The 72,089-nt window shown below is 37.4% G+C and overlaps 1 protein-coding gene across 1 annotated transcript; it reads left to right on the top strand.

The window, feature by feature from the left end:
- Window positions 1–17,617: 17,617 nt before the first annotated feature.
- Window positions 17,618–67,729, top strand: LOC105697084. The gene is made up of 23 exons (XM_012420080.1): window positions 17,618–17,750; window positions 18,530–18,532; window positions 18,985–19,422; window positions 21,454–21,694; window positions 24,115–24,308; window positions 24,366–24,580; window positions 25,670–25,808; window positions 26,156–26,336; window positions 27,334–27,538; window positions 29,623–29,734; window positions 51,594–51,696; window positions 53,576–53,748; window positions 57,304–57,455; window positions 57,576–57,859; window positions 61,516–61,912; window positions 62,520–62,754; window positions 62,823–62,994; window positions 63,309–63,563; window positions 63,697–63,852; window positions 64,683–64,840; window positions 65,255–65,364; window positions 66,070–66,591; window positions 67,577–67,729. Exons 1-23 carry the CDS (start codon window positions 17,618–17,620, stop codon window positions 67,727–67,729), a joined length of 4,731 nt encoding a protein of 1,576 aa, XP_012275503.1.
- Window positions 67,730–72,089: the final 4,360 nt, after the last annotated feature.

The raw sequence follows: 72,089 nt of genomic DNA, 5'->3' as shown, positions 1-72,089 counted from the left end.
CAGAGCTCACTGGAAATACTAGATCATTGTAACAACCACATTTATGTTGAATACACTCTCTGTGTATACATTCAAGCCACGACTTTTCCATTTAATTTATTTCCTCTGAATTCCTACATTTATTCCTAATATTAATCTCTAGATAATGCTGATAAGAAGCTAAAATGAATGTAAACTCACTATTAGTTTCCGAAAAAAGTATTTGTTTTTAATAGCATACCTTTAAAACGAGGTCGAAATTTCTACGGCGCAAATCTCGCATTTTACAGAAGTTTTATTTTAGAAATTTAATAAAAATTTGTTTCAAATATTTTTTTAACGATGCAGCGCAGTCACCGTTAATTTGTGTGTAAATACGCGGAAATGAATTAAATTTTCCAGTTTTTATGTTGTTCATGAAGCAGGACGAACAAATGAATTTGTAAATTTGGATATTTCACTAGAAATGTTTCAAATTACTTGTAAAGAGACCGAGCGGTCGCCACTATCATTTTTTCCACGTAAATAGAAATTAATTAAAGTTTTCATTTCTTGACGTTGTTCATGAGACAAATCCACAGAAATACGTTAAGGCGTAAGTCAGTTCGGAGTTTTTCGAAAGTTCTTGCAGCAATTTTGTCGAGTGATCCAACTCTCCTTCTGGCCTGAAATTTCATGAAGTTTCAAATCGTCTCTAGGGAAGGGAAGGTTGCGAAACAACCGAGGAAATTTATTGTCTTTCACGAAGGGACCTATGGTATGAGATGATGAACTAACGATCGTTTAGCGCACACTTTGCCGAAACGTTGTCACACTGAATAAATGATCGTCGTAAAACAAACAGCTCGGGGGACTTCAGGGTGGTAAATTTTGATAACTGAAGTATAAATGCCTTTGGATAACTTAGGAATGAGTAGCAGGTGAAAATAAACATTTGAGATAAAATAATTTTTGTGCGATGAAATTACTTCACATACCACCAAATAAACTGGCTGTATCGAATCATTTATTAAAGCACCAAACTATCTTATTTACCGTAAATAGAGTATTAAAATTACAACGTTTTTTTGATGATTTAAACTAGTATGCAACAAGTTTCGGAATTTCTTCTCGACATTCCATCGGAAATTTGTTGAAGCATCTTGTAAAATTAAAAAGAATGTATATCGAATTTATCTACGAGTAGATTACAAATTTAGTGTGTCATATCTGAATAAAATATCCGAGACATCATTTATGAATTCATTCTGCCTTTAAACGGTCTCTTTTAATAGTGTACTCCTAATAACACGATGAAGTCTTAATCCATGAGGTTAGCTAGAAAGCCTTGTGGCACTAACAATCTAATTTTGAATTTACTTTTTATTTATTGAAGTACAGCTTCAGTCAATAATGTTTTCCATTTTTACCAGTGATTTTTGCTCATTTACCGGGAAAGTTTTTTGATGCTTCTCTACAATTTTTTGTCAAACTTTTTAAAATGAAAATCTAAAGTGTCTCAGGGTTTTTTAGCTAACCTAATAGTTATCACTTAAAATTACAAAAGAATTTCACTTATTAATTCCTTTCGAGAGTAGATGCGTTATCTGAATTCATGTCGCTGGTAATTACACTTAGGCGACCCTAATTCTAAATGCAAGTACACCTGTACACGGATATAAAGATCTCCATCTTACATAGACGAGTATTACTCCTAAACTCGAGTAATCTCGCAATTGCCAAAATACCTTTATTATTCCCATTCAACGTTATGATATTATAAGGGAGGATTCCCAAAAGGCATAGATATATACAAGGTCGGATATGAAGTTCTCGACCACCCCTGAAAAAATACGTTATTGCCCTTGAATTCCACATTACCTCCGCAAATTATCACGTTAAATGGTTTCAGCGTAATAATTTACATTCTAATTGATTTTTAACCACATCACGAGGCTCAAATCAAGCCTCTGAAACGAAGAACGGCACCCGCAAAAGAATCATTCACAGTTACAATAATAAATTTTACTTCCTTCAGGAAATGTCAACACTTAAAAATTGGCAAGTAAAACTATTTTCAGTAATATTTCTATTATATGGACAACAAAAAGAAATTTTGGTACTTCATCAGGGTAACACAAATGATATTTATACTTGCAATTTAACAGCGACAACGAACCGTGTATCGGTCATTTAATTGAGGAGTAATGACAACATATTTTTGGCTATTACCACAAATTTATTTGCTAACATATCAAGCATTTCTTTTAAGAAAGTTATCCTATTAATACATCCACATTTGATTCAATTTCAAATCTTTTTGCCGTTAATGCAAATATTACTGCAATAAAAGCAAAAGTTTGTCAGCACCACTACTTTTTGTTAAGGGTGAAAATGTATTTTTCTTTTGCGCACAGAAATTAAAAAACCCACAAATTTTCAAACAACATTCTCGAAATTCAAGAGCGTAAATGAATTCGCTTGAATTTCTAAAAAATCCACGATTTACGGTACTTGCCATCTGCGTGAAATATACGCGAACTAAACCAACACACACAAAATTATTTGAATTTTTTGACAAAATTTCGGCATTGTTGATAGAGTTTTTCTCAAACCACGGTATTAATTGCGCCAATGGCAGAAATGCTTTCAGTTGCATCGGACGTAGATGTAACAATGACAGAGCTTCTTTGGGAACAAATGCCTGCCTAATAAACAATTAAATCTGTAACGACGGCCAAAAAGATCCTCCTATCCCATCAAATGAGCGACATACATCTTATCGCTAGTAAAGAATATTGCAATCGCGAATATAATTCGCATTCCCTGGGGAAGTAAGCCTTTTTTGGTTGTTCGTACAACAAAAATATTACTGTACAATTATTTTGCTAACCCACCATCAAGTGTTTTCATTTACCGGAGCGAGCAGCATTATTTTTCCGCGTGTACAAAAGTCAATCTTATTCCTCATTTAAAACGGCTCCTTTTTCCCACGCGCCATCTCCTTAAACCTCTGAAAAAGTTAACCAATTTAACCGAGAGATCCGGCGAGGAATCGCGAGGGTCTAATTGTAGGTAGGGTCGTTTTGCCCGAAGGAGTTCCTGGTTTTGCAGTTGGCCAAGTTCATCTCCGCCTACGAAATTATACCAAGTGCCCTGTAAATGTAACGCCATCCTCGACTTGGCCGAACTTGCCAAGAAAATACGTCTCCAGGAGGTACAACGCGGGAAGCAATTACTTTTTTGCAAATTCGGAAAGCGGAAACAGCCCTGGCTGTCCTGCCTCGGCCTACTCCGTTAGTTTAATTGGGAGTCCCATTCCGACGTGTGGTAGGGAACTTCATTATCGGCCTCTGCGGTGGCTGATCGGCCTATAATTAATATTACAAGGAACGCTCGGGCGCAATCCGTAAATCGGCCCGAGGGTACATATACATCCTTGCTTTGCAGCTGCACCTGTATTCGCTTCCGGGATCGCTCGTAACGATGCATTCAATTTTGACGCCCATCTTCTCGAGGAGTCCATTGTGAATTACGTCCCTTTCGTGGCAGCCTCCACCTTTTCACACGGCTCTCTTCACCTCGAATACCGCCACATATTTTACACCCCGGCCGGAGGTGGAGGCGAGTTTTCCCGAAACCATCCCTCTACATATTTTACCCCTTCGTTTGGTTTTACTTCGCTAAATGGGGTGATAATGGCCCCATTACTGTTGTTGCCACGGTCTGATGTATGGTTCGACGCCGAACATCGATTTCATTTTCTCCCTCGAGTAAGCTCTCATTTTCTAAAGTTCCGAGGAAGTTTTTTGAGACATTCTGACGTTTCTTCGCCACGTTCTTATTGCCACCATTCAGACTCGGCTCAAGAGAATTTGCCAAATTTATCTGCGTTTTCTTTACGCTGAGCGAAATGATCACTATTTAGAAAAAAATAGAAACATTCTTATGTCGAATAAATCTTTACTGGCCCCTGTCAGTAAAATGTGATCAAGTGAAATTAAGGCAAATTAGAAATAGTACTCAATTTTCTTAAACTCAGCTCTTCCAAGTCTGTTTGACTTATTATCGTTACATTATTTGTGCATAAACGTGTTAGAAAGGAAAGTTGAATCACTATGAAGAGTGATGTGATATAATTCCTATAAAAAGAAGAAATATGTAGAAGTATGAAGAAATATGAAGGTTTTTGAGACATTCTGACGGTTCTTCGCCACGTTCTTATTGCCATCATTCAGACTCGGCTACAGAGAATTTGCCAAATTTATTTGCATTTTCTTTACGCTGAGCGAAAAAATTACTATTTAGAAAAAAAGAAACATTCTTATGTCGAATGGATCTTATCTGGCCCCTCTCAGTAAAATGTGATCAAGTGAAATTAAGGAAAATTACAAACAGTACTCAATTTTCTTAAACTCAGCTCCTCCAAGTCTGTTTGACTTATTATCGTTACATTATTTGTGCATAAACGTGTTGGAAAGGAAAGTTGAATCACTAGGAAGAGTGATGTTATATAATTCTTATAAAAAGAAGAAATATGTAGAAGTATGAAGAAATATGAAATATAACGTAGAATAATTCTTAATAAATTTCATGGGTAATAGTTATGGTTTTATGACGTTAGTATAAATCGCTGAATGTTGCGCTATTGTATTTATAAGAAAAGCGTTTATGACGTTTCCAGCTCGTCTGGACAGTTACATGTGAAGCATTCAATTCCCTTTTTATTAGCCCCGTTTGTCCTTACAGAAAGCACAAAACGTAATTGAAAAAGAACCATGCAAACATTATTTGTTGTAAGCCATGCTCCGTTTTCCACTGGCAATATTGTCAGTGTCAAATCCCATTAGCAAACCAAACGACGGAGATAGACTTTCATATGTAAAGGTGGAACCGTACGTGGTTCTATAAACGGATATTTCTTGACAAAAATAAATCTTACACAATTTCCGCTATTTTCTAGCGCAATTTCTGTTGGATTTCCCGGTACGTGGCTTTCGGATTGTCCGAAATAAAGTTCAAGTCACGGACCGAAAGTATTTTCGTCGTTACAATGAATCTTCGAAAGTGCGAAAGCAAAGTCTGGCGTTAAACTGGGTTAAACTCTAACACAGGTCGTAACATAAATACCTAAATAGTTTAACTGTGTCAAAGAGGGACTTTTTAAACTGCGAACAAATAAAGACTGCAATTTGAACAGGAGTACAATTTTCGAATCGAAACATCTTTGACGTCTCTCACATGCAATCGGAGTAAACCACATAAATATAGAGTTCATAAAAATTGTACTCTAAAAGTTTCTTTATAGAACTCTAACTATTAGTACTACTAGTTACTACTAACTATAGACTATACAAAAAATGTATCAAGGATGTATCAACATTAAGGAAAAAGGTGAAACGGCTATAAACAAATAAATTAGAGGATAGTAAAATTTGTTAACAATAATTCTCAAAATTTAATAATGCTTGTACGAGGTAACTTTATAGATGAAACAACATCGAGGAAGCAGATTCTTTATGAAATAAACAAAAATAATTAAATTAATTGACTGTCAGGTTTTCCAATACTTTTTAAAATACGGAAACGTGTTCAAAAGATCGTTTTAAGGATCCCGAGATATCAGGGAAGATTTTGGAAGGAACGCCAATAAATATCTTAATTAATTGAGAGGAAGGATTCTCATAAATTTTTCTCAAGATTCAATAGCGTGTTTAAAAGGGCGTTAGTCAAGTAAGTCATCAGGCGAGTGTTAGGAATACTTAGATACTGAGGAATGAACGTAAAAATAAAGGAGCGGAGGGAAATGTTTCTCTGCCAGTAGTCGGAAGTAAAATGTAATGGAGCACCTTGAGGGATTTTTTTTATTTTCTGCAGAGTTGCTCGGCGGTAAGCATTAGAGCCCAGAAAACTACCCCTGTATTTTCACCTCCCCAACTGCTGCCATTTTACACTTCTTCGTTTTTTTAATTTACATTGCGCCGCCCGCGAGTTATTTAATGTCTTGCTACAAAACTCTCATTTTTTTTAACTACATCGTTTTGTATATGGAGTGTTTCCATTTTTCATGGTTAATGAGGTGTACAACATTGCTTTCTAAGAACTTTTCCGTAATAATAAGACGAGTTATTACTATTTTCAATCATTTTATGCCATTTTAATGCTCTCTGCTCAAATGTATTATTTGTAATTTCATGTGATTTCATTTTCATGTAATGTATATAATTCTCAGAACATTTTCAACGTAACAAATTTGTTCGATTTAAAAATTGGTCGTATGCCGTTAAAAATGTTTGTAAATTTCATACATTTTTATTCCAACGTTCGAAACTTTCACTAAAATTATAAATTTCATGTAACGATTTAACACGAACTACCAAGACGGGTTGAAATGACTTGTTTCAAATGGCTCATCCTATACATACAAAATTTGCCGGTCGTTCTAGTGTTAAAATTAGTACGTTATGTTCCTAAAATTTATGAACAAGTTTTGAATTTTGTGACGGGAAATGTTTCGAACTAAATATTAATATGATTAAACATGTCCATTAAAAACATATATGAGTATTGTGTAAATTTCCTATACCCTGCCGAATGAAATTTCAAATATCATCGTGTCTCATAAATTTATTGCAGTTCCATTTAACGGTGTAATAATTATATCTGTGGAAAAAATGACAGAACAGTAACTTTTGATTGCAGAATATTTCTTTTGAAGAAATAACTTGCGATAAGATTCTTTACAATTCTGCCAATGTCAGCTGGTTCAATCGTTTAACACCGAAAAGAACTTAGAGCAGCAATGGAAACAAAAAAGAGGCCAAAGCCGGATCTCTGAAAGACATTTTTGGTACGTGAAGTTCAAGGCGTAAACTGACGGGATAAGGACGGCAAAGCTTCCGAAATCCTGGAAAGAACTATCGAAACTTGGAAATCAAAAAAGAGAAAATTCGCCTCGATCTTCCCGAAGATTTTGAAAATGTCCGAAGCAACATCCGTCTTGTAACTGTTTTTATCTCAAAGAATAACAAAATATTCTCTCCTTATTCTACTAAGGTGACTTTGGGTAATAAGGCCCATGTGGGTAGCAAGACCCATGCTTATTTTTCACCATATAACAAAAGTGCAATGTTTGACCCCCTCTGCCAAGTAGTATGACAAAGAAGAGCCCACTTGGTGCATTGCCGAGGCTGTGGACGAGTCCATGGTAAACTGAGATTGATAAGAAATATTTCCGGGAGAATTTGATAAAATTTGGTTGCAGCGTTCAAGTTGTTTGTCACAAAGTTTTGTAAAGTACTGCTCTGTTTAGCAGGGATGTAGTACCTTATACTTTTCTCTACATCCTCTTGTATTAGTTTCGTTGAAAAGGTTTGTCGTTTTAGAAATTATAATCTGGAAATATAAATTGCGTCCAACGGGGAATAAGGCCCGTCATAGGATAACATAGCGTACCCAAAGATCTTTCTCAAGAAGGACATGAAACCATGACTAGTTGGAGTAAATCCAACATTGCAACAAAAATTGAGTAAAATACCTTAAGAAAAACAAAGTCTAGCACCTCAAAGAAGACCAAGAATTGATACCCCAGCCTTTACCAAGAAAATAGAGTTGCAGAAACGCGACAATGTGCCCTGCGCAAAAATGGCTTTACAAAGAATGCTCGATGACAACATTCGAGGGTCTTGATGACATAATTTGCCCTCACCGTGCAAATTGATGTGCATCCTCCTACCTCTGTCCGTGGGCCTTATTACCTATACGTGCAGGTAACAAAGCGCAGCGGAACCACCCTACAATTATTTTAATTACGTATTTGTTTAATACTATATTTTATTTTTATAATTTGTACCAGANCGAAAACGACAGGTGGAATATGCCATTTGGTACAATGCCCAATATAATTCGACCCTGCTGTCAATATAAAAACGAACGTCGGCAACGTAGGCATTTAGAAAAATCTTCTTTATCGACGTTGATACAAGTTCCTCGACGTGTTTCACTTCACCTTAAGCTCAAGCTATTATAGTCGTACATCTCAATGGAAAAGACATCTCTTGAATTTCGAAATTAACACGCAAAACTCTAACATACTTCTGAAAGAATTCACAGCGAAGTCCAGCGAATACTAAGTTTTCATTTCGCATAAATTTACATAAAAATAGTAATTTAATCCTCCAAAGGCTAAGAATGCGTTCGTTTAGAAAAGTGCATCATGTCTCGTTAAAAATACACTGATATACATTACATGTGTTACGTCCGTAAGAAAAATGCTTGTAGTAATTAGAGTACATAGTTATAACTTCACGAGACCTCGTACCATCCTGGGAATTTTGACTTTCTCCGCGTTCTCACGGTGTGCATTTGGCCGCCAAATGTTGTTTGCCTTTGTGCGAAGGAACCGAACTTTCGCGAAAGGTTGGGTAAACAAGACCATCAAAAATACCCTTGGACGGTACGTGATCTTACAAAGGCATGGTCAGGCCGTACTCGACCTGGCTACCCTTTTGCTACCCTCGCTGCCGAGGTCGTGGGGGGCGACATTTTTGGGCATCTCCGCCAACAATCACGTAAAACTTAGAAAAAATTTGTATCCCTTCCACAACGCGGCAACATTTTCTGAGGCACCGCGAGTCCTTGCGTGACTCCAAAAAGGACACTGCTTTTTACAACGAACGAAGGAAGTTCTCGATTCTCAACTAGAACAACGTAACGCGAAGCTGCATCCCTCCGTACGCTTTATCCCAGTAGAAGTCCGGTTTAAAAACAATTAATCAGAACTACTAGGAGCTGTTCTCCTTCTAGCGTTCAGTGCAAAGAACAACATGCGTGATTTTCAAAACGACCCACTGCATTCAAACTTTAACATTGAATAATCTTGCATAAACAAGTGTTATTCATAATAGTCACGAAAGGGTTCTCAGGTTAATTTTTATTCTTTGAATATATTAATGTATTCATTTTGTCGCCTTTCTTATGTTCAAGTTTGCCGTGTTTTGGGTAGTCCCTTGCTTTGACATTAAAAGCTAATGACAAAGTTCTGCCGAAGTGAATATTTGTCCTTTGAATTTATTGACACGTTCATTTTTTACTTCTTTTTGTATTCAAGTTTGCAGTGCTTCAGAGGGTCCGTAACTCTGACTTTAAAAACCAATGACAGAGTCATTAGTAAAGGTATCTATGTCGTACAATTTCGTCTTTAAACTCCTTGAGAAAAATACAATTGAATTAAAATGACGTCAGCAACGACTACACATATCATTACGCCTATCGTCTGATAATTTTACAATGTGACACCACGGTCACGTTCTGGAGAAGCAAACGACCCATTTTGTGGATCCAGGAAAGTCCTTAGTGTCTATTAAGAATTATTCACCTGAAAAAAGTGCAAGGAGGTTAACTGTGCTCGAAAATCTATTCGATAATTTTCAAGGTAATTTGCCAGCAAATTGATATCTGTTGAAGTGCGGCTTATTCGGAAATTTGTACTGATCATTTTGCTCGAATGAGAGCAAATGGCTGTAATTAAGAATACGTATTCTAGTAAAAGGGATTATCGGAGTTTCTTTAGTAAAAACAAAGTTCAATTGGTTAATGTCATATCGTTATTATCTGCTGGTGAATTATTCGCGTGAAATTCTAATCGATCTCTTTTTGTAATCAAATTTCCTGGCAGATATATAGTCAGAATGTAATAACTTACCACTTCGTTTTAATGATCTATTGTAGTTGAGTTGTACAAATTCCCAGATGGATTATTTTTAATTGTTTCATATTTTACCAATGCTGCAGGGCATCATTATACACGCGATTGGATGTATAAAAAATCTCCCTTTGAAACTTCCGAGTGAGAAGTGCAAAGCTCTGAATCGTCAAAGTTCAAAGAAGATCCAACAATTGGTGAACAGATCACGTGAGAAGTCGACAGTGGATGTCGTTAGGGGTCAATTCCGAGGAAAAAGAGACCTTTTTTATCTGTCGCGGGTATTCCACAGAGACGCGGGTCAAAAGGAGTCGATTCCAGGTTGGGAAGTTTCGCTAAAAGTTCCCAAAGGGGGACAAATATTTCTCCAAGGAGACATTCTTTGGAAAAGATAAGGTGCAAAGACGAGGGTGACGGGGACGGGAAATCCAAGGAGAAGTCAAGATATATCTCGTGGCTCTGGTGAAATGCTCTGGTTTTTTGTCTTCTCCAGTAGGCACTTGAAAAAGTCGATTTGGAGGATGAAACTTTTGGATTAATCTCGGAGGCGCAAAAGTTCCTGTAGGAAGATTTTTAGCAGGAAGATCTCGTTGGTCGGCGAGCAAAGTCATTTCAGACTTCGATTTGCGTGGTAATTTTCGATAGCATTTTTATTTTCTCTGAAGTAACGAGCATCGCTTTTTCGTGACCATGGATATGTGATCTGCAACATTTCAGGCAATAGGGCTCGTAGTGGAAGATTGGTGTGGTGGTTTTTAGTTGTTTTCTACGCCGCAGGGTGTACAGTCAGCTGTTTCCTACACCACAAGTATTGACCCCAGTTCAGCTGCTTCTGCTCCCAGCTCCGTTCAGTGAGCTTTAAATGGAACCATTTTCCAATAGACTCCGTTGGACACAAATAAAGCTGCTGCGCTTCGTTTGACAAGATTTCGATGACACTCTGTTCCTCCAGGCTTCTGATTGCCTCCTGGCGAGACTCCTCCACTCAAAATTGTTGGCTTCATTGGGACATCAGGTTACCTGAATGCCGCTTTGAGTAATTTTGCATAGACTAAATATCCTTGAATGATGTTTGATATGGCTTTACAGTTCTATGGATCAGTCAAAGCGAAATTATATTTCGCCGTAAAATACTTCCCTATCTCTTCTTCAAATGGCAATTCCACCGAAATATAAGGGACATCATAATATTCGTCGTTATCTCGTGAAGAATAAGGAAGTAGCGAATCTTAACAACAAATGATAAAAAGTCGCCACGATTCCTTAAAAAATAAATACCTTGCGGTATAACGATACGTATTGTAAATGGACATGAAGGAGTGCAGAGTCTTGATTTCCCAATAGAGAACCTCTGTCCACTCAATTTCTTCAATTGCACTTACGCTCTTTGTTCTCTGAATGATAGGAACACGGTCTCAAAGGGCAGCTCTTTCCACGGTGCTCTTTCGAAAACAGTTGTTTCCTAGAGACGGCCCAGGTGTTGGTGGCTCTCCAATCATCTGACCTTATCTGTATGAAGTGCATTGTTATATTTGCAAGCAAGTAAGATCTGCAGGTGAAAGAATTTTAATTTCCATATTTTGAAATAAACCCGAAGTATGCCGCTGAATGATGTCTGATTACCTCGTCGACACCCTTTGTCGAGAGCCCTTGTCCGTCCAGCCTCCCTGTACAGTGAAATGTCCTTTGTCAGTGAACCGTGCCAAATTGGTCTCTTCTCAAAGCAACTTTTCTTTGAGATGCTCATCTTTCTATAATTCACAGTTCTTTTATTCAGGTCTGAAGGAAACATTAGAGGCGTTGACAAAGTGATATTTATTGAGACGCGCTGTTTCCAAGACCTCATAGCCCTTAGTATTGCGAAGATTGATGATGCAATAGGACCTCCAAAAATGGGGGCATCAACATCGGAAGTGCTTAAATATAACCTTTGTCTTCGGATATACGTTTGGTAGACATATCTTGGTTCAAACGTATCCTATGCGAAAAGTAGTTTCTGCGAGTAGACCAATATGGTTGATCAGGCTCCGAATAACTCGGTCTATAAAAGCTCTCCCAGTGGCACTTATTCATTCAATTTCTTTATATCTGTCAAGACTCTTTCAGCATTTTAGGCGATGTCAACATGTTACCGAAGGGCACCTCCTTTCGTGGCAAATACTCCCAGAGGTTTTCATGTTTTCAAAGGAACACGGTCACACTACGATTTCAACCATTAAGGCATCTACGAAAATAACCACTACGACAGTCACTAGGTCACTCACGAGGACATCCACTAGGACATAAAGCATGCATGATAAATTCCGAGATTCTCTATCTCAAAACGTAAAATGTAAAATCGTATATCTCATAAACCATCACTGGAGATATACGTTTGGTCGGACCTCAACCTGTTCTGAAAGTTCTCCCGGGATTCCTGCATTTCCCATGGTCTCGGATGCTCCTTTGGTCCTCCGAGCCATGTCAACATATTCCAAAAGGGCATTTTCCGTGGCAATCTCTGCCATAGATGCTCTTCTTCTCTTAGGAAAATGGACCGGTTCAGCTTTTCGGTCTAACTCTCTACGACATCCTTTAAGGGTTCCGAGATTCTGCACGTAAAATGTAAAATGCAAGATATAAAATAACATGTAAGATATAAAACGTGAAATGTGAAGCCATGTTCTTTAATGCCGTTATGAAACTTACACGGTTGTGGTCAAATTCCAACCAACTCATGGTCCGAGAGCTCTACTATTAGTCCTCCTTTCCATACAATTTCCCGTGTTCTTGAATGCTCCTTTAGTCTTCCCGGCTATGTCAACATGTTCCCAAAGGATATCTCCTTTCACGGTCTTCTCACCTTGAAGATGCTCGTCTTCCTAAGGGAGAATGGACCGGCTCAGCTTTTCAGTCTGATCCTCTAGGACACCCACTAGGAATTTCGAAATTCTATACGTGAAATGTTCGGCCATATTTGTACTTTGTATTCAAGATTTTGTACATTAAATGTATGACCATATTTCCCAAGTACCGTTACGAAATCAATTTGATTGTTCGGTTCCCAAACAATTAATGGTTCAAGGGCTCTTCCAGTAGCCCTCCGTTTTAATTCAATTTCCGAAATTCTCGAACGCTCCTTTACTCCTCCTAGCCTCCTCCTAACCATGTCAATATATTCCCACAGGGCATTTTTTTTCACTGCAATATCTTTCGGAAATGCACATCTTTCCGAGGGGGGAAGGAATCCGCTCAACCTGATGGTCCAGCTCTTCAAAGGCACCCAACAAGAATTCGAGATTCCCCCTGCAAAATGTAAAATGAAGAACCATACCTCCAAACGCTGTCACCAGATCGATAAGGTTGTTGGAACCGCTCAAATTGCAATAGCTTTCCCAGTAGTCCTCCATTTCCATACAATTTCCCACGTTCTGGGATGCTCCTTTAGCCCTCCTATACACGGAAACAAATAATTTGATTACAATTACTATAGTGACGTGATTAAAATACTGGGGGAAGTAAAGGTACAGAAGTGATCATCATATGGAATGGTAATATTGACTGCATGAAGAGGTTACAATAAGCACAGGAAAATGGAAGATTTATCTGGGAGCTGTAACCATATATTATAGTAAAATTATACACGGTGCAAGGTTATTCTAAACGTACCTATGTGATTGCAGAAACAATGATTGGCAGCATTAGTTTCGACAACGCCGCCAGGTGGCAAACCTTCTCGCAGGCGATGAAGACTGCTCGTGTGCATATAAAACCCTTACTTTTACGATACAATGACTCTACTCCTTCCCGAAGAAGAGGGAAAAGGGAAGTGATCGACGAAAAATCACATTTTTAAGCATCAAGTGATATTTTACTCCTTGAGGTAGAAATGTATGAGAACATTGACAGAAACATAAGTGTAGCGTTCGTAATCATAATAATTGAACTTTTTATGTCGACGGTAAATTTTTAAATGGATATTCACAACTATGCGCAACGTTTAAACAGCTCGTTCCTTGTAGTTGCATTGACTAAATCGGGAAGTAACCCTTACTATGTTTTTATTATGTTACGCTGGTTAATGCAACCTCCTCCCCAGGTTGTCCCGTATGTTGCCTTGCAATAGGGTTACAGTTACCACAATTGTGGTTTTCCTCCCCATTCTTTTTTTTCCGTGTAGCCATGTCAACATCTTTCCGAACGGTATCTTCTTTCACGGCAACCTCTCTCGGAGGTGCACATGTTTCAGAGGGGGAAAAGGAACCGTGGGTGTCTCTAAGCACCCAGAAAAGATTTGAGATTTCCCATCCAAAATGGAAAATGTAGAACTATATCTTCAAAACGCTGTCACCAGATCAATAAGGTTGTTGGCACCACCCATGTTGCAAAATCTCTCCCAGTAATGCTCTATTTCTGTACAATTTTCCACATTCCCGGATGCTCTGTTCTTCCTAGGCATGTCAACATCTTCCCAAAAGGCATCTTCTATCGCGACAATCTCTTTTGAAAGTGTACATCTTCCCAAGGAAGAGTGGACCCGCTCGATATTCTGATTCGACTCTTCAGGACACTTACCAGGAATTCGAGATTCTGAGCGTAAAACGGGCAAGTCTGAATTTTGAGTCATAGCTGATACGAAGGTATTTCGCTGGGCCGTAGGTTGGATCATTAGAGTGCCCCGTATCCTGGGGTCTCGTTAAATCGCAATAACAGACCTGGGTACCGTGCCCATGTGAAATTGCAACGATAATAAAGCCTCGTCGTTACTTGTTATCGCCACGCCTCTCCGAAGGCCCTGGAACTCCTCGAGGCCGCATCGCGTCCGGATCGACTCGGCCAAGAGGGGCTTTCAGAAAGTGGAATCATAAAACGAAAACGCCAGGTGAGGGGAGGAAAAAAAATGGAAAAGTTCTTCCACCCGCCCCTCGGTAAATGCTTTGAAGCGGCGCGATGAAACAACCCCGACCGCTCGCGCGATGCCGGTCAGGTCAAACTCATAACTCACCTCCTTTCAGTCTGGAGGGTAAAAATAGTCGATATCGCAAAACCAAAAAGAACAGCGCCGACAAACAGCCGATAACGAGGTGCCTTTAAAAAAAACTCCGAACTAGTTAAACCGGCGAAGCAAGTCAGCCTTTTTGCTTATTCGCGTACCTCCTGTCGCGGGAGTTCCCCGAGAAGCTTACGTTCTCCTTGTGTACTTGTTAATTTATGTCAAAGGTTTTGCCAACCAGTGACCATTACCCTCGAAAAGTTATCAATTATTTCTCGTTAAGAAATTATCCTAATGAACTTCGATTGGCCGAAGGTAGGGTAAAACGAAGTTCCGCTCTGCGAAATCGGCTTAAACGGGGAGATACGGTATTTTATGGATTTCGGTAATTATCGGTGGCATTCTCATTGATTTTTCCATATAATTGTTTCTCTTTTGACTGGACAATTAGTTTCGATGAGTATTGCCCGTAGAATGGAGAAATTACTGCGGAATAAATCATAATTTTTATAACTTATTATATCAGCGTATCTTCTCCCGTTTCAACGCGTTATATACACATTTTAATCATAGAAAACTACTAAACGAGTCGAAATAACTTTAACTTGTATTTAATTATCGTCTGACTTGATCTTTTCCACTTATCGACAATTTAGTTTGTATTTCAACCTGCATTTCTCTGTGAATAAGTAGATCGACATCGTGTCTGACCATACGAACACCGTGACTACTGAAATCTACTTTACCGAGATCTATTACCGACATATGTAATTCCTCGTGCCTTGTGGCGCACTCTGTGAGGAGATCATGGAAATATTTTCAATCTAATACCCAGATTTCCTCTTCATTGAATTTCACAAGGCTCCTAGATAATTAACAGAAAGCTAAAGGAAGGAATATTGAACACTATTCCTTCGCAGCTAGTATTTTATGATGAATAACTTTTATAAACCGAAAATGGCGAAAATTATAAAATGCGTCGATAACATGTTCTTCTCGAATCAGAAGATGTTACGCAACCTCGACCATGCGACATAGAGTTATATCGACCTCTACAAACAAATAAGTTTGTTGAAAAGACTTTACAAGTCGATTGTATTAACAGCTCCAGTGATTACCAAATAGATTAATGAAACTCGCCAGGGATATAATCTTTCAGTAAAGACTACACTTCTAAAAACTTCACTGCAAAACCCGCGTTATGTGTTTAATTAACAATCTTTCACAACGAGTAGAAAACACATATGGAAAATTATGCCTTTAGAAATGCACTAACATATGAATGAATGATAAATTGCTGCTGACTGTATTAGATATTTCGCTGCATTTTCTGCAATGCAAACATTTCTTTGTGGTCGACGGTATCCTTCTTCTTTTTGCACGTTGATTGCAATTAGAATGACTTTCAGTGCCGTTAATGGAAAATGTATCGAAATAAGGTAAACTCGGGAGGACGGTATCCGAAGTCCAGATAAGAGTGACTGGTGGAACAGTCGTCGTCAGCTCTTGCTTCCATCGAGGAGGCAAATTCGCGAGGAAAGGAAACCTTGAAGACGGAAGTTGTCATCTTTTTCAGGTCAGGCCAGGCCCTTGCCATGCGATGTCGCTGCAGAGCCCCAGACTTCGACACTACAGGTCGAAAAAGCAAACTCAAATTAATACTTTGTTCGAAATTTCGTCTGCTAAAAATTCTCTCGCTCCTTCTCGTAATATCGCTCATTCTTCAAGTTCTTTGCATTCACCGCTTTCTGGTATAGTACGTCGTCGTTAAAGACTGACAGCGACTGAGTGCGCATCAGTGACATCTGTAGTACTCTGCTATCATGGTAACAATAGTTGGAATCACATAGAGTTCTTTCGAATCACCGTCACATGTGACCATGAATGGATTTGGCGCGAGATGCTTTCCGATTAGTATTTTTATCTCTTAGAATCAATAGACAAGATATTTCATGAAATGTGTAAAACGGCCAAATGTATCGTTTTCGCGTTCTAAAAATGTAAGGAAACTGTTAACGTCATATTTGCACTAGAAATTTAGAAAATTATAATGATTGATTTAGACAATAAAGGCATAGAAGATGACGAAAGAACTTTGTGACCGTAAATTAATTGTTCAAGATTTTTCGATGTCAAGTCAGCTGTACATTACTGTATGTCTATTACGGCTCAATTTGAAACAGATAAAACAAAGTCACATGGGAGCAAGAAAGAATATATATACATATTTTATGAAAGCTTTGTTTCCGTCTTATTCTGAAATATTACTTTATTCGTTGATAAGAATGTTTAGGGCTTATGTACGTGCTACAAACTATGCCGACAAGTTCTATGTACAAGGACGAATATTTTCATTACCTTTCAGAAAAGTTGTCTTCTAATTTTCTGGAGAAATCGATTTCAGTCGATGTTTCTTAAACAAAATGTCAAACTCGAGCAATTCGGAGTGACTAAATTTTGCGCGTCACTCATATTAATATTCAATTGCGGTTGACAATTTTTTTTAATATAAGGTCGAATCATCAAATTTTTAATTAAAAAATCGGGTCACGAAATTTCACGCACCGGATAAATCAATATCTAATTATTCCGAAAAATTGATTAACGAAGGGAAACCAATCGAACCAGGCCATCTGTCTAATATGTCTTTGAAATTTGCCGATCCTCTAGAACAGAGATTTTTCTCCAGAAACGCTGAAGTGCGACATTTTCATTTAAGAGGCGTCTAGCTGGGGTGATTTATTCAAGCACTCCGGAGTTTTCCTGAAAGGTAATGAAAAGTTACGTCTTTGATCTTCCGATTCGTCGATATTATTTCCGAAAGCATCCTCGAACCAAGTCCTCATTTGAGTGCTCTCTCGGCATGGCCTGGTTCACGTATTTTGTAATTTAAGATGCACTTTCTTTCGCTCAATCTCTGAGATTAAAAGTGACTCCACCAAGTGACGCATTTCTCTTCAAGTACGCCTTTCGATTGCAGGACAATGACGGCGATTTGCTTCGTGTGCAACCTGCCCATCCTGAGTCATCAGGTGGGCCTGGTATGGCAAGGCGGAAATGGATGGGACGACCTCGTTAGGGAACAGGTGGAGGAGTCGACCTTAAAGCAACGATTAGGTATGATTGGGTTTTCAATTAATTTAGAGAACTCGAAACTTGCAAATCAGCATGCAATTCATTGAGTATACCTTGTAAAATGAACTTGCATAATACGTCTCCTCTTAAAAAGATAAATCTAGAAATTAAATATTATTAATAATAGTTTCCTGTAACCAAAATATAGTTAGTTTTAAAATGTAGTGAATCTATAGATTCGTACAAGCTCATTAACACTAGATTTCCGGGCATTGATTGCATGTATATACCTATTTTTATTTGATTCCGCCATTTTTGTGGATACATTAATCTCGTTATGATGATTTAATGATTTCAAAGATGTTACGTATTCGTGAATAAATAATATTTTTATTTTCTATATTTTTAAGCATATAATTTGAAATTCATCAAACTGATGGGTTCTGCAGCTCTAGTGTTAAACATTTATATCCCAAGTAGTAAATCTGTTTTATTGCTAATTTAAATGGTAATCGTGACAATAAGTACCTGCCTGCCCAATTGCCATGAGCAAAAATATTACACTCTAGAAAAACAGAAATTCTTGGGTAGAATAGAGCTTTACTGGCCGCTATCAGCAAACTAACAATAAGTGAAATGAAATTAAGGCAAATTACAAACAGTACTCAATTTTCTTATGCTCAACTCCTCCAAGTCTGACTCATTCTTTCCACTTTCTGGGTATAAACGATTTAAAAAGGAAAGTTGAATCACTTCGATGAGTGACTTTGAAAGAATTAATAATATCCTTGTAACGAACTAGAGTTTAATAGAATTATCAGGGAGTCCAATGTTTCTTCTCAAACTTCTGACACTTACCAATGAACTCGTTCTTACATTAACTTCAAACAATATTAATTCGTCATTAATAATTTCTGTTACATCAAATACTAAGCCGTTTGTGTTCAATACGAAATTCTAGGCAAATTCATATAATTTTCATGAATATTCTCAATACTCGATACCAATTTCATACATAAAATTTATTTAGCAAAATCATTTCCATTCGACATTAACTTGCCTGACAATTTGGGCAGCACACTGAATCTTGCAAAATCAACTTCACGGGAGCCAAGAAATTTCTTCAGCAAAAACCATCTACATAGCCTTAAGTAATTAGAACCCTGAAAGTAATGTTTTCCCTCGATATAAGTAATTTAAATTCTGCAGGACATTTCTGAAGATTAGGCATCGTTTTCAGAACGAGATGAATTTATTTGAACTTTGAACATTCTAGCTGGGCGAAGGGACTCGGCGGCTCAGATAACGTCCATCTCTCCACCAAATGAGCTCCAGGAGTCATCTCCAACGAACCATGGTCGTCGGCGTTCCTCCATCGCCCAGCTGACGGACATCCTTCGGGAATGGGGCGGAGGAGGTGGGTCCGGGAAGAGCGGGAAGGGCAAGCTTTACAGACGAGAAACTCTGGCAGACATCGCCAAGTCGATGCCCTGGTCCAGACAGCAGACGACGGATGCCAGCCACCTGGCTAGCCTCCGGAAACGTAGGGAGAGTTCGGTGGACAGCGGCATCAGGAGTCAGGTGTCCACCAAGTCTCGTCGAGACTCCGCCATTAGCGATTTCAAGAACGACCTGGCCAGGCTCTGGAGCAGGAAGGACTCTCAGCAGCAACCTCAGCCTCCGCCAACGGTCATCGCCCCTTCGCCCAGAAGAGGTACCCATTGACCCAGAAACTGGATGGCGAACGCTTCCTGACTTCCCATTTCGAAATCCCGTAACTTTTGAACACCTACTCGGAATACCGTAACTTTTGGCTTAACATTGAGCGCTGATCGCTGCAACTTAGGCTTCCATCACTTTGTAAAGAGTCTCTGCACTTCGATCTCGTCGTGATCACTCTAATCCCTCGATTTACGCGGATGGTACGTTCCGAATGGATCCTTTGGAAAATCGAGCGAATAGAGTAATCAGGACGGAAACAAAATATTTAAGGTGAAGTGAAACACCCTTCAGATCAGTCGATTTGAATACAACACTTTTTTTTAAGGGTATTAGATCAAACTGTCCGAAACTTTGACACATCACTCCTGATCATCCAAGAATTGTCCTGACACATTGAAAATTTGGGTTTTTCAACCAAATTTTTTAACTCACCCAAGACCAGAACCAAAATGGCGTCGAGCTCTCATATTTCGATCAATATACAATCATCGAAGGCTCTGATATGAGAATCGAAAGGGTCAGGACAATTTTACGACAATTTAGAACACTCTGGTAATCGATAAACTCGCATTTGAACGGGATAAAGGCAAAAAAAGTGTTGTATGCGCTTGTATGCCAGAACGATGGTAATACGAGGTCTCGGAGGGAAAATTTAATTGTCCTGGACATCACAGATGGCGCAGGGGGTCCCTCTGCAGTCAATTAGAGCCCCAGAAAGCATGAATCCAGAGGATTTCTGGAGTTTTACTTCGATTTCTTTATAATTATTGTACGAAAACGACAGGTGGAGTATGCCATTTGGTACAATACCCAATATAATTCGATCCAGCTGTCGATATAAAAACGAACGTCGGCAACGTAGGCATTTAGAAAAATCTTCTTTATCGACGTCGACCAAGTTCTTCGAAGTGTTTCATTTCACATTAGGAGGATGTGGAAGTGGCATCTGAGATATCTATCGTTCGTGAAACTTTTCTCCGAACCGAGTGTACCGAATCGTTTCAAACTTTACAACGTGAATATGAAACCTATAAGGAAGGTCCTGACACCCACGAAATTTCATTTTTTATAAAAAATTGTTTAAATAAATATAAACAATTTTTTACAAAATTGAAATTTCATGGATGTCAAGTCCTTCTTTATAGTCGTTACAGTCATATTGTAAAGTTTGAAACGATTCGATACAACCAGTTCAGCGAAAACTTTCATAAACGAGACCTATTTGACGCCACTTTCACATCACCTTAAGGTGGGATGAAAGTGGCATTTCAGGAATCAACGTTTCGAGCTGACGTTTATAAAGCTTTCTTTCGAACTGAGTATATCCAATTGTTTGAAATTTTGCCAAGTGATTGTGAAAGTTCTAAGGAAGGTCCTGACACCTGTGAAATGTAATCTTTTGAATATGTTTTTAATTTTCATAAAGTTATATAGTATACACGTCAAGGCAAAGTTTTAAACAAGTCAGTTCACCCAGTTAACTGAAAAGTTTCATAAACAATTGACTTCTCAGATGCCATTTTCAGATCACCTGGAGAAAAAAATTCGGTATAAGTTCCAGAAGTATTTGTTCGATGAATTTTGACTAAAGATATTTGATTGATATTTATATTCGATTAATATTTTAGAATAAAATGGTAATACTTTTTTTTAACTTGTTCGGGGTAATCATTTCTACTTATTGCTTGTGGGAAAAGGCTGAATATATTCCTCGCGAGTGAATCAAATAGATCGAAATTACGTCATTAAGGCAATTAACTTGAAATTTAATTTGTGAATGAATCATGACTTTAACAAATGTCGTAGAAAAATATATTATGAAACCGAAATTGTTAATCTCGAGTGAAAAGAACCGTATAAAGTATCGCGTAAATTGAGGAATTGGGGTACTTGAGGGCAATTCTGCACATTTTATTTTTTATTCTCAGTTGAGACAAACGTATCTGCAATTATATTTGCTTATACCTTGCTTCGCTTAATGCTAAAATGTAAATTCTTTAATAAAATGAATTTTCTTGTCCAGGATCGGGAGAGTCGGTGAGGACTTCTAGACGCGGGTCTGGCGAAAGTGCGAAATCCAGAAGAGATTCCGTCATTGGTGGACAAACTCCGAGTCCAGGAGAACGAAAACACAATTGTCGCCATCATAGACGCAAGTTGTCTCAACAGTCTTTGGAAGGTGGAATTACCCCGACAAAATACTATCGAAGTGACCAAAGGCCAAGTGCTTCCAGTACCGATAGTGCTGCCAGTGCTGCAGTCAGGTTTGTTACGTTTAAAATGTCTAACTATTATATCATTTAAACCTACTAATCGATTGTACCTACTAAGCACTCTATTTTTTAGTTACATAACACTGAAATAATGTATAAAGAAAGTTATTCCCTGAAGATTCACCGATATTATATAATATCGAGTTACCGTTCCATAACATTATTACAATTTTGTCAGCATAGCGGTGACACATATGTTATTAACATAATACATAATATGTGATGTGTACGTTTTATAACGGTAAAATTGAAAAATGTTCGAAAAGACTTAACAACTGGTAAAGATGATTAAAAAAACATTGAACAAGAAATGACAGAAAAAAATCTTTGAAGCACTGAAACCTGGGATACGGTGAGCCTAGGCATTAAAAACTAAAAAGTAATCAACATAAAAAGTTATCTAATAAATCTCGCTACATGATGGATCAACTTTATTGTTGAATATCTTGGAAATTACGGATGCTTAGAAAGTTTGCAAACGAGGCTTTTTATTTGCTTTTTTGCGAGAATTAAGGCGGTGAAACGAAAGCCATTTGATATATTTTGATTTCGAGTAAGCTTCAATCAATGCGAAGAAATTTATTGGAATAATTTGGACTTGATAGAATTCGGCTCTAGATGGTTCGTATATTTGCATACTGATTACAAAGAATTTAAGAAGCACTATGGAATTTATTATTGAAAAAAATAGCTTTGGGAACACTTCAAAGCTCTCAGTGAACAACGGACTCCGGAACGGCTCATTAAAACATTCCTCTAGTATCGATTCTTCGATATCGAATTTCCGGAATTTTTCATCTAAATTCTCAGTATCTCAAAACCGAAACGCCCGGCACCAAATCACTTTTATTCGTGAAATCTGTTTCTAGGAGACTCTTGGCTGAAATTCGAAAATTCTGATGGGTTAACGCATTCGTTGCGTCTCGAGAATTAAATACCTTTAAAACGTGTGAGTTCCTTGTGAACGTGTTTGTTGCAACGGAAGGATTGATTTTTCTTCTAAAATTTTACATTAAGATTCAGTCAGGTTACCAAAAAGATCTACAATAAGCCATGAAAGTCTTATACAAATCGATAAAGCAGTTTTCGACTAATCGTGGTCACCGATTTCGAATATGCAGTTTTGTGGAAAACGAAAATCTCAAGTCGTGTTTACGCTAATTGTAAGTTAAAATATGCATTTCTTGACTTACACAGAATAGTCTATTCCAGATCCAAATATAATGAACTTTAATTACTGTGTTTGCAGCCTCCAAAATATCCATTTGCTTCCGTAACAATGTATTCTTCCTTCTTGATATTTTTTCATAGATTCCCTACTCTTGTTCTCCTTCCTCATTTCCAGAACCCCCATAATCCCGTCAATTTCAATCGTAATACTTTGAATCTTGCCCTCAATATTCTTAAGGTGATGAAAATCCTAAAGATCGATTTTCTGAAAGTTTCTGACCGAGCCAGATCCCTTAACAGGGATTTCTTTTTTAACCAGTTGACTGTGATTGACGAGTATACTCGTCAAGCGTACAAAGTAGGGACCATTGGCTATTTAAATTTTAATTTTTGAGAAAAACAAAACATATTCTCAAATTTCAAGATGTTTAGAATATTTTGAGGCCAGGCCGGAATAAAACAAACGAATAAAAAATATAAATAATTTGAGATAAACTCATGCGCCCCGTATGCACCGGCTGAAACAGCTTGCCATCTATTAGATATTATTTGTTTGAATTCATATATATTGTATAAAAAAAATAATGGAACGTTATCGCGAATTTTGTTGCTAGAATACGTTGAGGACACTATTGCATCGTATCCAATAACACGGGAAAAATCGACACAAACTCGGCCATCTAGGCCTAATGTAACACAATTACTCGGGAATCATGTTCTGGATCATATACCCAGAACTTCGAACACAAAAAATCCTACCCGAAGGTGTGCACGTTGGTATAAACGCAAGATCAGGAAAGAATCCCGTTACTGGTGTTCCATTTGCAAAGTCCCATTACGTGTAACACCCTGTTTTGCCGAATACCACGCCATAGCAGGAATTTAAATTCTTGCTATCATATGCATTTAATTTCTCTTGCGTTTTTCGTCTAATAAGTATGTAATATATGTTTAAGTTAACCAAATAAATTAGTGATAAAAGTGTCAATTTTATAAAATAAACCCATCTTTTTGATCGAATATCTTAACAGCGACACTTACTCTGTGATTGACGAGTATACTCGTCATCGTTAGATTTCGGCAACACATATAGATGCGTGCTCGCAAAAGGGGACGCCACAGCTAACTGGTTAAAATTCTCTATTAGGTCCTTTCCCCCAAACATGACTCGTAAACGGACGTTATATCCGCAGGCACATGCAAAAATGGAGAGGAAATTAATATAAGGATTAATATTTTAGAGAACATCTGGAGAACCAGAGGAGTCTGTCGGATAAGAGCGAGAAAGCCAACAGCATAGAGATGAAGACTCATCCGATCGTTCCGGCATCGGACGCGAAGATGATAACTTCGGCAACGGAGACCACGAAAGCCGTGATAACTCCAGCGGATTTGAAAGCTCCCGTCCCCACGACGGAGCCGAAAATCACCGGTGGTCCACCTGCTGCCCAATCGAAAACGGTCGCAACAACCGAAATTAAAACCACCGGAGCAGACAGCAAAAGTCTATACCTCGACGCCTCCATCACGCCTCCAACCATCGTGATGTCATCGGTGACACCGCCGACGGTCTCTCCGGTTGCCGGAAGCAGTCTTCCTCTGCCCGGTACATCGACTTCCGGAAGTTCCAGCCCCGTGGGCTCGCCCAATGTCAATAACACTCCTACTCATCCTTTGCTCGCTACTCGAAGGGACTCCACCACCCAGGTAGACATCAAATAGCCAACGGATCTCAGTTTCAAGAAGTTATAACGTTCCATGCAATTTCGCGAAAATGTAACGTGTTTTTCCATGTTTTATTTCGTAATTTTCTATAAGTTAATACTAAAGAAATACCGTGAATTTTGTGGTTCGACAGTTAAGCCTGAACCGACAATGTTGATCTCGCATAAGCCTCATGAACGCACCCGAGGTTCTGGAGTATACAAATGTGATAACGAAAATGTAACGTGTTTTTATTTTATTCTCAAATTTTCTGTAAATTTGCGCTGAAAATGTACCGTGAATCTTGTGGCTGGACTATCAAACCTGAGATGAAACCGTTTATCTCGTATAAACCTCATAAACACACATGGAGAAATAGAGCATTACACAAGAACTTAAATAGGGAACGTGTCAATGAAGTTGGTCTCATTTGAACCCAAAAGATATAGTTACGTCCGTTTTTGCTGAGGTCTAAATGACCATTAGACTGGGTTAACCTTAAATACCACAATTTTCAAATACCTACTCAATTCAGCCTCGCCTCATTCTCGAGGTCCTCCACCTCGTTTCTGACTCTAGGAACAGAGTTTTACATTAAATTATTATATTAGCTTGTAACATTAAATTTTATACATTTAAAATTCAACTTTTCATGAATGCAATTACGCAAAGAGCTCATATTTCTGTTACAATTTCCACTTATTCCTTCTCTAATGACCAGTAGCTTGAAAATTTGTGGGTCTAACTCGTATAAAATGACCAATTATTCACTTCCATTATTCACTTATACAATTCAAATGTTTCGAAGACTTCCAATCGGAATAATGAACCCTGAGATTCCTAATGAACAACCTAGAACTAACAGCTCTGCTGGCGAACTAAATCATCGAAGGAATAGGAAATTTAGAGGTTCAACTGAGACGATCAACAATTTCGACTTGGGAAGGGCTTTGTAAACAGATTGAGGTAATTCTGTTGCGCCACATGGAAATTATAAACTTAGTCGAGAAACCTCTGGGATACCGTTCGACTCGTTTGGAGATCTTTAACAGGAATTCTTTTGTAACGGTCATTGAATTGTATTTTTTTCAGTGTTACTACAAGGCGAAAGAAGTTTCGCCGAGTAAACTGTCGAGGCTGACGAGACAAGCAGCAGCTATGGAGGAATCTTTGCCACCAACTGGTCGACGTGGAAGTCAACCAACCCTTTCACCAGATCCAGACGATGGAGGTATTAGAAATTTCAGTTTGAGATCCCGCCAAATCATTTTGAAAAGTTCAAACTCTAGAATATACCACCGTAAAAATAAAACTTTATATAGAAATATGAAAATTGTGTATAAAACATCACATAGGATGTATATGTGGATAGGTTGTAAAACTTTTCCAATGCAACTTAGAAAAACACTTCTTAGCCCTCTCGTCGTTATATAAAATATCGTTTTTGAATCTCAGTATATTACTGTATTTTTTTATTTTTCGTTGTATCTTTGAAAGGATTAAGTGTATGGCCATCTTCATTACGCAATTTTAAACCGAAAGGTAATTGTTTTAAAATCATATTTGTTTTTGATCTAGGTCGCAAGGCCAGAAGGGATTCGCTCAGTCCAGACTCAGCATCTTATCCCAGAAGACGAGACTCGAAGAGTCGACTGAGTCCTGACAGAAGCGCCGAAAAGAGGGACATCAGTCCTATTAGGCAGAGAAAGAGGCAACTGAGGAGACAATCTACATCGATAGCTGCAGGTCGACCACCGAGGTAGATCCTGGAAAACTCCTTCCTTTCTCTGACTTAAAACATAAAAGGGTAATAGATGTGGCTTTAAATTTCCCCTTAGAACGGAACCTCTCATCCAATGTCTGCGCAAGTACAATACACGTCGTTTACATTGCAAACGCCCAAAAAGAGAAAAATATCCCGTCTCTTATTTATGAAAATTATTTATTTCCTGATTTCTAAGAGCCGAACATTACATTCCACACATACAATTATTCGTATATACGTATTGAAATACAAACTATCTCCTATTTTCATACGTAGAGATTACTTATCCCCTGTTTTCTAATTTTATAATATTAAATTTCACACGTCAAATTGATCATACTTTTGACGTCTGGAGTTAACATTAATTTCCTCTTCTTATAGCAGCAATCAGGTTAAAGTCTGAGGAGGGTCTCCTATCGCAGAATAACATGTCAAAAAGTGTAGACATACACGTAGAAATATAATTCGCAATCATGATAACAAATTTGACTTACTTCAACAAATTCAACACTTAAAAGGGGGCAAAATGTTATGCATTTTTTATACAAACCACACCTTTCATTGGGACAACACAAACGATATCCATGGTTGCAATATTCTTTTCAAACACCAACAATGTATCGCTTATTCGATCGAGCAGTGAGAACGTTTTTTTGGCTGTTGCTACAAAGTCATTTGTTATTTTAGCAAGCGTTTTTTCAAAAGCAAACTCTCCTTCGAGTTACATCTACGTTCGTTTCAATTGCAAATATTTTTGCTGTTGGTACAATTATTGCAGCAGTAAGAAAGAAACTTTATCAGCAATGCTATCCTCTGCTGAAAGTGCAGATGTCTTTTTTCCGTTCAAAACATTTTAAAAAGCTTCGAAGAGGCTTTATATGTCTCCGAAATTCTATTTAATGATTTAAGAAACCAGGCCTTTTACTTTGTAGAGAGTAGTGGAAACGGCCAATTTGATGGCAATTTAACAACTAGCATTTCATTGTTGCAGGTCACCAGACAGCTCGTCGTGCTCTTCAAGAGACCCCAGTCCCTGTGCTCGTGCACCGAGTAGCGTTCCACATGCACCTGTAATCAGAAGACAATCTACAACGGAAGAAATTCTCATCGCCCGTGGTTTTCGTCGACAGAGTACCACCGAGGAAATGATACGATGTCGCAATTTTCGTCGACAAAGTTCTCAGAGTGACGACACGGTTTGTTTTCAGACCCAAAAGAGCTTCCTTTTCCCTGCTCACCAAAAAATCGCAACACTTAAACATAAAAATCATTTATACCGAAAACCGACCCGTTATTTAGGTTAATTTAAAGAGAGTGATTTAATTTTGATTTAAAGAATTCTTGAAATTATCCAGCTACGTTCATGGCCTCCTTTCGTTGTGTCAAACGATATATATGTAGGATCAAAATTCAAGTGTCAGGATTAACATGAACGGTTGGTTTATTAATAAAAACATTGAAGAGTACGTCTTAAAGATCTCAGAAAAAGGGACTTGATTTTCCCTCCGACTTCGCTCGAGCTCTCCTCAGGCAGAACTAACTCCTATTCGATCGTTCTCATCCAGCCTCACTCTAATTTCTTTCTCACTCAATTCATATTCCTCACTCTCTCATTCCCACACTCATCAATACATTTCTTTGTGCGTCAAAATTCTCACTCAATGAGTCATACGGCCGCTCGCACTTCACGAACTCTCAACCACGCATAAACGGTATCACCTATCGAGCTGTCATTTAATCTATATACTTCTCATTTCACCCCACAATCATACAAACATTACATTTCACTCTAACTTCTATTTAGTCTTATTCTTAATCTTTATTGCCTTATTGGCGACACAACTATTCGTATAGCTAAACGTTTTCATCTTTCTTTTTATTCTATTAACTTTATAGGATCGCACAGGACACTGACACTACATATATGCCAATGATAATGAAAGTACCCTAAGTCATTTTTTATACATAATTAATATCCCACTTTTGTAGTTTAAATGGATACAACACAAAATATGGAATAGATTTATTTTTCTTGGTTTTTTACTTGGACCATTTTCATGATTACTGGCACATGTGTGGTTATCAGACATGTGCCAGTAATCATGAAAATGGTAATGGTAATCATGTAAAGCTTTGATTTTTAGGTGAGTAGTCTTCATGATGAATACTGCATTATTGTTCATTACTAAAAAGTTTATATTCAAATTTATGCAATAGATGAATTTAATGTTCCTGCAGAAATATCATAGAAATAGAACCGATAATTTTAGGTTGTATCCCAGGCACTGCGGAACGTGGAATATTCGTAAATTAATCGTATATAAATGTTTATTGAACGTATGTAAGATATATACAGATATCTATGAACTATTTTAGATACACTCAAAGACTAGATGGCCGGTCATGTAAGTTACAGTGTAATTACATTTTTATAAGTCTGTGAAAGCGCAATATAACCTATCAATTTAACGTTTTCGAATAGTTTAGATTTCTATACAAGTTATCTAAAATTCTACGATATATGTACTGAAAATATAGGCGTGAAAAAGATTTACACATATATTCACGGGATATTTTTATTATGCATACCATAGATAATGTAAGTTTTCTATACGTATGTCCTAATTTGTACGTCCACTATCAGTAGATTATACTTCATACGGTGCCAGGTAATACATCATAGTTTACACAGTGGTGAAAAATCATGATGTATGGTCACTAGCCAAACAGGAAGTAAATAAAAGATCAGAGTATGGACGAAATTAAGTTTTATCAAGTTCAGATATAAACATTATGTATGTATGAAAAATGCTAGATTACACGAGGTGTCTTTTTATTTTTCTGAACGTATTTTCAATTATGTTGATTAACCTTTGACAGATGTCTACTAGAGCTATTATATATTTTGTATTCGTCAAGAAATAAGTAGATATTTATAGATCAGTAATGGATATATAATTTTCATCTACAATGGACATAGAGATTTATATATATCCTTTAGATATTTTTTTAGGTGGATGATAGACGATATACATTTGCTATACCAATAGACCTAATTTAGACGATTAATTTATGTATATTCCACTGCCTGGGTAACGAGACTGTAATTGAAAATTGGGAGGATTATCTGAAATGTTTAGATCGTTTAGACGTAAATTTCAATTTCCGAGCTTTAATTGAGGCAATAATTCCTGTATCTTTTGAAAAGATGACAAGGATTGCAACGTTTGACTTTTGTTTGAAAAATTGATATTTAATGAGACATTTTTAATTATTCCAGGTTCAAAGGTATCGAGGCCGTAGAGACAGTTCTGCTCAAATCACCGATGGTACCTTCGCCACGATGACTGTGGAAACGACGAGCACTTTTTTCGACAGTAGCACCCAAACCGGTGAGTGATTTTCGAATTGAAATTTTGTACAAACTTTAACGAAAAATAACATGTCCAGTATACTCGTGTGAGTGGCCATTAAAGTTCTGGAAACGAATTTTATAGTCAACGTAATGATTAACATTTGTTTTACTGCTGGTATAAAAGCCATTAGTATCATCAAATTTGGCGACAGAAAGTATGCCATTTCGTGAAAATTATGCTAATCGAGAATTTCGATCATATTAATAATTGGTTGGCTTCAATTTGTAGAATTAATTTATCTAATCTTTGAAAGTAATTTTGTAATCGTAATTAAATTATCTAATTTAATGCGAAATATTTGAACATATATCCTTATCATGAAAGACACTCTCCCAACAACTACCTACTTTTAAACCGTTTCTTTGTCATTTGCAACTCCGAAAGCTCTATAAAGCTATTACCATAAAAGAGAAACCTGAAAGCTTTGCGGCTAAAATATCGAATTTCTAGCTTTCCGTCTTACCTAAACGATGCACGTAACTTACGCTATTCTGCTACATTTAAACCATTATTTTACAAACTTTAATATTTTAAAGTAACTGAATTATTTATCAACCCGACTTGAAGTTCACGACAAAGTGATTCCCACGTCTAAAACTAATATCCAGTATTTGAGGCATTGTCTTTCGATTTAAAGTCACCAAGTGCACATACCTCACTGTGCAATTCAAAGCGAATCTTAATAGAACTCGCGTATTACTAGATTCAAGTATAAGCTTTATAATGCTACAAATCCGCATTTCAATGTCAAGTAGATTACGTCAGTACGAATAACAACTTCCTAATAACGGAAATCGTTTAAATTTCGCGCGAGCACGTACCAGGAGATTCAAATTTCCCGCCAGAAAGATGGCGGCCACCCCCGCATAGTCCAGAGCCAACAGAGGAACTATTACTAGTCCAATTATTGGAAGTTCAGAAATTCTGGTATTGGAAATTTAAAAAGCTAAAATCTTCAGTAATTCAAATTTTCACGCAGCGCAATAATCACTAATCGATTGTTAAAATTATTGAGAATAACTTGAGTGTTATTACAAAAAATGCAATTCTCATAAATTCGCACAAATTTGCAGAGAATTTAATCAATGGTTATAGTCTCGGTTATATCGCCAGAGAAGTATAATACACTAAAAACTACGTGGAAGCCGGTGGGTTATTTTCAAAGAACCAAGTACGATGCGCATGCGCCGTCTCATCCAGCAGTGCGCGAAATAGCGTGAATGAGTGCAATGCCCATTAAAAAGAAACACAGAACATATGTAAATCCCACTAACGGCATTAAGGGACAACGCGATGACGTCTGTCAATTTATTTTAAAAACAAACGTGCATTCCTTTCTGCACAATTCGAAAAGAGATTGAGTAAAACTCACGTTTTCATTAGATGCCGGTTCAGTTGTTATACCGCCATATACAAGCTTCTACACCCACGAATCCTCGTTCAAATTTCAGGAATCAAAAATCACCGCGAATAATAAATCCCTACAGACCGAAACCGTTAATATTTCCCGCGAGTGCGTATCGATACCCGAAGAAAAAAGTGTCCGTGAACCAAAGGAATATTTCTTTGAACAGTACCTAAGAAATATTTCGTTAAGTCAAAGAATAATAATTCGACTCAAATAAACTGTCATAATTCCGAAGAAACGTTGCATCAAATTTATTTGGGTTTATTCGAGTGTATTCAAGTTTATTCGAATTTATTCAAGTCAAATAATTATGCTTTGAATTAACAAAGTATTTCTATGGGTCCATGCCATTTTTATTCTCCGAGTAGATTCGAACTCCCCGCCAGAAAGATGGCGGCCTCCCCCGCCGAGTCCAGCGCCAGCGGCACGTGGGAGCGACGGTGGTTTGTTTTCGAGGAACCGAGGGCGACGCACATGCGCCGACTCGCCCGGCGATGTGCGAAGTAACGTGGAGGGGTGCGACGCTCATTAGAGAGAAACACGGAACATGCACAAATCCTTTGGACGGCGTTAAGGGACGTCGCGGTGTCGTCGTGCCGTCGTCGTCACCCCCTGGTTGGGGTCTCGCGGAGCTCGAACGTGGCTGGCCCCTAGTCGGACCGGACCTCTACGAGAGGAGGCCTCGAGTGCGCGAGGTGTCGAACACCCCGAGGGACATGGAGAGGGACGCGATATCGCATTATCAACACGCGAGAACACCCCTGCCCTCGTGCCCTTAGCGGGCCGGCCCTTAATTGATAGCGGGCGATGATCGACCCAAGATTGAGCCGCCCCTGGCGAGTCCACGCTCGATAGTCCGACACTTTGCGAGTTCGGCCTCGACTCGTCGAAGGGTCCTCCGGAGGATCTGTGTTTCCTGCCAGGATACCCGTTCTGGATAGAGCCGATTGTCGGTCACGGGGCCAGAACAGCTGGGGAAAGTGGCCGGATGTTGGTTGGGAGTTTAGGAACTGGACCCACCGCGCTTGGTCTGAGTTATCAGAACTCTACGGTTGGACTTTCGGTTGGACCTTCGCTACATGCATTCTTCCTTGTGCTTCGGCGATCGCGTTGAAGTGCTGGGGACGGAGAAAAGGCGTCGCGAAGTTGACGTTGAGTTGTCATCTTAAGGAAGAGTTGTTCTCGGATTGTCGACCTTCTCAAGAGGGGTCGTTAAGAATGGGCTCGGTAGGGAATGTTTATCCCTCAAACGTGTCCTTATAATCCTTAATTGATGTGGTTGATCGACGAAGAAAGCCGTAGAAACTTGAGATATCGGGGGGGTTGGTGTTGAAGTTTGTCTGGAATTATCATGGGGTGTCAAGTGATCTGTGGTTGAAGTGGAAGTAATTTAAACCCTGACACGTGAATGGTTATGTACTTGTCTTAATATATAAACAGCTGAAGCGCGCCCTGAGACGTTGTGTCGAAATAATTCCTTGATGTCAACTGTTGTTGGGAACGATGAAGAGGATTCAAGGAACCTCTGGACGTTGATGAAGCCTGCGCTGTAAGTCATTAAATTCGGAAAGTGGACATCGCTTTTGAATTAGCTGCAGATGGTGGAGTCCTCCCTTTCATCCCGGAGAAACTGAAAATATAGAAATGAACAAACGCGGTTCTCTTGATGTCAACTATTGTTGGTAATAATAAAGCGGATTCAAGAAACCTTTGGATTTAGATGAAACCTGTAAGTTATTAAGTTTGGAAAGTACGTGGTCATCGCTATCTAATTAGCTGCAGATGGTGGAGTCCTCGCTTTCATCTTGGAGAAACTAAAAATATAGAAATGGACAAACGCGGTGCTCTGGATGACACTTTATAGAAGGGATGATCAGCGCAAATTTTCTCGACGTCGGCGACGTTGGTGATTTACGTGTAAAAGCCAAATGATCCGGACAAGATATGACCCCGAAGTTAAAAATTCCCATGCTCCTGTGACAATGTACCCTTGATTGGCCTAGGGGTTCAAAGAGATCTTTACAATCGACCTACTCCCAAAGACATGTGCAAAACGACAACCACTTGTGGAGGTTGTTGAAGACCGAAAAAGGAGAAGTTCGAGTGCAACGGTTCTCTTATCCGGGTAATTGAGGGAAATCGAGGATGAAGTCTGCGTACTTTCTTAATCTATATCTCGGCTTCTAGTGAGATATCAATCCGATGATGTACCCCTTCTTCTATTGATTAATTTTTATCATAATACCACGTGACTAAATATCCGGTGGTCATCACTACAGATACCCAATTGTGAAAGTTACGGCAAACGATACGTTTACTATCAATTGATAAAATTGCTGTACGAAAGCAATTAAAAAAGTTGAATAAAAAATGCCTGAGTGTTTTAACCACAAATAAACTCGTTCAGATAATTCTACTCGTCCAGGTAGTAAATTAAATGGTAACTGGATAAAGTCATCCACTTTCCAAGGCGTTTAAGAAGAAGATTGCAAAACTACTTATCTCTAACGCAGCCAATTTCGAAATTGATTCTTTTTTCTACGATTAGGTAATTTCGTTCGCTGAAAAGTGCAGTTTTACGAAATCGTTATTCGAACTTGGTCATAATTAAAATCGTTTGAAGAATTCGCAGAAGGAATATCGAAACGGAGAACGATCACCTTTAAAGTTCATCGTTCTCCTCTCGAGACATTTCCTTCTTCTTGTTATTAAACGTCTCTGCGTACTGTTTTAATAATTGTAGAGAAAATTAACGATACTCTGAGTAAAAATGTAATCCCTGAAACTTCATTGTATGATTCATATACTAACGAAGTCTCACCTTGAAAAGAAAACTCTTTCTAACGAGGTCACGTTAATTTGACGTAAGGCAACCCTTCGTAACAATCGCAATAAAAGAATATAAAAATCCTGCAGAAAAGTGATACACGCTGAAGATAAAACTACTCAAAGTCCACAATAAAAAGGTAAATAAATGAAGACCAGAGAAGGAATTATTTTAAGATAATTCACGTTACAGAGCGTGGTCACTGAACAATATTTATAGTAACGTCTCAGTCGTCAAAAAAATTTCAGGGAACATTTTCGAAATGTGTTGAACATGACACCAACAGAAGTGCTCCGTTAAAAAAACAACTATTAAAAAACGTTAAAAACAATGATTAAAAAACGTTAAAAAACAACGACTAAAAAATAATTAAAAGGTTCAATTTCAGATTGTTTCTTTCTTCTCTTATATTTCTCTTGCTTAACCCGAGGATACTTTCTTGCGAGTCCCTGAAGGTGAAAATTAAGAAGTCATTGTTTATGGATGCGGCATTGTTGAAGCCAACATCAATAAAACATTCCTAACTCTGGCAATTGAGAAGAGAGTGAGAGTTCAGCGTTGAGTTATTCTAATAAATTGTGAAATTCTTGTGGACTCATTTCACAAATTTACGCATTCCTTCTATTAAGATGATTCGCACTCGAATAATCCTGGATTTCATGTCTGCGAATCTTTATTGAAGACTCACGTAGCGATGACAACCACGTGCGGAGGTTGCGGAAAGGAGATACCCGATTGAATCAATCCACTCCCTGGGGTTAATTGGGATTAAGGAAGACCCGAAGGAAATTAATCTCATCGGGATTTTGAGATAGATCTCCCGGACTCGGATACGGAAAACATCGGTCGATCAGCCAGTATTATCGATCAACGAAGTCACCCCGATAAGGACGATGTCGCTTCCAATAACGTTTCCGACGAAGATACAACAAAACACTAATATAAAGAAATTTACCGTTTTGTCTACAGAAGGCTTCGACAATGTTTTCAATCCCGTTGTCTAGTTATTCTAGACTCTGAACATCTCTATAAAATAATCCGGCATTACCCCTTGAACTCATTTCAAATTAATACTAACAGTTCATTGCCGACTTTGAAGAAGCGTTTCATGTGGAAGAAGTTCAAGGGAAAAGGAATATAAAAATAATAATTGTATGGATATGGAGATAAAGGTTATATATCTAAATACCCTCTGCAAAATGAGATGGATAATAAATGTATACTTGTGAATTATAAAATCTTGTGAGGTATTGTGTATTGTGGCCCAACGGCCCTGGCGAACGTGGCGATGTCACCGTCGACATTTTCGAAAAGAAGACTCTCTATAAATTATTTATGAACGGTTCCCGGCTCTTCCCAAACCTGCGAAGTCGATTTTCTGGATAGAAAATCCAGGGTGAGTTATCAATACACTCGATTACGCCTTATCAAATCCTCTGCACTTTGCCGGAGACTCCAGGAAAATGTAGGGGAGTGAATATTCAAAATAGCAGTTTTTCGTTGATGTCCGGTCATGTAAAAATTCTCTTAACATTTGTTAATGGATTTTCCAGAATTGTTGAGTCGTTATCGCGTAGCTACATGGACAATTTTTCAAATGCGTGGGTGAATTTATGATTTTAAGCTCCCTCAAGGTGTGTTATCATCTTGATGCCCGATGCTATCACTCGCGCGTTATTTTCATTATTAATGCTGATATTAGATGGGAAAATAGCGTGTGCATGCATCCAGGTCGACAACGTTGTTCGGAGAGCACCGTATCATGTATGGCCAATTATGTTACGCTTAATGTAGAGCATATTGCAAACTGCAGTTATCAGCGCGTTTGCAGTAATTAACATTCTCTGTAATGCCCTTTTTCGTTCTCGTTACTTTCGGCGGCATTGTTACACGCTTTTACCATGGGAAATAACGGCCAGCGGAAACCTTTGTTGTGAAAACGATGAATTATTAAAGAACGCAGTCCATGACAAAGAATTCGGCGGAATTGGTGAAGATGGATAATCGATAATCCGCTTTTAATAATAATAGGCTGTTCCCCTTTGTGCCGGCGAATTCGTTTAACATAAAGACTATGAAAATTAAATTAAAAAAGAAAACCTTTGAATAATATATTTTAAATACTTTCCATACAATTACCTTATCTGTTATATATTTTATTTTTTAATATTATATATCATAAGCCATAAATATATTACACGTATTATACCCAAGACATTTATGTGAAAATGCGAAAAAGTAAAAGTCATAAAATGAGAAAATAACATGTCACAATAATCGAAGAAATTTCCAGTTAAAATTTGTACACATGGTATATTAATTATCCATCAATACCAATAATGTACAGGACACTTGTATTTACGAGTTATTTTATGTAAGATATTTTTAAGATTAATGAATTTCGGTTCAACGTTTGTTAGTCGATCGTGAAGTACTGTTTGTACAATGCATTTGCAAATCGGAGCTTCATGAGTCTACTGAAACGAAATATGAAATCCTTGGATTTAATCAGCAGTTTATTTATCATTCAGCCATTCTACTCTCTCGTCACGTACAACATTATCCGCGAATGGTCTCCAATCAACCCCAAGGGAGTGTTCAAAAACTATATACAGGGGACAAGATAATATAATTACGCCATTTCCATGTTTCCCCGTTATCGTTCCTCGCGCCTATCGTTAGAAAAAGAAAAGATAATGGAAAAGGGAAGTGACTCTTTTCGCTGCACCTATCTCCTTATTCATGAAGCAATTGCCGCCATAACGGCGCTCATATTAATTATCGCGTTGTTATGGCTGTTATCTTATTACGCCCGCCATTGTTGGCACAGTCGTTATTCCTTCCTGAACCTTTAATTCCGCAACCCGAGCGGCTTTTAGGCGAAGCAATTCTTCGGAGATGCGATACGTGACTGGTTTTAATATCGCTCGGCTCTTTCTCTTTGTGATGTCATGGCGAATTCGTCCGACAGAGAGTAAGGAGGAAAGAAAGTTTCGACCACGCCGTCGAGGAGACTTCAAGTTTTAGAGATGTCGGTTTTATCGAGGATCTTCTTTGAGCCGACGTTTCTAACATTTCCTGATTTCTCTTAGGAAATGAATCTTTCGTTGGTAATATAAATGGTTCTCCTACAGGAAATCGTTTTATTTGTTGGTAAGCTCCCAGCGACGCCACCTTAAGGATGGACTTTGACATTTTACTGTCTCAGTTTTATTAGTTTTACCAAGGACCTTCTGAGCCGCTTTCAAACCTTACCCGACTTCTCGTAAAATATAAATTCCTCTTTCAGTAATACGAGTGATCTTCATACATGAAATTGTCGATCGTATCGACTAGCAGTCAACGATTCTACCCTTAAGAGTGGTTCTCAACCTTTCAACCACCTTGAACTTTACTAAGGACCTTCTGAGTCGCATTTTCATCAACTTCGGATGCCACTTTCATATCATTTTAAGGTGAAGTGCAACCCCTTTCAAATCAGTCGATTTGAAGACACTTTTTTAGCGGTGTTGGACCGAACTGTCTGAAACTTTGACACATGACTCGAGATCATGTAAGAATTGTCCTGGCACTTTCAACATTTGAATGTTTGAAAAAACATTTCTTGACTGACCCTAGACCAGAACCAAAATGGCGTCGAGCTCTCACATTTGGTTCGAGACACGATTATTGAAGGCTCTGATATGAAAAACGAAAGTGTCAAGACAATTGTACAACGATTTAGAGTGTTCTTTACTCTAAAGCTCTACTCCAGTTATCGAGAAACTCGCATTTGAACGGGATAAAGGCAAAAAAAGTGTCTTATGCGCTTCCTTGATAAAGCGAAGGTAACACGAGATCTCGGAGAGAAAATTTAGTTGACACTGAAATCACAGATAGCGCAGGGTGGCACGCTGCAGTCAATCAGGGCATAAAAAACCACGAATCCTGGGAATTTCTGGAGTTTTACTTCAATTTCTTTATAATCATTGTACAGAAACGACATATGGAGTATGCTATTTAGTACAATACCCAACATAATTCGTCACGGCTGTTAATATAAAAATGAACGTTGGTAACGTAGGTATTTAGAAAAATCTTTTTTACCGACGTCGATCAAATTTCTCGACGTGTTCCATTTCACCTTAAAATGCTGAAAATCGGGATATTAGCGGCATGCGCACGTAATAGCTAATCTCTGTACCACATTTCTCTATTCAGCGAGCAGAAATGCCAGACAAGGTAATTCACAATTGCGGGCATATTTCGAATGTTACCGAGGCATCAATTGCATACCAGTGGTATGTGACGGGCGCGTAAATTTATGCTGCCCATTTGTGTGCCGGCAATATTGCATATGACCGGTAGAAACGCCCCACTTTGCTGGTCATATTATTATTTCTATATCACGGAGAGCGAGCCAAGTTGTCGTTCAAAAGGAGATGCTTTTCAGAGCTCTCGGTAGCAGCCAAGGAGGAATTTTCAAATCATTTCTTAAAGACATTCATCTAGGAAAATTAAGCAGGCTATTAAACCATGGCAAAATCCCTCTTGAGCGCAATGGAGATTACGAGCATTCTTCGCGGTAGCTCCAATGTCGGCGATTCCATGCCAAGAGAGATTCAACGCCGTAAAGAGGGTTGAAATTTCTTGGTCGTGCAATATTAACGTGGTTCTCTCGTGGCGTCTCCCGTCTTCCCTTCGACCATGGGGAGCGGGACGGCGATATTCGATTAACATTTTTTCGATTAAAATCCCATTAAGCGGGCATTACCCGAGGATTAAGCGACTAACGCGATTAGAGCCTGGGAATTGAATTCCTTTTGAAGGCAAGCAAAGAGATTCCAAGACCTCGAAGTCCGACTTTAAGGCGGCGTCTTTAGATCTTGGTCGATCTATGAATCGTCTGAAATTTTTCCATGTGAATACAGACGTTCCACGGGGAATCTTTATGCAAGGGAAACCGAGGGTCAAATGTAACACGAGGCAATTGTAACAAACGTTATAAATTTCATCTTTAAACTTGAAAAAACGAATCGAGATAGTGGAAGCTTTCTGATAGCGCAATAAACGTCTCACAGAAATTTCATGTTTGTTAGACCAAGCGTTCCGTTGTTATCGACATTTTTTGTAAAACAGCATAAGTGAGTAACATTTTCATCGGTTCAATATTTTTGTTTTGGGTTAAATTGGGGGAAAATGAAACCGATTCACTCACTCCACGGCATTGCATATAGAGTAGTTCGTTATATGTGCCCATAATTATGAAAGTGGTCTAAGTCAAAATTAAAAAAAAAATGAGTTTATCAGTTATTTCACGCCATATTATTTCAAACTAAATTAATTCAATGTAATTTCGAAACAAAAAATATATGACTTAGACCACTTTCATAATTATGGGCACATATGTTTAATACATTTTAAGTTAAAATATCTCTAAGTAGTTATAATTATATCAATCATTTAACAGGATACATTGGAGACAGATGTAACAAATCGAGTTGACTCCAGTCATCTACATTGCCGAAAAACACATTCGATAAAATCTATTTGCGGCAGACCTTTTGAACATGAGAACATGCCCTGTACACAAAAATATTCATAAACGGAATGAAAACAAAATACATCTACCTGACATTTACGTTTAACTCGGGTATTGGTAACAAGTCTGCCAAATTTTATGTTCATTTCCGTACGAATTCCAAATTAATATAATCACTTGTGCTTTTACGTATTTGTCAGTATATACTTATCATCCTTAAATATTCATTCAATTTTTCAAATTAATATGTACCGTTACATTTGTTCCGACAAGTGTTACAATCGTACCCTATATCGGTAGCAATTCTAACAAAAACATTCGGTACGGAAAATAAAGTTGCCAATTGTCCATGAATTTTTAAAGCGATAAAACTTAAACCATCTTTTAGCGAAAAGTTCGATTAATATATGAATCCAATTTCAATCGTGAAAATCTGTTACTGTCAATTACAGAATTAAAAATGTAAAAATTGTTACAATTGACCTCGGTCTCCCATAAATGAAATTTCATTTCAATAACAATTTTTTTTAATTTTTGTAAACAAATGTAGAACGCGAAATTTTATGGTTGTCAGGATCTTCCTTCGGGTCTTCATATTCACATGATGGAATGTAAAACGATTCAGACTCGCTAGGGAAGTTTCCCTACCCGGAAGTTCAGAAAATTTTGAAACTTGGAGGATGTTTAGAGTATGTCTAGGTGATTTATAAACAATATATTTTCGGCGAAAAATCATTTTAAAGGGGTAAAATCATTCATCCCTTGGAAATTATTTGATTTTCAGTTTTCATTTTATTCTTCGCAAACGATGAGAGATACGACAAAATGTTTCCAATAAAAGATAATTCTCTTAATAAGAGTTACCACATGATGAAATAACAAATTATAAAATTTAAACAATTGCAAAATTGTTAATAACAATTTTTATCAGTTTGATTTTTTCGTAAAACATTGCTGTGTATTGAAAATGTAACAACGTAGGCTCGACACAATTTTTTCTTGTGTCCGAAATTCACCGTTAATTGTGGAAAACCTCTTCTTAAGGACAAACGTTTTTCAGAGTTTCGGTACATTATTTATGACTCCAACTAATTTCGTAATACGTAACAATTCATATTGAACAATATTTATTACATGTGTAAAATATGTGATAATTGAGCCGCTCAGTGCACACATTGATTAACTCCATAAAACAAAAAGTTGAGAAATGCGATGAAGTAATGTAAATTCTTTTTTAAAATTCCTATTATAATATAACTTCAAATATATAATGTAGAATACATAAATACAGTTATAGTTTTCATCTAACGGTATATAAAATTAATAAGAAAGAATAGCCAAAAAATAATCGTCTGCATTTTATATCGACAAATGTTTTTGCAGGTATTAAATTTCCTCCCCTATTCCTGTATGCCAAACCTTTTGTTCCGTTATGCTTTTGTAAATTTCGTGCCCATTTATCAGGATTACGACTTCTTTTCCTCCCAATCGATGTGTTTGTTGGGGAATTTGTACCGTTGCAATCGGATGAATCCGAGAAACACGATAAACGTCTTCTTGCCCCAGACTTTCTGCTGATAAATCGTATTGAAGAATCATCCCTGCTTTCCACATCCACATTGTTATTAGTTTCACTCATCTTGATTATAACGGTATAATATTTAGTTCTTTAAAAACAATCAGGGAGTAATGTTAAAAAGACCAAAAAATATGTAGTCCGTGTAATATTGGTGAAGTATACGGTAACATTCAGCGTGAGAGATCACTGTTATACTAACTACCGTCTGCATTGCGCTTCTTTCTATCTGTTTGCTGATGCGATTTTATTACTCATCTTGTTGAAAGGGGGAAAGCATCTTCGGCTGTTTAGAAAAAAAGCGTCGATGTACGGCCGTAACAGATAATCCTATAATATTATACTGCCAGGTATTCGTCTACGATTTACATTAGAGTATGGAGTTAATCAAAATGGCTTCTGAAATAAATTACTTATTATTCAATGCCCAAACAAATTTTGCCGTTTCATGGTGTTAATCTCTATTAATCAGGAAAGATATTATAAATATAAAAAGTTATGACTATACCAAGTGCTTTAACACCTAAATTTAAGATTTTTCAAAAAGTGGAGTTAGGCGATGTGTGCACTGAGCGGCTCAATTGTCAAAATATTTTGGGTACTGTGTGTGCATGTATACCCATTGTTGTTTGTATTTCGTCCCGGGTCTGCCTGCGGACTCGTCAGTAAGGCTATCAGGCAGACCCTGCCTTAGACATCGAAAAATCTCTCCTGTGCGAGACTCGAACCCGAGAGACCACACGGTACGAGCGGTGAGCGTAACCTCTGGGGTATCGAAGGCCCGTGTAGAGGTAAGAACTTCTGATATATGAGCCGCTCAGTGCACACATCGACTAACTTCACTTTTTGAAAAATCTTAAATTTAGGTGTCAAAGCACTTGGTATAGTCATAACTTTTTATATTTATAATATCTTTCCTGATTAATAGAGATTAACACCATGAAACGGCAAAATTTGTTTGGGCATTGAATAATAAGTAATTTATTTCAGAAGCCATTTTGATTAACTCCATACTCTAATGTAAATCGTAGACGAATACCTGGCAGTATAATATTATAGGATTATCTGTTACGGCCGTACATCGACGCTTTTTTTCTAAACAGCCGAAGATGCTTTCCCCCTTTCAACAAGATGAGTAATAAAATCGCATCAGCAAACAGATAGAAAGAAGCGCAATGCAGACGGTAGTTAGTATAACAGTGATCTCTCACGCTGAATGTTACCGTATACTTCACCAATATTACACGGACTACATATTTTTTGGTCTTTTTAACATTACTCCCTGATTGTTTTTAAAGAACTAAATATTATACCGTTATAATCAAGATGAGTGAAACTAATAACAATGTGGATGTGGAAAGCAGGGATGATTCTTCAATACGATTTATCAGCAGAAAGTCTGGGGCAAGAAGACGTTTATCGTGTTTCTCGGATTCATCCGATTGCAACGGTACAAATTCCCCAACAAACACATCGATTGGGAGGAAAAGAAGTCGTAATCCTGATAAATGGGCACGTAATTTACAAAAGCATAACGGAACAAAAGGTTTGGCATACAGGAATAGGGGATGAAATTTAATACCTGCAAAAACATTTGTCGATATAAAATGCAGACGATTATTTTTTGGCTATTCTTTCTTATTAATTTTATATACCGTTAGATGAAAACTATAACTGTATTTATGTATTCTACATTATATATTTGAAGTTATACTATAATAGGAATTTTAAAAAAGAATCTACATTACTTCATCACATTTCTCAACTTTTTGTTTTATGGAGTTAATCAATGTGTGCACTGAGCGGCTCATATATATGCTATGACCGCCACAATATAAGGGGAAACATATATGACATGTGACTTATCCACAGACGAAACAGAACGGAATACTTTTTTTTCGCTTGTCACCATTAACCGTATGCGTACCAGATGGTTCTGAAAAAACAGGATCGAAAAGCGCCAAAGAGCGCGATCGCGCTCCTTCGATTACGCGTCGAAAAAAGCCGTAGAGCGCAATAGCGCTTATCATATTCAAATTTCGGGTGGGCCGTCAGTCGTCTGTTTCGGCCAAATGCCCTGGCTTTTCTTGACACAAAATCTGAAGAGCGCGAAAGTGGCTCGTGGTACGCGAACGGTTAAAATGACAAAAGGACATCAATGCAATATGCTATAACCGCCACAATATAAGGGGAAACATATATGACATGTGACTTATCCACAGATAAAACAGAACGGAAAACTTGTTTTTTCGCTTGTCACAATTAAAATGACAAAAGGACATCAATTCCCGTTGCGCAAAGCAGTCATCATTGCATATCGTATTATTCTAGTTACTATTATCTTATTTGTTTCATTAACCTCATAAGAAAATATGATTATAAGTACTGAAGTTTTCGCGACATTGTCAATTCTAAAGAGTGTTGTGTAGAGCGTCCCGGCTGACAGTCATCTATAAAAATGGTTTCAATAAACCCTCTAAATGTTATGCTTCTGCTGATGAAAATATACGGTGTTACACCCTATTTGCAAACATTTCCTAGTAGTCATGAAATGGAATTGCATGATTTTTTTAGTAATAATTAGAAGAAGTCAACATGAAGACGTCTTATTCCAATGAAAATGACGTGACACTAGAATTTTTGGAATCGTATAGACCGCATTCGATTGAATTTGTTGACGACGTAGTACTACCGATGCGTGAAGAACTTTAAGAAGCTATTGAAATTGAGAACGAGTCATGTGTGCCGGAAGAAGGGGGTATAATTAATTTAGAATATAAAGAAATAACAGTTGCTTACTGGAAAAGTGGAAAAAGGAAACGATATTCTCTGGAGGCAGTAAAACAAAATTGTAATAAAATCATAACTTTGCAGCAATTATACAGATAAGGAAATAGATATTTTGATTTGATAACAAGGTATAGTAAAAATACTACAAGAACGTTATTTATTTTACATACAATTACATGGGAGGAAATTGTTGAAAGGGAAGGTTCGCGAAGGAATAAATTACTGAAAATTTCGGAACACATATTCAATATTTTTCTTGAAAAGACAGAAGCTCATGTTATTATTCACGATTTAGATTTACGGAAATAGGCATTGCAAGCTAATGAGGAAATAGGACTGTAGGATTTCAAAGCGTCAAAGCACTGGATTTGGAATTTTAAGAAAAGGTATAAAATAGTGTCCCGGAAAGTTAATAAATTTATAAATCGATTAACCGGTATAGATACTGCGAAATTAGAAGAAATTGCTTGAAATTTTGTAAACCATGTAAAACCGTACGTCCAAGACTATGATTTAGATAATATATTTAATGCCAACGAAAGCGCTTTCATTTTGGAGTTACATTTTAGTCGAGCATTAGCTATACGAGGATCAATAACGGTCGAAGGTGTAGTACAGTCTTTATCTGCTGTCACTCATAGGTACATCATACTTCTTATAATATCCGCTTCAGGTAAACTTATTTCGTCATTATTCATTTTATTAAAAGAACAAAGTGGAACTTTTAGAACGCGAGTTCTGGAAAGTTTATTCCAACCACCGAATGTTTATCTCGTGGCATCAATTTCTGAAAAATTAACAACGACACCTGTCCATGAATGACTTCCCAGGTGTACCTACCAAACACCAGACCCCGTAGTGTGTTACTATTAGATTCGTGGACAGGTCATTGCTTCATCTTCATTAAAGGAAATAATATCAGTTAGTTGAGATGTTTAAATACTTATAATACCTAAGAAAACAACAGAGATGATCCAACCTCTCGATACGTACGGATTTAGAATTGGGAAAAACTTCGTAAGAAGATTCTCCGATATTGTTATATTAGCTGACTAACATCAATTTACGAACACTCAATAATGTAATAAAATTACACTCTTTAGTACATAACCAGCTTTCGTCACCTAAATATCACATACTGTTTATCTATGCATGGTACAAGAGCGAGTATCTAAACGAGAGACCAGATGGTTTTAACCCTTTCATTACCTTGGACGAGATATCTCGCGACCCAATACTGGCCGATTAACGCTTTTGAGGAGAATCTCGCGACCCGATACTGGCCGATCAACGCTTTTGACGAGATATCTCGCGACCCGATACTGGCCGATCAACGCTTTTGACGAGATATCTCGCGATCCGGTAGTAGCTGTATTTATTTCTTCCTTTTAGCTATACGAATAGAATTAGTTATAAAATATATTCATCTAGAATATCAAAATATTGGTGCTAGAAAGCTAGATTATCGTCAAAAGCGTTAATCCGCTACTACCGGATCGTGAGATATCTCGTCAAAAGCGTTGATCGGCCAATATCGGGTCGCGAGATATCTCGTCAAAAGCGTTAATCGGCCAGTACTGGGTCGCGAGATATCTCGTCCATGGTAACGAAAGGGTTAAAAATCACGTGGACTTTGTGTTCAGTCAACAGAATTTTATACAAGCGCCACATTGTTCTATATGCAGCAGTTACGCTGTAATTCGATGTTCATGGTGTGGCAAATTTCTGTGCTTTACCTATTTCTTTGAGAAAGTCCACCACCACCATTGATTCAAATTGGAATGAATGAGAAGAAGTATTAGAATAATCTAAAAATCTTCGAATTCTCATAAAGAAGATATGTTATGTCAGCATCGCCAGTCTACAAATTATAACCGTAGTAACTGGCAAAACAAAAATGGTATACATAGAATAATCAACTCAGCATATACCAGTTACCTATTAACAATGACGTACATAAAACGTACATACCTTGTTGTTTCTTACACATTCATGACGTATATTATTAAACAAATTGTTACATATTGTAATATGCTACCCGATTCTCCTCGGAATATTCAATGTCAAAAACAGTGAAACAGTTGACAACTGTCTTACGCGTTGACGTCTTCGTTTAATAAAGGATATTATTTCTGATACTCTCGGCTATTTCCTACAATATTAAGAAATCGGTTGGTATTACAAGCAATTCACTAGAACCTTAATAAGCAATTCTGAAAATTGTTTGTCCTTAAGAAGGGGTGTTTTCCACAATTAACGGTGAATTTCGAAAATGAAAAAAATTGTGGCGAGCCTACGTTGTTAGATTTTCCGTGTACAGTAATATTTCACGAAGAAACCAAACTTATAAAAATTGTTAGTTACAATTTTGCAATATTTTTTCGCAATTGTTTATATTTTTTAATTTTTTATTTCACCATGTGATAACTCTCATTACGAAAATTATCTTTTATTGGAAACATTTTGTCGTATCACTCATCGTTTGCGAGAAATAAAATGAAAACTGAAAATCGAACAAACTTCAGGGGATGATTTCACCACTTTAAAATGATTTTCCGTCGTAAAAAATAATTGTTTATAACTAACCTAGGCACACTAAGTATACCCCAAGTTTCAACATTTTTGAAATTGCGGATTGGGGAACTTCCCTTGTCAGTTCAGAAAAAAGTTTCATACACAAGACACGACAGACGCCACTTTTATATCACCTTAATATTTTATGATTTTCGAACAATTAATAGGCGATTTACTGATAAAGGTTTTCTTATCACTATCCTTATGCAGTTGTTTGATATACACGTTAGGCGAAGTTTCATCTAATGCAATTTAAGTATCTCGAGTATAAAAGAGATCTTGGGATAGAAAAAGTTTTTACCACTTTTTCTTTTATACTCTTCGGAGCGAAAGAATTTAATCTTTGACATTAACGTAATGGACACTTTATCAACGGGACCTAATAAAAAGTATGATTAAGTTTAAGAGTCTGAACTTGCATACACCATAATGAGGTTATTAATATTGCTTTAATTCTTCTTCAATGACACGTAAATCCACTTTATATGATAAACTTCAAGAGTAAATAGAAATGTCGTGTTTTCTTTTTAATTTGCAATGAATCAAATTCTTTCTTCATTACCTTGGAATCATATTGGTGATGATTGTCTTATCCAATCCTAAATGAAATCGGATTTAAAGCTACTTACAGAAGAAAACTCAATTTTAAGTGCTTCTCTTTCTTGAAATGAAAACATACTCTGTGGCCAATTTCAATCGAAATTTCACTGACGTCTTCCTTTTATGAGCAAGTGCGAAACGGAGTTTCCCCGAGGGTCTTGTAAATATTCGGAGTAAAACTTTAGGGGTTGGCTCAATAAAAGTCTTGGCAATGGTATAATGCGTGGACGCGATAAATGTCTCGGTGGGCACGCACATGGGATCAAATGAACCCACCAAAGCTTATTAAACATTCCAAAAAGAATTAAACACACAATAAAAAAATAAATTCACACGAAACTTGCCCAATAAAGCAAATGTACGCTGCATTTTTCAAATGTCGTAACAGTATCCTTCTCTGCAATTAAAATTATTTTTTTAAATATATCCTTAAACTTGCCACGAATTTAAAATAAACATTAACGATAGCTTCTTTAAAATATAAACAAGAACAATATTTAAAAATCACATAATTGCATTCCGGCAGACTCGAGGAAAATTCGCTCGCCAAAAATTGCATGTCTTTAAAATTAAAATGTTGCAAAACAAAGACTAGCTTGCATAGTTTAGGATAGCGCAAATAAATAGTGATTCAATTTTGGTTTAATTTTTATCAATTTGGTTCAATTTTTAAGTATTGCAGTTTCTTTTGACGAGCAGCGTATTTTCAAAAAAAGAATCAAAGCGTGGTTGTCATGCGTATTTGAAGTGAAACTGCTGAGTTAACGAAAATGATTAAATATTACTAATTATTCTTAATTACTCTTTCACGGTACTGGTTTTTCCCGGTATAATTTTATTCCTTATTTCACCTCAATTGCGAATAAATAACTGACGAATTCAAAATAAAGCAATAACATCAAGGAAAGATTTACGCAAATCCTGTCGACCCTAAAATTCGAAGACGAATGTACATTTTTACAGTAAATTATTGTCTAAAAATTAAAAAGAAAACAAAAACGTTTAATTATTAAAACAGTCTTTTCGTACACTGAAAGAAAAAAATGTCATTGATCCACAGAAATCTTCCACTTGAATAGTAGTAAAGAAATATTTTGTTAATTCAGAGAATATTTATTCCATTGTAATAAACTCAAATAAATTAAATGCAACATTTCTTCGGGGTTATGACGATTTATTTGAGTCAAATAGTACCAAAGTAATATTTAAAGAAAAATTCTTCGATTCAAAAAATGTTTTTTCTTGTGGTACGTAACGTATGAACTTATATCTACCCCCACATGAAGTTTCACTTCATAAGACATTACACTTTCCGAATCGGGCCTCTTTCCTAACGTGTGAATTTACACGTACTTCCGTGCTATGAGAAGTTTGACTTGAAAATTTCTAATAAAAAGTTTCGATGACACTTCCTTATCCGAGTTACGCGTGCGTCGTCGTCTCGGCGCATCCTCGAGCGACGAAGTCCTGGCAATTACATTTCGCATAGTTAGAGCATAGGAATGAACCGACGCGACTCGCCTGAATACCGGACGAGCGCCCAGGGATGAAACTCGTCCCTTTTATAGCAAAATTCCGCGAGGCACGTGATGGAATTTTTATATCACCCCAGCACGCCATGCCCTCGTGGTTTCTCTCGTCGGCCCGGTGAAATATCGCGCTTCGCAGGGGCTAGGGGAAATCGATGCGAGCGAATCGTGAAAAAGAAAACGATCGCGTTCTTGCGCCTTTTCTACGCGTCGCGAGTTTGTCCCTTTCGTGTTGGAGGACACTGAAAATCTAAACGCGCCCTAGAAGGAGCTCCTTATACTCCTTTGCATGACCTACAAGGAAACATTCCCAAGTGTCCGCCCCCGATCTTATTGATTTCCATATATGTTGAAGAACACAAAAATCTAAGAGATACGTGTTTTTTTATATCTGCAATGATCCACATTTAAGGGGTGAAACAACCCCCCAAAGTTTGGCGAAAATTCGATTTTTATAACAATTTTCGTAGAAGCAATGGAGGGATTTCGACGAAACTTGGTATAAACGTATTCCGTATAAGGACGGTGAAAACACAATATTGTCCAGCAATGCTACACCCCCCCAAGGAGGTGAACTACCCTTCAAGCGACATTTTTTTGTAATATCTATTAAACGAGCATTCCTACTTAAGTCCCACTTACGCGATGTGATTACTCACAAAAAATGAAGAAATACGTGTTTCTTGCTTTTTGCCAATAAATATTTACACATCGGTTGTAAACAATGAATGTAAGTGGTATACGGGTATATTTCGACTAGCTATATTGGATTATATCGTGACCATTGTACATAAATCTTGTGAACGTGCTTATTCCTCAAAATGTCCTTGGTTTTCATAGCATGCAATTATTTATAAATAAATTTGAAAAAAAGTTTAAGAGACTAAAATAGTTTCGCAACAGATCCGATGACGCAGTCATCATCCGTTTCCAACTAGTAATACAATCTCCTTGGTGAAACGGGAAAATTGGATTTTTACTGTTTTTACGATAATAGAGTTAGCGATATTCGTAAATAATTGCATATTATGAAAACCAACGACATTTTGAGGAATTAGCACGTTCACAAGATTTATATACAATGAATTGGTCAGGATATAACCCAATAAAGCTACTCGGAATATACCCGGATATAATATATTCATTGTTTACAACCGATCTGTAAATGTTTATTGGTAAAAAGTCAAAAAACACGGACTCTTCATTTTTTGTGAGCAATCACATCGCGTAAATGGAACTTAAGTAGGAGTGCTCATTTATTAGATATTACAAAAAAATGTCGTTTGAAGTTTCACCCCCTTGGGGGGGTGTAGCATTGCTGGACAATATTGTATTTTCACCGTCCTTATACGGAATACGTATATACCAAGTTTCGTCGAAATCCCTCCACTACTTCTACGAAAATTATTATAAAAACTAAATTTTCGCCAAACTTTGGGGGGTTGTTTCACCCCTTAAATGTGGACCATTGCAGATATAAAAAACACGTGTCTCTTAGATTTTTGTGTTCTTCAACATATATGAAAATCAATAAGATCGGGGACGGACACTTGGGAATGTTTCCTTGCTAGTACCTTGGTAGAGTACGGGTGACAAATATTTCATACGCTGAGAATATTTGTTTAAGTGATCGTCAAATCAAATGAATTAAATCAAAACGAAACAAATTAATTCTCGGGGTCGAATCGAGTGATACGGTTCAATATTTTCACACCTCCCTCAATCAATGGGGGTGATGCTTTTTGGGTGAAAATCGCGTAAATGGACTTCACTGGTATGAAAACATAATAGGTACTCCAGAGAAAAATCTGTCCGATAAAAGTATTAATGAATTTAAAAAGTCAAAGTTGTGTAATTAGTGTTATTAAGAATTCATTGGTGGATGTACCATTAATTGAAATAATGTAGAGAAAGTCATTGTCTGATCGCGTATAAAACCTATCGCGTAAAACAAGAATATCATAAATCGAGGATTTATTTACATATTATAAGAAGAATCACCTGAATAAAGAGACAATACCCTATTAATAAATTAATTGTAATCGGGTGCAATCACCGTTTGCTAGATGTTGGTCAGACGAGAAGCTGTTGCATTTATAATGATGAATATAAAATCTGCTATTCGGGTATTTAAAAATTGTACAAGAGAATGGAAATATTGAGAAATGGCCACCCACGAATGTATTGGACACCACCAGGCACAATTTTATAATAACAATATAACCATTACATGTGTCTTTGTAACATGCACTATTTCATCAAATTTATCCTACTATTTCTTACGCAATTATATAACACTGTTATAATTATCTAATAATGCAACATACACACAATATGTCGGAACTATATTGTGTGTTATGTTATTAATATATAACTGAAACGCTAACAGATTCGTAAGATGTTACGGAACGACAATAATTCGATATTATACAATATCAATTACGTGCCTTTTGAATAACTTTTGTTAAATATTACGTTATTTCGGTGTTGTATAAATATGTGTGCTCGGTGGGAACGTTTTCTTTCAGTCACGCGGTATTTTCAATGAAATTTATTACTAGTAACACAAAACCACGATATTTTCCTATAATTAAGAGCCCTCTGTACGACAACAATTACTACCGCGAAGAGTGCCTGAGATGTAATAGTTGCGACTTGAACAATTTTTGTTAGATAATATGTTATTTCAGTGTTGTAAAAATACGATGTGTGCTTGGGGACATTTTCTGTTAGTCACGCGGTATTTTCAGAGAAATTTAATATTAGTGATATGATATTACGATATTTTCCTATTTTTAAGAGCCGTCCCCACTGTACGACAACAATTACTACCACGAAGAGTGCCTGAGATGTAATAGTTGCGACTTGAACAATTTTTGTTAGATAATATCCTTTTTCAGTGTTGTATAAATACGATGTGTGCTTGGGGACATTTTCTTTCAATCACGCGGTATTTTCAGAGAAATTTAATATTAGTGATATGATATTACGATATTTTCCTATATTTAAGAGCCGTCCCCGCTGTACGACAACAATCACTACCACGAGGAGTGCCTGAGATGTAATAGCTGCGGCCTGAACCTAACCGGACCCAATCAGAAACGGGCACGACGGTGAGTTCGTAATATACGCACTCCAAAAAGTAATTACCTTTATAGGAAAAACGATACCCTTGACATTAAATTTCAAACGCCCATCTTTACCATCCAAGTTCTGTAGCTTATCAGTAATTTACGGGCCGCGCTGTTAACTTTACACCCATAATGATCGCCCGAGTTTTACGTGACTTTCGCAGTCGTTTCTGAATTATAAACTTTTTATAGGGAAACTGTTATCTAAATTATGACCCCCGAGTTATTTTTTTTTTTTTGTATATCGTAGGTTTTACTGCACGTCCAGGGAAATTGATATCGGGACTTGTGGCTGAACTTTTAATACATTTTTTTAAGGCTGATCTTAGAAACTTTCGGCTTTTCCTTCGTGACGCATTATTCGACAAAGGGGAGAAATATTCGAATGAAATTTGCTGGCTGATTCGAATTAAATTTGATGGATTTGATGGATTCGAATTAAATTTGATGGATTTGATGGATTCGAATGAAATTTGATTGGCTGATCTTAGAAACTTTCGGATTTTCCTTCGTGACGCATTATTCGACAAAGGGGAGAAATATTCGAATGAAATTTGCTGGCGCTTTGAAATCAGACTCCATGTTTACCAGAAAGCACTGGCGACTCTTAACTTCCGAATTTAAGGAAAGTTTTCAGTAATAACGTTAGTTACTCGAACTAAATAATGTGATTGCGGGGTACGACTTATTTCCATGGAAAATGTAACTTTACAAGTTGCGAATAAGGAGCCGTAACTTTCTGGCGCTTTGGACTGATTCTTCTTTTTCTGCGAGAGAAGCAAGGAGAATACCGATTTGGCCCTGTTATAATTTAAGAGTGAAAAGTATGTTAAGTAGGATTAAACGAAACCTCTTTTTATGAATAAAATACTTCGTCTGCAACAGTACAAGGCTTCAGAAAAGAAAATCAATTATTCACTTTTCGCTACTGTCTCGTCAGAAAAAAGACTGCGTTAAAACAGACTCTGGAAAATAAATTCATGAAACACGGATTACTCGATTTATTCTTACACGATAGATTCAATGTATAATACGGTACTTGCAGATGTATTTAATGTACAGACAATTTTACAACCTGGCCACAAATATTTCGATACAGTGTCAGAGAATTCGAAAAATATGAAATTTACAGCTTTAAGGTGAAGTGAAAAACCCCTTTCAAATCAGTCGATTCGAATACAACACTTTTTTTTAAGGGTACTAGACCAAACTATCCGAAACTTTGACACATCCTGATCATCTAGGAATTGTCCTGATACATTGAAAATTTGGATTTTTGGAAAAAATTTTTTAACTTAGCCCAGACCAGAACCAAAATGGCATCGAGCTCTCATATTTCGATCAATATACAATTATCGAAGGATCTGATATGAAAAACTAAAGGGTCAGGACAATTTTACGACAATTTAGAACACTCTGGTAGTCGATAAACTCGCATTTTTACGGGATAAAGGCAAAGAAAGTGTTGTATGCGCTTCTATGCTAAAACGATGGGAATACGAGGTCTCGGAGTGAAAATTTAATTGACCTGGAAATCACAGATGGCGTAGGGTGTCCCTCTGCAGTCAATTAGGGCCCCAGAAAGCCTGAACCCAGAGGATTTCTGGAGTTTTACTTCGATTTCTTGATATTTATTAAACGAAAACGACAGGTGGAGTATGCCATTTGGTACAATATCCAGTATAATTCGATATAGCTGTCAATATAAAAACGAAGGTCGGCAACGTAGGCATTTAGAAAAATCTTCTTTATCGACGTCGATCAAGTTCCTCGACGTGTTTCACTTCACCTTAACAAGGCGTAGGACGAAACAATCGTTTAATGAGTGGCAAAATCATGAAATCGTTTAATCTATTTACAGGTTCAAGAACCATATCCTTTGTGATCTACACTTTGCCGACGTGGCGCTCATGGAGTGTTCGGACTTCATGCAGCAGTTGCGCAGCTTCAAGCCCCAAAGTTTAGGCTGCGCAGTTGCAAGAAGGAAGTCTTCGACGACGCTCATCTTCCCATTGCCACCACAAGCCTGTTCAGGTAAAAAACGACATAGAACATACGAGTCATTCAGGGGATCTTTCAAAATTTTTGCAACGTGTACACGTCACAAACTTCTCATCAGTCTTGGCACAAAACATGCCAAAATGTGCAGTGTTCCAATTCCTCGTATCATGCTCTTTACTATGGTGTACAATAAGTGTACTTATATCATATGTTAAGCAATGGACAACAGCAATATGGTAGGTATTGGATAAATATTTATTGGATATCAACGTGTATTCTGTATAAAATCATGTTAACTGAATAATTTTTTAATAGATGTGTTGCATAATTATTACAGTAATATGATATAAACATTGGAATATGGTAATTTTCTAAGTAATGGCTAAATATGTATTAGATATCACTGTGTATTTTGTAAAAAAATTATGTTATTGTATACTTATTTTCTGAATCCGTTAAAAAGGTATAATAATATTACAATGGACATTGGATAATATTTATATAATAGGTATTGTATAATCTTCTATTAGACTCTTAGCATAAGCTCTGTTGAAAAATCAGGTTGATTCGATAATCTCTTATTGGATAAAGTATATTCTGTTATGAAATAATGTTACTTGCTTAATATTTCACTAGATGCGACAAATGTTCTGTCGAAAAAGTCGTGTTAATTTCGGAGTCGAAACGACTCAACTTAATTTCCTCAATTAAGATGACATGAAAGTGACACCTTAAGGATTAATTGATTATAAAACTTTTGTTCAAACTGGGAGTACCTACTCGTTTCGAAATTTTACCACGTAAATATGGTGGCTTTCAAAAAGGTCCCGACTTCCATGAAATTGAAACTTTTTAAAAATTTGTTTATTAGCATTTATAAATATTTCATAAAATTGAAATTTCATTCGCGCCAGGATCTCCGTTAGGGCCCCTACATTCACGCGGTAGAATTTCAAACGAATCGGTACATTCATTGTTGACAAGGGTTTCATAAACGATTAATCACACCTATTACTTTCGCATAATCTTAAGAAAAGTTCCTTAAGGGTATGTAAAGGGGCATCCAAGAGGTCAATCGTTCGTGAAACTTTTCTCCGAGCTGGGTGTACCGAGTCGTTTCAAACTGTACAAAGCGAATATGGAGACTACAAGGAAGGTCCTGACACCCACCACATATAATTTTTTATAAAATAATTTTAAAATATCTGTAAACAAATTTTGTTTGTAATTGAAATTTCATGATTGTTAGGACATTCCTTATAGTCTCCGTGCTCACTATGTAATGTTTTAAATGTTTCGGTACTCTAAGTTCGGAGAAAAGTTTCATAAACGAGTCCGCCTTGACGTCACTTTCATGTCGCCTTAAAGTAAGTAAATAATAGAGATTGCATACCTACACTCGGATGTTTATTTGCCGTATCGTCCGTTGACCAATGAAATAAAACAAGAGGAGCGACGCGGAGCCAGAAGACCACCACTCTTTAAAGAGCCGCAGTCCGGAGGCTACAGGCGGTCCACTCTAAGTTCGAATACCAAGCCCTGTCTCGAAGCAGCTTGGTGTTCTACCTTACAGTGAGTCGAGTGCAGCAGCATCGTCATCTTCCTGCAGGATCGAGAGACAGAGAGAAGAAAGCGAAGTTATCGGAAGTACGTGCTCAAGTGGATGGCAACCGCGTTGTCTGCAAGGAGTATTCTTCTCGTTCTTCTTGTCATCATCGCACTTCCAAGGAACACCTTTTCGAGCCGTCGCAGCTCTCGTCGGTTCGATCTCTTCCCGAGGTCTCTTATCGTCGAACCAAATGCGACCCTTACTTCTTTCGGTCGCAATCATTTGACTCCCTTAAGCCTTTCGTTATTTTGGACGAGATATCTCGCGACCCAATACTGGCCGATCAACGCTTTTGACGAGATATCTCGCGACCCGGTAGTAGCCGATCAACGCTTTTGACGAGATATCTCGCGATCCGGTAGTAGCTGTATTTATTTCTTCCTTTTAGCTATACGAATAGAATTAGTTATAAAATATATTCATCTAGAATGTCAAAATATTGGTGCTAGAAAGCTAGATTATCGTCAAAAGCGTTAATCCGCTACTACCGGATCGCGAGATATCTCGTCGAAAGCGTTGATGGGCCAGTATCGGGTCGCGAGATATCTCGTCAAAAGCGTTGATCGGCCAGTATCGGGTCGCGAGATATCTCGTCAAAAGCGTTGATCGGCCAGTATCGGGTCGCGAGATATCTCGTCAAAAACGTTAATCGGCCAGTATTGGGTCGCGAGATATCTCGTCCAAGGTAACGAAAGGGTTAAGGTGATATGAAAGGGTCATCCTATATGTATCAAAACCTGAAAATATTTATAAAACTTTGCGCCAAACTGGGTGCACCGAATAATTTGAAAAATTAACGCGTAATTACGGAGGTCCTAATGAAGATCTTGAAACTCACGAAATTTCATTTTTTAGTTCTTCTCCGGGATGAGTACACATTAATTTTTGAAGGAATAAAATTTCGCGAGTTTTTAAGCCGTTCATTAGAACCTCCATAATCACGTATTAAAGTTTCAAAGTTTCGGGGCACCTAGTTTAGAGAAATGTTTTATAAATATTTTAATTTTTGAGGATATATAAGACACTTTCATAAAACGTTAAGCTGGGATATAATAATTGGACGATGCTGGGCATCTGTCACTGACCACAGGGTTCTTTTGTTGAAAATCTTCATGTTTCAATCCCTTTTTCAAGTGGAACTTCTTAAACGACGGTGATAGGTGTTAGTTCATGCATTACGAAAGGATCCAATTCGCAAAATGAAACGCAATTTTTTCAGTTCCTTTTTCTTTTTTCTCTTCAGTAAATTACTATCTAGATTTATCTTTGCTTGTTAATATCAATTTACGTAGACGTTTTCGTTAGCGTTATTCAATTTCAAAAGGCTTAAACAAGGGCACTGCAAAACTTCGGAAATTAAAATGATGGGAATAGAAATTCTTAGATAACTTCTGAGTTTTGCATTGTGATTTTAAGATAATTTACAATAGATTCCAAAAAATACATTACGATACGTTAATTTCTTCACAAATTATGGACTGAAGTTTCTCAAACCCCAGCGTGACATACACGTAAACACAATTTAAACGTGGTGATGCAGGGTTAGTAATATCTAACAATTCTCATCAATTTAGAAATTGCGCTTAAAATTCATAAAGTTAAAGTATACAGCGCTTTCCTTGTTGAAAAAGGAGTTGAAAAGTCCTGTACTATTTTTCCCTCCTGTGCATAATTTTCCTGTAATAACTAATTGAATCACAGCCAATCAATCGCGTTCCCCATCGGAACGCATAGCGGAGAACGCGATTGATCGTCTGTGCTTGGATTAGTAATTACAGGAAAATTATGCACTGCGCGGAAAAATAATACGGGACTTTTCGATTCCTTTTTCAACAAGGATGGCGTTGTATAAATCGTTTTCGCCATTTCTGTTACACCCTGCATATTCCGGCATCCCCATTATTTGGGAACAGATCGTTCACTCCGGATCATCCGCGTTCGTGATCTGGAAAGCTCAATCGTTTTCATGACTTTTCCAGATGAGTTCTGCCAGGAGTTCCCACATAACCTCATTCCGACCCCGGGTTACTGGATCGAGTGCTCTCGTCAGCAGATTACTGCCGACACTATCTGGGATGAGAGCGAGAGCGATCGCGATGCGACCGATCCGGAACAAGCCGAAGAGCAACCGATGCAGCAGATACAGCAAATGCAGCAGATGCAACAAATGCAGCAGATGCAGCAAATGCAGCAGCAGCAGGAGTCCAACATGCTCAAGCACAGACAAGACTTTTGCCTCTTCGAAGAGAACGAGGTGGAGACCGACGAGACGCCTCGGAAGAAGACCTCCATCGAGGAACAGTGGGAGAAGAATCAAGGCTTCGAGTTGACCTCCGTAGAACAGGAGACGTATGAGAAATATTTCTATGGGTCGGAGCATTGGAATTATTTCACCAATGACGACGATCTGGGTCCGGTGATACTCAGTATCAAGCAGGAGACCATTAATGGCCGCGATCAGTTCAGGATATTAGTCAGGGCTATCAGCTACACTGTCCATGGGCTGATTCCTGCCAGCTGTGTGTTTGCCGACAGGTTTGTTATTTCTCATCGAACCTACTTTCAAAATGATGCGCGAAAGGCGCCGAGAAACAAAGTCATATAAAAGGGTCATTCTATGTATTGGGTTGTTCGGAAAGTAATTTCGTTTTTTTTTTATGAAAATGAAAGACGATTTTTTTATAGCGAATAAATATTTTATTGAATTATATATTGTCCATTCCGATCCAATACCTTTTGAGATCTTTCTGGCAGGAGCATGATTCCACGCTCATAAAATGTTTGATTTTTGCTGTCAAAAAACTGATCCAGGTGATTTTTGACCTCTTCATTTGAAGTAAAGCTTTTACCGTCTAAAAAAGTTTGCAGAGACCGGAACAAGTAATAATCAGAAGGTGCCAGATCTGGAGAATATGGTGGGGGTGGCAGTATATCCCATCCGAGCTGTAGAAGCTTTTGGCGAGTTAAGAAACTTGTATGAGGTCTCGCATTATCTTGGTGAAACACTACACTTTTCTATTGATCGATGCTGGTCTCTTCTGTTTAAGTGAATCATTCAATTTGTCCAGCTGGTGACAGTACACTTCAGAATTGATCGTTGTGTTGTTCGGTAGAATCTCAAAAAAAACGATTCCTTTGAAATCCCACCAAACAAATACCATCACCTTTTTTTGATGAATTTCGGCTTTCGAAGTTCTTTGAGCCGGTTCATCTTTTTTACTCCATGATCTCTTGCGTGTAACATTGTCGTAGACAACCCATTTCTCGGCCCCAGTGATGATGCGCTTCAAAAATGGATCATTTTCTTGACGTTTGAGAAGCAAATCACAGACGTCAATGCGATGACACAAATTTCTTTCCGTACGAACATGAGGAATCCATATGTCGAGTTTTGAGATTAAACCTAGGCGTTTCAAATGATCATGAACGGTCGAATTCGTTAAATTTAATCTCTCAGCGATTTCACGAGTTGTTATTCGCCGGTTTGCATCAATGAATGCCTTTATTGTGTTTTCATCAGCTTTAAGTAGCCTTCCAGAACATGGGGCATCTTCAATATCAAAATTGCCGGATCGAAATTTTGCAAACCAGTTTTGACCCTGGCGTTCTGTCAATACATCTTCTCCATACACATCGGATAATTTTTTTCTTGCTTGAACAGCATTTTTACCTTTTCGATAGTAAAAAAGTAAAATATGCCGAAAATGCCGCTTTTCACTTTCCATATTTGAAAGGGTACCAACCAAAAACTACTGCGTAGAATCAATCAAACTTTTTCACAAGCAAGCCTTGCTAGATCAGCTGTAAAAATATATAATGATTATGCGGCTTAAGTGTGAAGTTGGAAAAACAAAATTAAGTCCTCTGCTGGGAAACAACGAAATTACTTTCCGAACAACCCAATATATAAAGCGTAAAAATATTTATAAAACTTTACTTCAAACTGCGTGCACCGAATCATTTGAAACTTTAGCACTTGATTACGAAGGCTCTAAGGAAGAACGTGGTGCTTATGAAATTTTTTTTTTCAAAAAGAATTTTAAGATAGAAATTATTAGAAGAATAATTAGTTCGAATTTTAAGAAGAATTATTAGAAATATTCTGCGTCCTAGTCTGAGATATATAAATATTTTTTTGTATTAAAAATGAAATTTCATGAGTATTACGTTCTTCCTTAGGGTCTCCATAATCACATGCTAAAGTTTCCAACGATTCGGTGCATTCAGTTTGGAAAAAAGTTTAATAAATATTTTTATGTTATATATATATAATAACCCTTACATATCACCTTCATCTTTCTCGATAGAAACAACTTCTGACGGATATACCATCTGAAACAGCGCGCCATGTTATCGATCTTTATGGTTATATCGACAGCTGGGCTGTAACGCGTTGAGAATTGTAATTCGCGGGTATACTTTTATTTGTTCGTATCGAATCTGAATAGTTGTCGATTACTATAATGTTTAAAATTATTGAAAACGATTCCTGACGCTCTCAATTATTACTTCTCTCCATAATCAAGCCTCTATAATCAAATGGTAAAATTTCGGACAAATTCATTCATACGTTTTTAAAAAGAGTGCATCCGTCGTCAGCGATCGGCAAAAACCTTTCCCGTCATCTTAATTCCTTTAAAAAGGGGATTTGGATTTTTGAAATTCTTCTTTTCTGAAGAGTGTATCATTAAAATCAGACGAATTCAATTCGGTATACCATGGCATCTTCCCATATTTCCATGAAATTAATTTATCTTTTTCGCGTCACTTATACCGTACCGTGTATAATGTGCATAACTGTTATACATAGTTAACAAAGATACACTACTTTTGTGATAACGTTTCTCGGAAGTTTTATTCAGCCTTGGTATACTAACTTTCTGACATATTTGCAATTAATGTTAAATAATTTTGTAACATATGTTACAAGTGTGGTATATAATTGTATTCATTTTTCTACAGGATATTACAAAATTATAACATGATGTCATAAAATGATGAATTTATTAAAAGATTCATAATCTATGCTAATTCACTTTTAAGACATAAAAAATATAATTTTACTATCTAATGTACTGAAAGTGTATAAATTGCATGAGTACTTTTAACCCTTTGCGGTCCGAGTTTCCGAAATCGCCGTGTAAATGTCAAGTCAATCTACACATGGAACTGCAAAGGGTTAAGGTGATGTGAAAGTGTGGCGTCAAAGGGTCTCGTTTATGAAACTTTTGTCTGAACTGAGTTTACTGAATCGTTTCACACTTTACAACGTGAATATGGAGGCTATAAGCAAGTTCCGGACACCCATGAAATTTCAGTTTTTTTAAAGCTTGTATATAGATATTTTTAACATTTTTTATAAAAAATGAAATTTCATGGGTGTCAGGATTATAGCTTCCCTGTTCACGTTGTAAAGTTTGAAACGATTCGGTACATCCAGTTCAGAGAAAAATGTCATGAACGATTGACTCCTTAGATGCCACTTTCACGTCCCCTTAAGGTGAAGTGAAACCCCTTTCAAATCAGTCGATTCGAATACAACACTTTTTTTTAAGGGTATTAGACCAAACTGTCCAAAACTTTGACACATCACTCCTGACCATCTAAGAATTGTCCTGACACATACAAAATGTAAACAAATTTTTTAATTCAGCCCAGACCGTAACCAAAATGGCGTCGAGCTCTCATATTTCGATCAATATACAATTATCGAAGACTCTGATATGAGAATCGAAAGGGTCAGGACAATTCTACGACAATTTAGAACCCTCTGGTAATTGATAAACTCGCATTTGAACGGGATAAAGGCAAAAAAAGAGTTGTATGCGCTTCTATACTAAAACGATGATAATACGAGGTCTCGGAGTGAAAATATAATTGACCTGTAAATCACAGATGGCGCAGGGGGTTCCTCTGCAGTCAATTAGGGCCCCAGAAAGCATGAATCCAGAAGATTTCTGGAGTTTTACTTTGATTTCTTTATAATTATTGTACGAAAACGACAGGCGGAGTATGCCATTTGGTACAATACCCAATATAATTCGATACAGCTGTCAATATAAAAACCAACGTCGGCAACGTAGGCATTTAGAAAAATCTTCTTTATCGACGTCGATCAAGTTCCTCAACGTGTTTCACTTCACCTTAACAAGCGTGTATATATATTAGACCCACTGCATTTTCTTATCTAGGTACAATCGGGAGGAAGTGGTCAGGAGCCTCGGCAAGGAGGTAAACATAAATCCGCCCTTGCGATTGGGACAACTGCCAGACACCCCGGAAGAATTGCTGAAGCTCGACCAAGTGTTCATCAAGTCTGAATTGAAGGTCGGCGTCATTTACGTGAAGGAAGGACAATACAGCGAGGAGGAGATCCTCGGCAACAATGACAACTCCTTCCTCTTCCAAGAGTTCCTTCAGATACTCGGTGATAAGGTCAGACTTAAAGGCTTCGACAAGTACAAAGGTGGCCTTGACAACGTGCACGACCTCACGGGACTCTACTCCGTCTACACAAATTGGAGGGGCATCGAGATAATGTTCCACGTGTCCACCTTGCTTCCTTTTGAGAAGAACGACCCGCAAAAGGTACCAAAAATATCAGGAAAACACTCGAAGTAGTATTACATGAAAAAAATAGAGTTTGACACACGCAAATAAAGACTTTTGAACTTCTAACAAAGGACAGTACTGCTTAGAAAGTTTTATTCTTACTCCAGGCATAATCGCGTCAACGGCAAAATGTTTGCAATTTTATCGAACGTAGATGTATTGGGTTGTAGAATAAGTTCCCGCCGTTTTGTTTACGTTACGTTACGTTAAAAACGGCGGAAACTTATTCCTCAACCAAACAGTAACGACGAAAAAAAAAAAGAATCGTTGTTTCTACTCGAATGAACGAGCAATAAAAAAGAATATTGCAGCCATTAATAGAATTTGGATTGCCCTAGTGAAGTGATCGCGTGTTTTGTTCTCGATATAACAAAAACGTTTCTGGACATGAATTCTGCAGACTCATTGTCAAGTGTTCATTTTTTATTGAAGCAAGTAAAATTTCTTGTTCAGACTGTGAATCGTTTTTTCTTTGTATGGTTATGAGAACGATTCATGATCTAACCATCACTCCTACTCGAGACCTAAAAACATGACAAAAATGTATTTGAAGACTTTTGACATTTTTTAACGTTGCCTCCAGCTCCAGAGAAAGCGACACATCGGCAACGACATCGTGTGTGTCGTATTTTTGGAAGCTGACAACACGAGTTTCAGTCCAGCGTGCATAAAGTCTCATTTCCTTCACACTTTCATCCTTGTACGCGTAAGTCCTTTAAACAAGAGGAAAATCACGAAGTACGAGCTGTCCGTCGTAACTAGGGACGAGGTCGGGGCTTACAAGCCGTATCTCTGGGAGCAAAGTGTTTTTGAGAAGGGTAAGTCATGAATAATATTAAACTATGGTACGAAAGTAGGTTTCGTAATCGATATGTGGTATTCCTAGGTCCGATGTTTCGCGAGTGGATTTTGACGAAAATCGTTAACGGAGAACGTGCCAGCTATTCCGCCCCGAAGTTCGCCAGGATGCAGGAAAGGACTAGAAGTCAAATGCTGGAGGACATTGTCGCCAATTTAACGAACCACGCGGAAACTGGACAAATTCCCAAACCCTACAGGTATCGAGATCTTTTCGACATGTCATAATTGCCTAAATGCTTTGATCCACTTGAACCCCTAATTGAATAGTAGTCTCTATTGACTACTTTCTTTGAATTCCACAACTCACAAATTTTTAGAAATGATAATCTAGAAGATGAATTTTGGAAATAATGCATGAATGGACAAATCTAGAAAATATCAAAAGTGCATGATTTGGAGTTTCATTCCGGGGTTGAAAAGATTGAGTTTGAAAATATCAATGCACCGATAAAAATGGGGAATAATAATGGAGATAAATTCTAATGTAATAAATCTTTAACGATGTTCATAGACGTGGTTCGTGGAGACCAATTGGTCACATGAGACCATCCTCCCCTCTGCTGGACTCGGTTCGGGATCAATTCGAAAATTACGATCAACTCGCCTTGGACTTTACAAAAGCTTTCTTGAATAACGAAGCGAATAGCATCCTCAATGCAAATCTCTTCGACGTCACCTTTCTTGTATATAAACCGAACAAATCTGGACAACAGAAAGAGAAAGTCAGGTTCATCGGTGTTCGAGCGATACTTGGTGTTCGCAGCAGGTACTTCATAAAATATAAATTTATGGTAAAATAATTTTGCAGAATTATACCGGTGATTGTTTCACTTGAGGCGCATTCGTGAAAATATGCTTTGGAGTAACTCGAGTCGTTCAATAATTTCCACAATTTTCAGAGTCTTCCAGGAAATGCTGTACGGGATACAGACAGGATTTGGGAGTCCTCAAGTCAGCGTTGCCGATCTACTAGCAAAACCTGCACCAACCCTGCTCAATGCTCCAACGACGAAGAACACGAATTTCCTTCAAGTACCTGACAGAGAAAGTCCCAGGTACATTGATGGATGAGATGCCTTTCTATCTCCAGAATTACGAGTTTTTGTATTGAAGAAAATTACGCAAAAAATTATGCAAGGAAGAAAAAAAGTGAGAATGCCTGTTCTCCAGGAACCAGGCGTTTTCTTTCTAGCTTTTCTCAATTGGTGAGGCTAATGCTTGCAGAACGGACACATTTATATCTATCGAATGATGAACTGTAATATTTAATCGGTGTATTTTCTTATGGCACATCCATGTCTCCTTTCCTCACAGCACCGCATGGTTCTCGTACTTCGTTATCTTCTAAAATGCAGATTAATCGAAACAACAATTCCCGCAAAAGGGACATTGGCACAAGCATGATTCCACGGTACTGTAAAACGTTGTAAACTCCGGCATATCTTGATGTTGAATGCATCTTTCAGGTACTTTTAAATTGGCACTTTAAATCTGAATTTTGGGACCAACAATTGGCATGTGTACCTCGGTAGCATTGTTATGCCGATATCATTGTATTTTACCTTTTTCTCATCAATAGGGTATTATGAAATTGCATTTTACTTGTTACTTGACGGACGAATGACTCGATGTTGTACCCATTTTATTAAGTTTTCTTGTGAACAATTCTCATTAACAGACGGACCAGAAATGATACACTGAACAAATTTGTAATTATCGCATACCTTTATTGCTCCTCTTCGGTATCCGCTCCATTATGGATTTCCTTAATTTGATCCTTTTATTCCACATCCGGAGAAGTTCTTCCTTTGAAATTGACAATATCCTCCGTACCCCGAGGTGCCACCCTAAGGTTTCTGTGAGATACTGGCTCTCATATGTTTAGGCCCATAAGTGTGCCCTCGTCGCCTATGGTGAAAAGGGCTTTCTCGAGGCTGGGCACCATCACTGCTGTATGGGGAAGAAGCATACGGAAGCATGGAAGCGGCAACACCCTGCAGACAGAAGACAGGAAACGTTGGACTAGTTCGCAGGATTGCAGCAGTGAGTCCTTTAATGGATATTTAAGGTGAAAATGACGTCAAAGAGTTCTTGTTCATGAAACTTTTCTCCAAACTAGATGTACCGAATCGATTCAAACTTTACAATATAAATATGGAGGATACAAGAAAGGTCCTAAAACCCACGAATTTTCAATTTTGTTTAAATTTATTCCTATGTTTTTTGAAATTGTTATAAAAAATGAAATTTCATGAGTGTCAGAACCTTTCTTATAGCCTTTACAGTAACGTTCTAAAGTTTAAAATGATGCAGCACGCCCAATTCGGAGAAAAGTTCCATGAACGATTGGCTCTTCAGATGCCACATTCACATCCTCTGAAAAAGATTTAGGAGTCGAGTCGACTAATAAACTATTTTTGTAAGAATATGAAATTAATTGGCATATTCTTTCCGCAGATAAAGAAAGCAAGGAAAAGGAAAAGGCCGCCCAATCACTAGCCGTTCCACGATTAAGCGTTTGTGCGGATGCACAGAAAGTTGACCGAGCCAAACTTGCGCAAACTGAGGTACTTGAAGAAGTAACTTAACCTTTTGGCTGCTAAAGGCGTCCGACGTTTGGTCTAATATTGCTTGCACGCATTGATGAACCGGGCTTCTTTTCCCTTCTAAACATTTCAAACGTACAACTTTATTTTATGACCCGAATATAATTGATGAAGTCCGCTCCGACACAACTTGAGTTAATGGCGGAGCTCAAACTTAACCATCTAATTGTTAGACACCTGTTAATTTCCGACAAAATTAACAAAACATTTTCGGCTATTTTAGTCGGTTAATCAAAATTAAGCATTTGTTTATGATCTGGATTGGATGACTCGTAGGAAAGGAAATAACATTGAAATTTCCGAGAATATAAAAAAAAAAACAAAACAGAAGATACACGAGTTCCGATATCGAATTGATTTTACAACTAATCTCTCAGGAACCGACGTTCATTTCGTCAAAAATGGTTCCCAACATCTTCTTAACTATTGTAGTTCATATTAAATGCAATTGAATCCATTGAACCATATATTACTGGTCTACGACCAGTATATACTATAATCCACTAATTCAGAATTAAAACTGACAATTTCTGAACTATTTGATCAACTTAAAGTGACTTAATTTGGATTTTTGAGAAATTGTTGGCGACGCGCTGAGACCGAAGGACTTCCCGCCTCATTTCCTCTCCGAATGTAAATTCAAAAACCTCCTCCGTTTCGTTACAGTTCGACATCATCGAGTTCGATCCTGACACGTTCAGGACGTTGCTGGACTACTTGCACACGGGCTCTTGTCCATTGACTTGCAGCAACATTCCTGGTCTGATCTGCGCGGCGGAGCATTACGACCTACCGGAATTACTCCAGGCGTGTTTCCATCATGCCAAACAGTTCCTCAGGATCGATATCGTTTGCGTGATGCTGTGTGCTCTGGAGAACTATTACTGGCGGTACACGTCAGGTTCGGAGCTGCTGAACATGATCCTCTCCTTTGTCGAGACGCGGGCCTACCAGCTGTTCCAAAGCCCGGATTTTCTGACTCTCAGCGAATCCATGGTGCAAATGATAATGTCCTGCGGCCTGGAGGTTGTGGAGATCAAGAAATTCGAGGCCATGCTGGGTTGGGCGAAACACAGGATCAAGTCCCAATCCTTAAAGTCCGACGCCAAGCTCGAGTTCAAGTGCATCATGGATAGGCTCAGCAAAGATTTGAAGCTCTACAGGATAACGCCGCAGGAGCTCATCAGGGTAATACTATATAATAATTCCTACCGAAGTCGAACATTTTTTATCACATTTGACCCTTACGAACATACGTTAGGATTTACAGTATAATACGAGGGTTCAAGATAGGATGATATTAACATTAAAACTACTAAGACAGTCAAGCTTAGAAATCTGGATTTAAAATTATTTCTTAAATTTTGTCAGCGGAAAACTTTTTTTCAGCGGATTTTAATATTTTTCCTATACTATGTGTGTATGAATTCAATTGCGTTGCTTTCAATTAGCTACCTGTTTCCCTTCACGGGGTGTTCCTAGATACGCGTGTAGAATCCCAAGGATACTTCACCGATTTTTTTCGTTTTGAGATACGTTTAGTGCATCAGAAATGAGATAAGTATTTCTGTTATAAGTGCTAATTTACGAGTTGAAGAGGTGAAAATTTCCAGAAACAGTTTTTGACCCTTTTTCGTAAACAGAATTTAATATGATATGTTATTGAAATTGCTGGTTGGAAATGAACAAATTGCAGGTCTGGTCAGGAACCATTACGAAAACCATTATCAAAACGTCAAAAAACTATTTTCGGTGATTATCTTTGGCCGTGATTTTCGTCCCTTAAACTCGCCAATTAACACGTATAAGAAGATACGGGTCCCTTAATTTCCGATGTACTTCACCATGTATAAGAACCGACAAATCAATGAGGTACGCCTGGAGTACTTTTGTCGTTAGTAAACTAAATCCACGATAAGTTCTCTTAATTGAGAAATAAATATTAATCAAATTGAAGTGTCGAACTTCGGCGTTAAGTATTCGGTGCCGTTCGCGCATGCTTTTTAATGTATTTGGCGCAAAACTCTCCCGAGTTTGGTAACCCAAATGAGACTGAAATACCTATCGGCAGCGTAAATGATCAACAGAATACGCCCTTCATTTTGAATGACTGCGCTCCATTGTAAACGTATGTTTTAAATTAATAAATAATTATTTCTTCCAATTATTTCAGATCGTCCTGCCTTCGAAAGCGATAGAGAACGAGAGGATCCTCGAGACCCTAATGTTCCAGGCGAACTCTGGAATCTACAGGAACGTCGATAGTTACCTGGAAGCCTATCAGGAGAAAGTACAGAATCAGGAGAGTTTTGACTGCGGCTTGTAGAGTCGTTAAAGGAGACATTAACATACCGCGCTGGCGTTGAGATATCATCGGCCTTTTACAATTACTCCGTGCATTATTATTCGAACTCGTCGAGTCCTTTCTAAATACTAGAGGAAATTCTACACGATTGCCGTAACTAGTACGGGATCGACGTCCTCTCTGGCGACCCTTTTTGTTCCTCGGCAAACAGCTTCGCCTGCCGGAATGTAATTATCGTATCGAGTTCGCTACTCTCTAGTCACTATGTCCTGTAACAGGAGTAATTAATTATCCCCAATAGGGACGACAACGCTGATGGATCGATTCACTTGCAAGAGAATGCGTTCCAATCTGGTCTCGACATCTCGAGCTTATTGTACACTGTTAAAAATATCGACTCAAAATGTGGTATACGTGTAGTCGAAATTTTTTCAACATACAATATTTCGAAATTTCGTATACATACAACATTTCGAAATTTCGAATACAATTATGTTCGGAATTTTAGTACACGAATATGGAAAGAGGTAGATATGCGAAGTACGCTAAGTTCTCAAATTTTTTGTATAATAATTATCGATTACATCCACAAAAATTCGTAGGTAATTGTCTACAAAAGTACATAAACGATGTACGATTGTTATAAGACATGTATATGAAAACTCGAATACTTCTGAATACTGATTTTCGATCACGTACCAAAACACAATTGTATGTATTTTAGGAAAAGGGGGTTCTAGAACATTTATTAACTTATTTCTGATTTCTCATGTTACCGTTTTATTCCAAATTTTAAAACACTGTTGTACTAATTCTCGCGCAGAAAATATAATTTCTCGAAATGCAGTTCACGATTGTTCGACTTTCTTTTCGAGTGTCGCTGTTCTCGATTTAGTTTACGTTTGTACCCGAAAGTGTTCGAAATATCGAAAGAATTTTAACAGTGTAATTAACTCGAGTTGAATATTAGTCAGAAAACGTGCATTTATAGGTCAAAGACTTTGTTATACTTTTACAAAGACAAACGTTGGACTGACGACATTGTGAGTTTTTTTACGATCAGCTGAGATATGGGCAATGTATCTTAACGACCATCTATGACGTTAAATATATGCGATATGCGCGTATATCATGCGTTTGCCTAGCAATTATCTGAAAAGTGCTCGCGATATATATATCTTCGTGTTTGCTTCTACTCTGAATCGATCGATCAAACCAGAGGTATCTTCATCCCCGTTTTAGTTGCGGCAACGTGTCAGAAATCTCTACAGCATGAGTATTAAATTTCATTAAAAGAAAAAGGAATCGTACGTTTAGTATTTAAAATGTAAGAAATAAAAAATAAGAGATTAAGTTTTCGATTAATTATTGGCTATTCTGAACGTCATTTGTAATTAGTACGAGTCTCATTTTTTATTTCTTCATTTTTAAGTGCTTATCGACTTTCGTCTCGTGGTTTAATTCCAAGTTATCATATTGTGATTCGAATTGCCATGTTCAGTTTGGGATCACAGAAGGAAAATCGTATCTCATGTTAATTTACATCGGAGGTATTGACTTGAAATATCTCTAACAAAATAATTCCTTAGACATCATGATAGTCCTCAATATATTTCAAAAACAACGTCAATTTTGTATATAACTATGTTGTGCAGAAATTTCGTTGTGACGGAAGAATCCAATATGGCGGCTTGGTACCACTCCACGAACAGAAAGACAAGAAGCGCGGAGAAAAACGAGTAAATATCTCCGAGAAACGACGAGAACTCGTCTCTCCTTCCGAAAAATCAATTTAAATGTACACTATTAAAAATGTTCGAAGTATAGTGTAAATATAATCGAAGTTTCTTCAAGAAACAATATTTCTAAATTATAGTGTACGAATTTCAGAGTATACATACCAAATTTCAAAGTCTTTTGTATGCTAATTTCCGATCAGGTATACATACACTGGGATAAAAAAATTCATTGAACCGAAGAAATATTTCTTTGAACAGTACCACTGTAATATTTCGTTAAATCAAAGAATCATTATTTGACTCAAATAATTATGTTTTGAATTAACAAAACATATTCTTTGATACTATTCACAGAAATATTTCTTCGGTTCAATGACATTTTTTTCTCAGTGTACGCAACAGTATGTATTTTGAGAAAATCCCGTTGTAACATGCATATTAACAATTTTTACTAGCTAATTTTCTCCCCTAATTGTTTCGTTAAAAATGTAGAATTCTGTAGAAATTCTCACAGAAATAGTGTTCCTCAAAATGTAGTATACATTTGTCCGACTTTCATTTCGAGTACGCTATTTCTGGTTTTAGTATGCACTTGTATTCATTAGTGTTCGAAATGTCGAAACATTTTTAACAGTGTACACGAGGACAAGGACGAAATTGGATATCTCTTGAAATCTCCGCCAAGACGAGATCTCCGAAGCGAAGTCTGATGAACCCGCGGTCCTTTAAGTTATAATAATAGTGGGCGACACGAATAATCGCGACACCTTAAAAAGGGTGCCGGGCGCCGGGTTTACAAAGTAAAGTAGGAATCAGAGCCAAGATGCAGGCGAATGCACAATTCTTGTAGATTAGATAAAAAGTGAAAAGGAAATTATCACGACGCGGAGCTGTGCTCGGCGCGCGTAGTTAGAAGACGAAGTTAGATACAAAATAGAGGAGAATAAAACTGGGGAAGAAGTCTCAAAGTAAGGTCGACGAGTCGATAGAGAATCTCGCAGGATGGAAGGACCTCCTTTCCTGCCGCGAAGGACTGCTTTTGGAATGTTTGACGCACAAAAGCCGGACAAATAGAAGAGGCTCCTTTAAAAGGGGTACATGAGTTTACGCGGTTAATTCTTGATGCTTCTTTCGGGTTGAATTATAAACAAATTAAACGACTCTCATCTGTGTATCGTTCCTGGTACTATACAGATTATGAACAAAAAAACGAAAATTCAATACAGTAATTACTTTTTATTTATATTGAATCATCGAAGAAACAGTGAATTAGACGGAGCTTTACTGATGTACATGACTGTGATTAAACTATTTGTTATAAAAAATAAATGCCATTGAACAAGCGATATGTATGCTCGGATGTACGGTGGAACTTCACATTTTTAAATAAAAATCTGTAGTTACGATTGAAAACGTTAGGTGAATCAAATGTATATAAAAAAATTGTTTTCTTTTTTAATTTATAACATGGATAATATTTGTTAAATATTAATGAATGCGTTTGATGGAGTAGATGCGAGTGTATATATCGCTTATGTTTAATTGCATTAATTTGTAACAAATAATTTTGTCGAAATCATGTGTACCAGTAAAGCTCGCGAGACGCCCTAGGTTTTCTCGATGATCTAATATAAATATAAAATAATGATAATGGTGAACTTTTTTTATATATAATCCTTATAGTAGCAGTAATGGCGCGTGGTAAAATTATTTCACTTATTTTATTTGTTTACAATTCAATTCGAAAGGGCATTGAAAATTAACTGCTTCAAATCTATGTAACCCCTTAAGGGGACCTTCCTGTCAAAACGTTAAAAGAATAAGTAGCTCTCATAAATCAATAAAAATAAACGACATGTTACGACCTTTAGTTACACATGTTTAAGTACTTTTAAAAAAGTAGTCTACTTTGATTTTTAGTTTATTTTTCGCCAGAAATATATAACATTAATTATGTCACTGTAGAAATTATACCTCTTAATGAGTGCCATCAAAACTTATAACAGGATCGTCTGAAATCAAAACCGAAAAATTGTCTTTAAATGCACGTAAATAATTATCGCCTTATCTATTCTGAATGAAAAAAAAAAGGAATACGACAATTTTTAACCCACGCTTTAACGCAGATAATTACCCTCTCGCGCTAACAATAGATGGAATAAAAACCATTCACATATATTGAAAGAAAATTTGTAAATTTTCAAATTTCAGGCGATTCTGTCCCAAATTCTGATGCCGTATAGACTCAAGTCCTACTTTTAGCGTTAAATAACATTTTTAGTTATTTAAAGATACACATAAAAGACGTCTGTTAACGCTAAAAACGCTGTGAATAGGAATCATAATTTCTACAGTGACATAACAAGTTATATATTTCGAGCTTAATACATTAAATCACAGCAAACTAAATTCTGTTTTACTCATTTAAACATTACTAAAGATTTGACGTTTTCTTCCACATGTCGTTCGGTTCTACTTTCTTCATTGATTTATGAAAAGTGCTTATTTTTGTATCATATCGCCAGAAATGTCCCCTTAACCCTTTCTTTACCTTGGACGAGATATCTCGCGACCCAATACTGGCCGATTAACGCTTTTGACGAGATATCTCGCGACCCGGTAGTAGCCGATCAACGCTTTTG

The sequence above is a fragment of the Orussus abietinus genome, unplaced genomic scaffold, assembly GCF_000612105.2.
Source record: "Orussus abietinus isolate OABI.00-Male unplaced genomic scaffold, Oabi_2.0 scaffold57, whole genome shotgun sequence".
NCBI classification, from domain to species: domain Eukaryota; kingdom Metazoa; phylum Arthropoda; class Insecta; order Hymenoptera; family Orussidae; genus Orussus; species Orussus abietinus.
The sequence above is the reverse complement of the archived record's forward strand: the minus strand, read 5'-3'. Positions and strand labels throughout refer to the sequence as shown.

Coding starts and splice junctions, on each gene's coding strand:
- LOC105697084 (XM_012420080.1), top strand. CDS start 17,618: ATGACGGCGATTTGCTTCGTGTGCAACCTGCCCATCCTGAGTCATCAG. Junction 24,581..25,669: donor GAAGGGACTCCACCACCCAG/GTAGACATCAAA, acceptor TATTTTTTTCAG/TGTTACTACAAGGCGAAAGA. Junction 51,697..53,575: donor AATCAGAAACGGGCACGACG/GTGAGTTCGTAA, acceptor ATCTATTTACAG/GTTCAAGAACCATATCCTTT.